Source organism: Protopterus annectens, chromosome 9.part0 (assembly GCF_019279795.1).
Source record: "Protopterus annectens isolate FY-2018-M chromosome 9.part0, PAN1.0, whole genome shotgun sequence".
NCBI lineage: Eukaryota > Metazoa > Chordata > Ceratodontiformes > Protopteridae > Protopterus > Protopterus annectens.
In genome coordinates, this window is record NC_056743.1 from 927,745,726 (window position 1) to 927,817,814 (window position 72,089).

At 37.7% G+C, this 72,089-nt stretch overlaps 1 protein-coding gene across 1 annotated transcript; it reads left to right on the forward strand.

Moving 5' to 3' along the window:
- The first annotated feature begins 5,306 nt into the window (after positions 1-5,306).
- IL23A (interleukin 23 subunit alpha) lies at positions 5,307-44,725 on the forward strand. The gene is made up of 4 exons (XM_044083669.1): positions 5,307-5,547; positions 22,917-23,009; positions 29,824-29,970; positions 43,452-44,725. The coding sequence occupies exons 1-4, from the start codon at positions 5,395-5,397 to the stop codon at positions 43,623-43,625; spliced, it is 567 nt and encodes a 188-aa protein (XP_043939604.1). The 5' UTR covers positions 5,307-5,394; the 3' UTR covers positions 43,626-44,725.
- Positions 44,726-72,089: the final 27,364 nt, after the last annotated feature.

The following is a 72,089-nucleotide window of genomic DNA, read 5'->3' on the forward strand; positions in this document are numbered from 1 at the left end:
CATATGGCCAAGACCATATGATCGACATTTTGAAATGTTGAACATGTATAGCGGAGATCCCTATATAGAGCGAAACTGCAAGATTTCCCTTTTTTGCACTGTAGTGCAATCTGGGATTAGGAATATTTAAGTAGCAGGGGTTGTGGGGGGGTGCAGGGGGGCTTGCCCCCCTGCTAAATGCAGTTAGTGAAGTGTTTCTGTGTGTTTTACGTTATGTAGGAGATGTCTGAAATTTCAAAATGTCGATCATATGGTCTCAGCCATATGAAAGTTGGCGTTTTGGAATGTCAAACATCTGAATTAGATCCATATATATATATATATATATATATATATTTTTTTTTTTTGGTTATTTGCTAATCAGGGTGGACCATTGATCCTGAGGGGCCCTTTTCATCTTCATCCTGAGAGTATAAATGAAAAATACAAAAAGTAATTGGTACAATACAGGTTACATTGCATACAAAGTAGTATGCACACTGGGAAAAAAGAACAGGTACTATCTGTATGAAAATACGTTTCTACATGTGATTGATAACAGTATTTTTCTATGAATATAACAGCATTTACAACATATATAACTGCATAAAATGGTAGGACAGGGCTGGATAAAGGTAGAGCTAGACACGGGAAGGTGATAAGAGAGGAGGAGAATAGGAGTGACTATTCTTTTGGATTGAGATACAAGAAATTGTATTGCTATGTTGAAAGACGGACAGACAGAAAGAGAGTGAAAGAGATGTAAGGAGCTTAAGTTATGACTTCTTTCCTATATCATTTACAGTAAACTTTCGTAGAAAGAAATTTCTGAGCTGTTTTCCAAATTCTTGAAAGAAAGGAATTGACTGGGATTTTAATGGAAGAGATTCTCATATACTGTCTGAGAAGCTGAAGCCTGTACTGTAGATGTTATTGAAAGAGGTAATTAGTCAGTACGTTTCCTGTGATTGGGATCTAAGTGTGTTTTTTTTTTTTTTTTTATGATTAACTGCTAGAGGAAAAAGGGGAAGACATTTTGCTTAAGAAGAGTACATATGAAGGAGCTGTAGAGTTATTTTTAATAAATTGAAAACCTGTTAAGATTTGATAGTATACTGCAGTGACCCTCTCTACTGGGGACAAGAGTAATTTATGCATATAGATCATTAGCTGTTGTTTGTAGAGAACACAGCTGTTTGTCGAAGGCAGTAGCTATAACTGGTTGGCTATGTTTGTGTTAAGCCATGAGAACTCCTTTACCAACTGATATTCTTCTTCAGATGAAAAGAAATGGGATTTTTTTTCCAAAAAGAGTATGGAGTTGATTTCTGATTTGGTGATACCTATGAGATGTTAGAAGTTTAGGCTTTGATCTAATTGGATCCCAAGGAATTTGAAGTGACAGGATGTTTCTAAATGTTCTTTGCTGTTAAGCTGAATTGCCCAGTGACTGGGGATAGCTGAACATTATTCTTTTGTTCCAAAGATCATAGATTTTTTTGTTGTGATATGTAATATGAGCTTTTTATTATAGAGCTAATTTGATAGTTGGGCAAGGTCACTTTCAAAATCTTGTTTGATGGTATGTGGTGAAGAATGGGCCCTATATATGATCATATTGCATACGTACAGAATGATCTTGTTCTGTGGGAGTTTAATGATAAATATTTAGAGTAACAGAGGGAATAAAACTGGTCCCTGTAGGACTATGTGGAGTCAGAGGTAGTTGAGCTGATTTGGACTTGAAATGTTCTCTTGTTCAGGAAGTTTCTGCACCATGAGAGAGATGTTCTGGTGTAGTCCTGCTGAAGTCTTGGAGTTTAGTACTAGTTCATGCTCTGCTAGGTCAGAAATGTCCCATTGGAAAGCCTTTGTCAGTAATTTGGAGTATGTCATTTGTGAGGGTATATAAGGATGTCTGGCCTAAATCAATGCAGATGCATAGCGAGGATGTGATATTTTTGAGAGCATTCAGTTAGTCATATGAAGATGAAATTTCAAAGTTTTTTTCCAGCGTGGAGAGGATGGGATATTGATTCATGAAGATATGAGCCACAATCAGAGTGGGATGAAGGGTGCAGCTGGGCACAAGACATTATGGTCACAATATGATAGGCGGTGATAAAGAGAATTCTTTTAGGAAACCTGTGGTAAGGTGTCCAGAGGAGGATGGCAGCCTGATGTGGATTTTGTCAAGAACTGTGACTAGTTATACAATTCTCAAGGTTCCAGAATTGCTTTGGCCTGCTAATTAGGTGGGGGCAACACAGTGATGCAGTGAGTAGCATTGTCACCCACCAGCAAGCAGCCCCTGGTTGATTTCTTGGTTGGGGTATGTTTTACTCACATGGATTTTTTGGTTTCTTCCTAAATCTCAAAGATACGCAGGAGGTGGACTGGTGAATATAAAGTATTCATAGATGTGTGTGTGTGTGTGTGTGTGTGTGTGTGTGTGTGTGTGTGTGTGTGTGTGTGAAAGGGAACAAAGGCTTGGGAAAACTAGTTCCATTCCCTACTTGCCCAATAAACTCTACAGATGAGGTGGCTGTTAATTGGTTCACTATAGGAATAAGAGGCAACTCACAAACATGGATTAATTGATGAGTTTTTCAGTTGAACAGAAGAAATTAGGTTCATGCCTTCTATTGGTCTTTTTAGCAAGGTTTCTGAGGTGATAACTTGGTCTTAGTTTCAGTGGAGGGGACCTTTTTACAGTTTAGCCAAGATGGCTCGCAATTTGCAGAGCAATTTTAATTCTTTTGTGGTCCAATAGTTATGACTGCTTTGGAAAAGTCTACAATTTAGTGAGTGTGGAGAGGGTAGAACAGTTATTGTTAAGCAGGAAGTGTGCCCAGTTTAGTTTAACCAATTCTTCTTTTAGGGATATGTTTTTTTTGTTTGTTTTTTTTTTAAGGGACTAAGGTGATATGTTTAAGAGGAGACTTGTTGCTGGAAATAGTTATACTGAATGTTATATGATGGTGGACATTTATGGAAGAGGAGAGGACACATATGTTACCAAGTTTATTTGATTTGTTTGTTGTTAACAAGCCTGAGAAGGGAATGTTTTCTCATTATAAAATTGTCTTTTTTTACTACATGCATTAGACAAAAGTCAGACAAAAAATCCAGAGCTTCAGCACTGCAAGGATTGAGCACTGTCAACTAGTCTCCTGTAATAATGATAACTAAACGGCTGTGCAGTAGCACTTTAAGGAGAACCTGAAAAGTTGTGCTATTAGACAAGGTTACTGATTTTGCTTCATTCCTGTTGCAAAATTTGCTAATTAGGGTCGTGGTCATTACTGGAATTATTTTGGGCTAACAGGGATGCTTTATTTATTTATTTTTGAGAACATGGCTCCACCTCCTACTGTTGCACCTGTCTTACTGTCAAAGAAGAAGCTTTTCATGGAAAAGTGATGGTTTATTTTTGGGGTGCCTGATTTTAGCCTTAAATCTGTGGTTCCTGGTACATCAGGTTTGTCCATTATTAGAAAGGAGTTGAGTTAATCTAGTTTTCTGTTAATATTTCCAGCATTCAGAAGTGCTATTTTAATGTACCTATTGCATATGCTGTGTAAATCTGATTGCTGCAGCCCATGGTTTATTTTAGTGAAACTTCAAATTAAAATAATATTGATTAGAAAGCTTATTCTTATTGTGAATTTAGGGGATTTGATGTAGTAGGGAGGACTGGCAAACTCCCTTTTGTGGGGGGGGGGAGAAAGAGCAAGGGATTTAGGGGCAGAGGCAGTGATGGACAAGTAGATGTGTGAGGGATATAGAAATGCATAATTGAATTTGTACATGTATGGAGGAAGTACATGCATGCATATATACATACATATATACATACACACACACACACACACACACACACACACACATATATATATATATATATATATATATATATATATATATACACACATGCAGTGAAAGAGGGGGAAGCATGATATAGGGCTGTGTGAAGAATGAGAGAGCAGCATATTTAGAAGCTAATGGCACTACACATATCAAACAGATGTGGAAATCACTGCAGTGAACACAGTGAGCTTAGGGAAGGATAAACATTTATATATGACCTAAAGTAGGGAAATATAACTTACATTTTATAGTTTTATTAAGTCTATAAAATGTTGATTAGTTAACAGATGTCCTCCTTTCACTATACCTTCTTCTTCTTCTTTGGGCTTTTCCTGGTTAAGGGTCGCCACAGCAGATCACCTGTCCGCTCATGATTGGCAGTGGAGTTTTTTTACGGTGTCGAGTTGCCAGCCCGGTGCCCAACCTTCCACAGAAGGCATACACACTCATGCCTAGGGCCAATTTAGACTGTCCAATCCACCTACAGCATGACTTTGGGATGTGGGAGGAAACCGGAGCACCCAGAGGAAACCCACGCAACCACAGGGAGGACATGCAGACTCCGCACAGAAGGCACCCCAGCCGGGAATCGAACCGGAGAACCTCTTGCTGTGAGGCGGCAACGCTAACCGCTGCACCACCATGGCTGCCCCCCTCCTTTCACTATACCAGAGTTTAAACAGATGAGTTTTAACTCACTATATTATGTTAACAAAAAAAAAAAATCCAGACACATTAAATTACATTGAAGGAAGAAAGCATATTCAATGAATGCAACAAATAAATATAGAACAAAGCTGGCATGCTTAGCTGAATAAATGACACATAAAAAGATTTCTTTATGTATATCTCTTTCTAAATAGACAAATTATAGCTTTTACAAGTAATTACAGCTGTTATGAGACTAACTGCATGAGAGGGGTTTTTCCAGTTCTGCTCATGCAGGTTCTCACCTCCCTTTTGAAAAGATTGCACAATTAAAACATTAAGTCATTAATGATTCAAAATGCCCTGGAGGGTGGAGGGAGGCAGAGAAAAAATACAGAATTATTTAAAAAATTCACAGCGAAAAGTTATGCTTCTCTGTACAAACAAAGAAATAGACAGAGATTCCTAAACAATGCAACAAGTAACCAACAAGTATCAGTTCTCCTTCACAGGGGAAAATTAGTTAGGACAAAGTTTCAGAGTAAGTCTTACTAATGGATTATACCATAAAGAATGAATGACAAAATGTGGGGAAAAGACCACAGCAAACCATAGCTTCTAAACAGCCATTATCCAAACAAACATAGTAAGTACTTACGAAGTTCATTAGATCCTTTCAGTTTAACCTGAGACTTCTGTGGGGAATCCCCAGTTATACCTGCTATGTGAGTCACCTGGCTCAGTGTCTATAAGACTAAAGGCTCTTGAACATGCTGTCATCAGACAGTGATTTGTTTGAGCATACAACAACACTGCAAAGGCAGAGCCAGAAGCAGCGAAGACTAAGGAAAGTGACTTCAGTACTTCTTTTTATTTTCTAAGAGGAACTCGGACCAAATGAATAGCCTTCTGACACTACAGTTGTTGCTTTTGAGTGGAGTAATTCTGCTGATGGGAGGAAACACATCAGGTAGTTCTTCAAGTTCTTGGCAACACTGCAAAGAAGTATCAAGAAATCTCAATGTTCTTGCATTGAACTTGCCTACTTTGGTAAGTTACTGCTGAATTTTGCTAAATTATTTTATTTATTTATTTTACATTTGTTTTATATTAATTTTAACTGAGTTAGAGTTTGCTCTTAAAGCACAGGAAAATGCATTAAATGGCATACCTCCACAAAGGAAACTTTCAGATGTGAACTAAGGAAACCCTTTGGTCTGGCAATTCTCCAAACCAAGTTTTCAATACAACCTGCTAACACACTCTTAAGATTCCATAACTGTACAGAGTAGATATAGCAGTACCTGCTTTTCTCCTTAAAACTAATTCTCCAGCCTCATAGTGTTGCTAATAACTCTGTGAACCCGGAGGTTACAGTATCTGTGCAGTGAGGCTGGGGTTATAGCACAGGTGCTGTCATTCCTGGCTGATGAGAAGCTCTGCCCAGATGCAGTTACTTTTGTTAGGTTAACTCACAATACTTTTCTGTGTTTAAATTACACATGCCAGACTGCTGCAAAGCTAGTACAACATGTTCTGCAGAATTTCTTTTAATTCAAATGCCAAACTAGCACTTTGGTTAGATATAATGTTTTTGGGTGGGAGACAACGTTTTTGAGCATATCAACAAAAACAAAACAAGTCAATAAACACCTTTCTTGCCACCTGCCACTGTTTAACAGTTTGCTAATAAACAGAGCTAGAATGTTTCTAGGCAAAGGCTACCTTATCCAAGCACTGGAATATGTTTTACCAGTTATTACAACCACTTTTGCAAAGAGCATGCTTCAGATGTAAAAGCCTTTAAGCAGAGTGTGTTGGCTCCCGGACAGCACTCTTAAGAACATAGCATTGTTGTGCTCTTCGTCCTTTAATGAGCTACCTACTCTGGTATGTGGACAGCTCATATTTTTCTCCAGGAAAAACTAATTTGTAGACACACTGATGCTGTCACTTACATTTTAATGACTATCGGGGCAGATGAAAAGCTAAACAATGCTAACTTCGTAATGAACAGTGTTAAGTTTCAATGTTGCTATTTTTCACTTTAAAAGATATATCTAAAATCATCTTTAGCTGTTTTCCTATGTATTTTATGTACACTGATAGCTGTATTTTTTTCTTGTACTTAAATTAGGTTGTGATTGAAAAAGAGCACAGATGGTACTTGGTACAGTTTGCCTACATATAAAAATAAAACAAAGTATTTAACAGAGGGCATGACAGAAGTCAATGAAACTTTACACAAATAAAACCAGTGATGATATAATGATATCAATGCAACATCATCACTTCACCTTTCCAAGTTTCACTGTAATTACTGAAGGGTTACTTTATTCACAGAAAATGTTCTGTGCTGCACTTTCTCCACTGTTACGTTAGAAAATATTGACTTCAGTGAATAAACAATCAATACATAAATAAATAATATATTCTCCAAACTCTGAATCATAGTACCTTATAATAACATAAGTATTTTTTTTAAAGTGGCTGCAAAGTTTCCTGCAGCAAATAATAAAGAAAAAAAAGTGCTTCTCCTATCTGTATTTAAAATGTTTTAACTCAATATTGGTATGCTGTAATCGTCAATCTTACTAAGTTTCATATACTTATTATCAAACACCTTTAGAGTACAGAAAACTTGAATCACACTGCAAAAACCAAAACAACAAAAAACTTAAGATTTCTGCATTTTACTTCTACCACTTTCTGGTGTGTGTGTGTGTGTGTGTGTGCGCGGGCGCGAGACTCATGTATATGTTTTGTATGATTTTTTTCACCTGGACTGTTCCTCTCATAAAAATGCAGTATGTTTATTTTACACAGTTTCTGACACATGATATTACAGTTTAGACCAGCATCTTTGTTTTTAAAACTTTTATTCATTAATGAAACATAATGAAAAAAATAACATTTCTAGTACAGTAACTATGGTAATTCTTTGTGAGAGTCATTCTTGTCTCTTAGCAGTTATAGTGTGTTTTTAGATACATTTCTATTTTTGTTACTGTGGGCTGTTTTGTCGATACTAAGTGCTGCATTTAAAAAAAAATGATATAACAAATTTTAGGGTCAATTTTAGTTCATCAGAAACGAACTTCAGCGAACGGTCATTCATCAAACATAAATCAGCAAACGGCCATTCATTGAATGTTCACATTAGAGAACGCTTTTCCCAGGGCAGTGAGTTACTTGGCCAGAATTAGGAAATTTACCCTTTTTCCCACTGTAATGCAATCTTGGAGTTGATATACAAAGGTAGGGTCGGTGTGGGGTGTGTATCCCCCCACCTTGGTGGGTTTGCTGTACTGCAGTGTGTGTGACGGAGGGTATGTTGCCAAGTAACTCACTTCCCTGGGAAACACATTTACTGATGTGAATATTCAATGAACAGCCGTTTGCTGAAGTTAGTTTTCAGTGAAGTAATACAGAGCCCAGATTTTAATAAATGATTATAAATTAATAAATGGACCCATGCAATCAAGCAGCTAAATTGCAATGGTAAAGGCATTTTCATCCACTGTGAAGCCTCTATTTATATCTCTTTGTAAAGTAATAGCACAACTCTGACAATGAAAAAAAAAAAAAAAAGATTGCATTCTTACTGAACATGCATAAAAACTTCCGTAATTACTACAACTACTTAGTGTTCTTTGTTTGTTGCTGCAGTATCATTTTGTTTCTTTAGTCATTATTTACTAGCTGGGGTCTTACTAAATACCATTCCAGCCATTTTGGAAATGTTCTAGATTCCTGCCAGTGTCTGATAAATTATGCTTTGATATGGCATTGCACAAAGACAATGCCATAACTAGTACCTTATTCTGACTATGAAAGTCAGGTCCATAATTATTACTTATCAAAGTTAAGAACTGCTGCTTAATGTGATGACAGTTCATATTATCTATTAAACATCTGTACAACTGTCAGTGCACAATTATTTCCAGAACACGGATTTTGCACTTTTACTAAGTGAATGTGAAATCACCTTTCAGGATGTATTTGAACAAAGACAATTATACAGGTAATGAAAAGTACTCTGACATTTTGCCCAGTGTTACTGATGAGTACAAGACTTAAAAGACTACATTTCACTTAGTGATGGCATACATGTAGTCTTGTCAGTTTACTGTATTTGAGACAAAACTGTGAATGTGTCAGTTGTAAGCCACTGTCCCATGAACTATATTAACATTAATGAATATTTTTTTCCTTTTTTATTTCATACAATGATGGCTAAATCATACCTTAATATGAAACCGAGGAACAGCAGTAACAGAGCACATGAAGTGTGACTCTTAAAACATCTGCAGCACTGACGCTTCTTTTTTGTTAGAAACTGAGATGATGTTGTTCAATGCAAAAGTTAATGCAACCAAACTATAAAGACAGTAGTCCTATCTTATAAGGATTGAGGGTTGTCATAATGGCTACGGTGTTTACCTCACAGACACAAGGTACTATTGTTTGGTTCTCAGCTTTGAGGAAATTGGCTAAGCTTAAAATGGACCACAAGGAGAGCTAACCAAACCTACCTATGAACCTATACAAAATAACTGGACTATCAAACAATGTTAAGGAAAGACAAGCAGAACTGCATGTTGCTATATTTTTAAAATACTACACTATGCTTTATTGTTCTGCTGTGTATTTGTTTAATTGTCTCCGACATCTGCATCCCAGTGTCATAAGTCAGGTTTTTAATGCTTACATCTTACTCAGAACTATTTTTTTTTATTTTAGTTGGCCCCCACAAACCATCAAGCCCCTCTCTTAGCCCACCTATAGACACTTATGCTCCTCATCAGAGTATGAGTCAGGCCCATTCAGTCCCTAGTCAAGAATGAGGCAAGCCAACCTGGCCGAGGTGACTGTCTGATGAAGCCCATTCATTACTCACTCACAGTGAAGGATATGAGACCCTAGCCATACCATGTAGTCTAACTGGCCCATTCATTCCCTGCAGGGGTGAGAGTTGGATGCAAGGAATGAAATGTTAAACATGTGGAGCACCCAACTACACCTTTAGCCTAACCCTCTCCGTTACATCCTCTCCTAGGGAGATGATGAGTGCACCCATTCATGCCAATCCTCTATCTTCCTGTGCAATGTGGTCATTGTTCTGCACCATATTGTCGAGTGCCAAGCACCACACTCCTGTAGGTTTCAGCACTGCAGTATGCCAGACCACCTCCCTCTCCCTAGGATGCTTTTGCTAGTGTCATCCACTTATTTCCAAGGTCTTCAGGCTTAGCATATCACTAACTGAATGCAAGTCACCTGGAGTGTAATAAGGATTTTATTCTTCTATGCCACAAAGACAGGCAAGAATTTGTTCCCTTACCAAAGGGTGTGGTCCACTTTCTAATCTATTTTATCATAATTACACTGAATGTTAATATAAGCCATGATTTTAGAAATATCATGCTGCGCCTCCTAAGTAGCATTGCTGAATGCAGCTTTATTTTATATATTCTATACCTTTCTTTAGATGTGACTTGAAAAGGGAATATCTTACCTCGTGATATAATATACCTCTTTTTAATTTCAATAGGCTAAAATGAATTTCGTACTCTGGTTGTTCGTCATATTTGGAAACCATTCCCGCCACTGTTTATTCAAGCTAGATTGCTAAACTGTATGAAATTTACAGCTGCAGTGTGAAACATGCCAGTTAAGAATGAGTAACATCACAATTTATACTTTGTTATTAAGGACATTGCTAGTATGGTTGGGTAAAGTAACTATGTCCAAAACTTTATGACACGCTTTCAGCCTGGCCATCCTTGATGACTGGTATGGTACCATGCTGGTATTGAGTTTGCTAGAGAATTGTACCAATGCAGGGATAGAGTATGCCAGAGAATGGTACCAATGCAGGGATAGAGTATGCCAGAGAATGCTACCAATGCAGGGATAGAGTATGCCAAAGAATGGTACCAATGCTGGTATAGAGTCTGCTAGAGAATGGTACCAATGCAGGTATAGAGTCTGCTAGAGAATGGTACCAATGCAGGTATAGAGTCTGCTAGAGAATGGTACCAATGCAGGTATAGAGTCTGCTAGAGAATGGTACCAATGCAGGGATAAATTCTGCTACAGAATGGTACCAATGCAGGTATAGAGTCTGCTAGAGAATGGTACTAATGCAGGTATACAGTCTGCTAGAGAATGGTACCAATGCACGTATACAGTCTGCTAGAGAATGGTACCAATGCAGGTATAAAGTCTGCTAGAGAATGGTACCAATGCAGGGATAGAGTCTGCCAGAGAATGGTACCAATGCTGGTATACAGTCTGCCAGAGAATGGTACCAATGCAGGGATAGAGTCCGCCAGAGAATGGTACCAATGCTGGTATACAGTCTGCCAGAGAATGGTACCAATGCAGGGATAGAGTATGCCAAAGAATGGTACCAGTGCTGGTATAGAATCTGCTAGAGAATGGTACCAATGCAGGTATAGAGTCTGCTAGAGAACGGTACCAATGCAGGTACAGAGTCTGCTAGAGAATGATACCAATGCAGGTATACAGTCTGATAGAGAATGGTACCAATGCAGGTATAGAGTCTGCTAGAGAATGGTACCAATGCAGGTATAGAGTCTGCTAGAGAATGGTACCAATGCAGGTATACAGTCTGCTAGAGAATGGTACCAATGCAGGTATAGAGTCTGCTAGAGAATGGTACCAATGCAGGTATAGAGTCTGCTAGAGAATGGTACAAATGCAGGTATACAGTCTGCTAGAGAATGTTACCATGCAGGTATAGAGTCTGCTAGAGAATTGTACTAATGCAGGTATAGAGTCTGCTGGAGTACGCTACCAATGCTGGTATAGAGTCTGCTAGAGAATGGTACCAATGCTGGTGCAATATGTTAGTAGGGAGCTAGTGCTACAGCTGTGGCATGCATAGATGAATGAGTTAGGTGACAGTGTGACCAACGTCTGATGATATGGGACAAGGAAAACTGATATTTTTTTTCCACATGATTTTTATTAAGTACAAGGAGGGAACAACAGAGAACCCCCCCCACATCCCTCTATCCCACAACAGGCTGGGTTTGCTTGTCAGTGTTCTGCTGCTTACCAAAAGCAAATCATCAGCTACAGGCTACAGTATTGCCTGCTTTAGTAGACTATGCACCCCTTTCCCTCCACTGAGACCCACATACAGAAGGACTAACGTGCAAAATATGAAACATTTTTAATCCAGGCAATGGGAAATCCTCAGATGTATAGCTTATTACTCTGAACAAAGAATGTCCTTAGAAACTAAGGCTATTAGTGAAAACATGATACATTCCTGAACATAGTGCATATCCTTAGGAATAAAGCAGACTGCTGAAAACATTGTGCTTTTATCTGAATAAGGTAATAGTCCTAGGAACTGCACAGCATCCAGAGAGAAGACTGTATTCCTAGGGCAAGCTTGCACCTAGAAGCAAGGTATATATGAAACTGACACAGCCACGACAGTGCCACATTTTTACTACAAAAATACATTAAGTGCCATATTCCTTTTGAGCTGCAGGTTGGAATCTTAGATATGAATAGGTAGTCAGTGAGAAAATGAAACTAGATTATAATATTTACAATAGTGGATATAAATACTTTTAAAATGGTGCAGATCAGTCAAATTAATTACTCAAGAGAGTTACAGTAACTCATAGCAAGTTTAATTAAAAAAAGTCTTATACAATGATCGTTTTAGTAACCTACTTGCAATTGTTATGCAAGTCTGCCCTACAATTTTGCAAAGGGGTGTTGCAGTCAGAATAGGATCCAGTTTTCTAATATAAAGGGCATGGTTTTCCTCTGGGTGCTCTGGTTTCCTCCCATATTTCAAAGGCATGTGTCTGGAAAGTTTCTCCCTGGGCCTCTGCTGAAAATGGGCTCTGTCTCAGTCAGACTTTCTTGGTAAACAAATGTTAAATAAATAATTAAATAAATAAAACAAGAATCCTGTTAATTAAGAGGTAACATTTTAATCTCCAGTTAAAGCCAGTGAATAATTACAATGCATGTTACTGCACCCTTAGTAATTACAATTGACCATCCCTTGATACTATTCATTGATAAAATTATAAGGACAGGCTCAAATCACTATCACTCTACTCATATCGTACAGATTGCTCAGAGGTGATCTCTGTCTCGCCTTCAAGGCAATCTTGGACCCTGCCTTACTTGAGATGCTCCATATCCGTAAGTCTAACTACTCACGCATTACCGGATCAAAAGGCCTAAATCTAATATGCGACATTAACAAAACCTGCTGGAGAGACAATTTTGTCTCCCAGAGGCGGCCCCATATCTGGAATGGACTCCCCATACATGTCAAACAAAGTATGTTGTTGACCCTCTTCAAGCACAACCTTGGATGGGAAACCACAAATTTGTCCCAGGGGTTCCACCTGTGTCCCTCACTGACAGGAGTGACAGGTGCGAACTAAGGTTTCTTATTTGGGATAAACTCTTGGCTAGGCTTTTAAGGGCCCCAGAGCCTTTAGCCTAGTAACCTCCTATGATCTATAATATGAAATAGCTTAGAAGTAATACACAAGGGGTTTTTTTCCTGCATTTAGTTATAATAACAGTGATCCAAGTCACTGACATGAGACTTTTTCTGGCAACAATGTGAGGTTTTCACTTTTTTACTGAACTACTGTGATTTGTTTTAACTGTATGCTGCTGAAAGTCTTTCTCTACTATTATGTAAAATGTTAACTTAATGTTCTTTTGTTTGTAATGTGAAGCTTTTCTCCCCAGGCCTCCGCTGAAAATGGACTACTTGTCCAGTCAGACGTTCCCGGTAAACAAATGTCAAATAAATAAATAAATTGGGGGGTTTGTTAACTACTCGAAGCAGCAGTTTCCAGGCAGTTCTCAGACCCTCTGCCATAGTTGTGTCATAGTTCCCAAGAAAGTCTAGGAGTTTTGCTCATTTACATGAAACTGACAACTGTCACTTCAAAGAGCTGGTAAAACAAATGAAAGTCAGTTATTGTATTTCATACTATCTTTAATCTTCTATGGTTATTCTTTGGCCAAAAATGTAAACACTTACCAGTTTATTTATAGGGTGATGAAATACAGTATATCCAGGGGTCATTAAATGAAGATTTATTCAACAATTATCTCTTCTGAAAATTTTCAGTTTTACTGTCATGTGTGCATTATACCACTTTACAGACTTCAACAAGGCAGATTCATAGGTGAATACTAGGTTAACTGGACTTAAGTGTCTTTTTAAGCCTAGCCAATAATCCATGGTCAGACTCAAACCCTGTACTTTGTGACTAAAAAGGCAAAGATCTTAACCATTATGCCAAACCCACTTGTGGTTCTCAGTCTGCAAAATTGTGGGTGATGACTAAGAGTGAACTCTAACTAAAGTGTGTCAACCCTGTGCCATGCAGGCAAAAATTCATTTCTGAAACAAGAGACAAACAAGAAAACTGTGATACAAGCTTCATGAACCATGGCTGGGAAAAGGAAATGGAGAGATAGCGAAAGGTACTGAAAGGGCTCCAGGACAATAAAATACATCCTGGTCACAATATTATAGGGAGAAAAAAGAAGTCTAAAATAAATGTAAAGGTTTCTTTACACCTTGTCCAGCTTAGACTGGCCAAGGTGTGGACTGGTCAATTCTCCAGTGACTATTTTTTCATAGGAAATCATTGCTGGTGTGGTTTCTAACTGTGTACCAGCAGCAACTCCTTTTTTGAGAGATTTCTCCCTTCTTCATGTCTGTGTGACTGTGGAGTTGGTGACATAAGTTTGTGGAGTCTTGTCTCACAGATGTGGGTGTAGTAGGTATTTTCACCTGCAATAAAAAAAACACTTAGTGTTTTGTTGGGATGAACTTGTGGCCAGTTGATTTTGTCCAGTTATAACCTCATCCAAATGTAGCTTGATTAGTCATTGTATAAGTAAAGTTAACAAGAAAAAAGTGGCTACAGGCTTCATGAACTGCGGCTGGGAAATGGAAATGAAGAGATAGTGAAAGCTACTGAAAGGGCTCCAGGACAATAACATACATCAAGGGTGGAGATGTCTTTTAAGAAAACAACATGACACACTTCTGTGAAAGCTGCAAAGAACTTGCAAAGCATAATACAAAGAAATGAGGCATGGTGAATGACTATCTTGAAATGTTCTCACTATTACAAACAACACACACACACGCTTATATGTACACTTTTGAGCAAATAGTATTTCATTCATTATTTAAGCTATTTGCATTTCCTTTCACAATATTCCAGTCTGTCATGTGAACAGCTCTGGAGTATTCAGTCTTACCTCAATAATCACCTCATCCCCCTCTACCTCACCTCTCCCCATATCATCATCAATTCTGTGCCAGATACTTGGTGTTCTGTTTCTAAACAACTGCATTAGTCTGCTTGGCTGTATCTTCCTGTGTCATAGTCTGTGACGCCCCTGCACTGGTCCAGTAATTAAGGAGCCTCAATCCTCACCACAATTATATGATTATATGATTCAGATCATTTGTTAGTCCTCACAATTTTTTTTTTGTGTTTGTTACTGCTGTTTCTTGTAATTACACATTCTGAGTTTGTTGGACCAAAGTTCATTTCAATTGGCATTCAGGTTTTCTCAAGTCTTGTGATTGTGATTTCTCATGTTTGTTATAGCATACTGCATATCAGACCCTCACTGCCTTTTGTGGTAAAAAGCAACACCATTGTCAATTATTTAGATTGTAAAGCAATTCCTTTACAGACAGGTTACTTTGTAGCCACCTTGCATAGTATAAACACTTGTAAAATTCCATATATCTGAATGTAAATGTTCAGATGCATTAGTGAGATGCTGAAAAGCTTCCAGCATGGTGATCACAGTCCATCCCATTAAATACAAAATAAACATTTTAACATTAAAAATAAAAAAAACAAAAAAATAAACTTTACACAAAAAGAGAATGCAGTTTTATTACTTAGCACTTTTGTCTTTCTTATGCAGTTTTATATACATTTATTTTGTATTTGTTAACAGGCTACATGGGCTGGTCACACTGACCATTTTCAACCACAACCCAGACTCATGAATGAGCAAAATAAATGCAGTACCATTATAAAAAAAAATCACAAAAAGAATATTTGAACATTTACACATCCTTAAACAATAAACAAAGTTCATAACTTTTCTTAAACACACATTTTGTTGCATACACAAATATAAACATATATACATATCATATATATTTCGGGATATGTATGCAATTGATATATATATATATATATATATATATGCATGTATGCAAATATTTGGTGCAGTACCTTATCTCAAATTGGCTTTTACATCGACATTTGAAAAAGCTGGTACAGTAGATCAAAAATCAGCTGATTGAAAAATAATGGGTGTTTCACCAACAGATCATGGCACAGTGAGGAATGGGTTATATGCCAGGAATACAGAAAATCTGGAAGATTGAACAACATGGATATTACTTCTGCAGGATCATGATACAGTTGGGATTAGGGTTTTTCTCCTTTCCTGACTGTAGTTTGAACTCAGAGTTTGTATATATAATTAGCAAGGGGGTGCCGTGGGTGCAGGGGGCTTGCCCTCCCCTGCAAAAAAAGCAAGTGTTGGGTCTGTGCTTTATTATTTGAGCTTCCAGGTTTTCAGTATTCCTGCTTGATCTTTTCATGTTTGATCTTGTGGAAATTCGACCTTGTGTTAAAGATCCATATCTCTCTCTCTCTATATATATATATATATATATATATATATATATATATATATATATCCACATACATTCACACACACAGAGACACACACACACACACACATATATATATATATATATATGTATATATATATAGGGAGGTACATGCAATTCATACTAAATTAGCAATGTTTAAGTGGAAGAAAGGAGAAAAGTAAGTGTGTAGAACAACAGCTGGAACCAAAGCAATGCAGATATTTATGATGTTAAATCTTATTTACCTATTTAAAGAGATATTCTTTATCAGGTATATGACTTAGGGTAGCACCCTAAAGTATTCACTACCTATTGTCCTTAAAACTAATGCACTTGTGTTTGCTAAATAGAAAATCCTTTAGTATAGTTTTGTTTGAATGTTTTTACAGTTGTTTCTTCTCATTTGCACTTCGTATTTAATCACAGAATCTGGGCCTGCCTTACTAAATGCTCTTTCTCCATTTGCTGAACCATACAGGGGTCTATGATGTTGTTATTGTTTTAGTTTACTGACCACATGGCTATTGAAGACAATATTTTTTTACATTATATTATAAACATTAATACTCAATTTCTGCAAATGAGAAAAGAATGTTTACATTTACAATTTAGCAATAGTACAAATGTGAAGTCTGCTTTCACTCAGTGCAGAACTCTTTGTTAAGTCCTGGAAAATTGCTTGTTTTGAGCTGGAAACCAGATGTTTTTCCCATCTAAAATAAAGTTTAAGATATTTATTTTGCCAAGTGTAGACTATAGAAAACCAGTATATATGTTCATGTTTTTGTATATAATTAAGATATGAACAATATCTCCCATTTCTATATCTGATATATTTTTGGCAGTGCATTTACTTAAATCAATTTACTAAACTGTATAATAAACAAATAAACATTGGGCAGGTCTGCAAGTGGTAACATGTTCTTTTCTTTGCAACAAGCAGACAGATAAAATGCTTAATATATCTCAAACAGCCAGCAGAAGGAGGCAGATAATCAAACTTTCATAACAAAATCTAATTTTCTCCTATTAATGTTTAATCATCAGGTCTTCCTGAAAAACAGCTTTTAATGCAATGCACTACATGTACAAACTAAAGATTGAACTAATGACACACTATTGCCACCAAATATAGAAAAAAAATGTATATGTATATCTATACATTTACATCAGTATCAACATCCTAACTGTCTGTCATGATCTTATATCAACTAGACTCCTCGGCCATAACTTTTTTAATAGGTACGAGCATATCAGCCCCTATTCCTGAAATATCATTCCATCTTTACAATTTTCTGTGAAGATGTAACGTTGGCATGCTACTAATAGTATTTTTCAGATGACAGCTGTTAGCAGCAAGTTCATTACATGAAAAAAAAAAAAGATTTTCTAAATATGTTTGACATCACAATTTCATCTACAGTATCAGTAAGCAGATTATCAGGAAATATATTTGCTGAGCACCACTAGGGGCACTGAATTTAAAGAAAATATTTTCTCATTAATACTGAATTAATTTCGCAGAAGAAAGACAACCCTCTTCCAGACCATACAGGTATCACACAGGCACATCTGCTATGTGTTGCCGTACAAGAATTGCCAGGCACTCCTAATGTTCTTAATGTAATCAAGGCTTTTGCTGTGGCAGTCTCCTCCACCTGACTAAAAGGACATTGCCTTATATGGAACATCTTCCAGCCATTTGTCTGAGCTGCAGTGTATTTGAGGATCACTCTGCAAGTCATGTTACTAATGCAGAAGCACACTATTCTCAAGAGCGTGCAGCTCACAGGTTCATAGGAAGTTACTAGGCTATTGGCCCTAGGGCCTTTACAAGCCTAGCCATGTTATATCCTAGTTCCCTTAATCACCAAGCTGTATGGTCTATATTTGCACAGTGTGAGTCTATGATCAGCACGGTCTGCCCTTATCCAAGAGAATTAAACTACAAGATGAGGCTGTGATGAGATTTAAACTCATGACCCCCAGTTTACAAGACCAGTGCTCTAACCCCTGAGCTACAAGCTGGACACAATATAAACTTCTTAAAGTGCTTTTGAATCATTTTCACATGATCACTCTCCAGTTAATTTCCATATTGCTTAACTTTGTAGAGGAAGTACCTACTGATTTATGTTGCATTCCTAAGCTGTTTCTATCATGTGTTCATGTTACAAGGCAGGGAAAGGTTAATTAGTAATGACATGTTATCACCTTCATCTTCTTCCTCTTCCTTCTTGCTGGTGACTAAGCTTTCCTTCTTCCTGAGTGCTTAATTTGCAAAACAATATCAGGAAGACAGAAATAGCTAGTATATAATAGGTAATACAATTTGTAATTTCCGGAATCTGGCAATATCAATGTGACTATCTTTGGCTTCTGCAGAACATACCTTCTACTACATGATGACTCACTCTACAACTGCCTTAGGGGAAACACAAATACTGCAATCTCTGGCAGTGTTTTTCATCTCAGTTTACTTTTCATTTTAAAGCACTGTTCATGTGTTAATGAAACCTGTCAAGGATCATGGGTAAAAGTAATTTTTTAAGTATCTGTTAATCTGAGTTGAACACTGATCCACATGGACCTTTTTCACACTCATTCTGACAGCACTCTCAGAATAAGTGACTTGCTGAGAGTCATAAAGTAGGTAAAAGGATGCTGAGGGAATCAAACCCTCGACCTATTAGTCTTGCAGTGAAATAAATGAATTTGATTAGTACTTATTAACGAAATTTGAGATCTGAAGTTGAGCAGATTTTATTCTGATTTGTAATCCAGATCATGTGTATATACTTCTCTGCATACAGACTGCTGATGCTATCTTGTTCTCTACAGAAAATATGTACTTGTCTTATCTGTGCAGTTGCCACAATCATCTTATTATTTGTTTACTTATTTACTTACTCTTTTACACACATTTATTGACCAGGATAGTCTGTCTGGGTACATGACCCCTTTTCTTGGGAGGTCTGGGGAGAAAAGCACAGAGAAAACACATAGAACAAAGAATTCATAGTTCACACTAGGTTATCAGTCTGCAGACTGTTACATGCATGGCCAATATCCAGAGAGTGACCAAAGTCAAGAATTGAACCCTGTACCTTGTTTCTGTGAGATAAACACTAACCATTATGCCAACCCACAATTACAGTAAGAGTGAAAAACGAACATGCACATTCAGAAGAAATAATTTAAAAATGAGGATCTTTGATATTAATCAAGAATATAGCAAATATAATGACTATATGGTCTGCAGCAATGAAATGTGTTTCACTCTAAATATGATAGACAATTAGCAATAAACTCATGGCATGAGCACGCATGCAACACACACACACATACACACTATAATATTTACATGTTTATAAATTTTACTTTCTACATGCACTGCCTTAGTGTAGCAAGACCTTCTAATATTCCAAGATAATTAATTACCATTAGTATTCAAATAAATACCTGGGGTAAACATGAAGTACATAACTAGGTTTAAAGAAGATGTAGGAAAAAAATTAGTACAGGATATAGTCCATGAAATTTAAAAAATTAGTAATAATGTAATTATATATTTTGGTGGAGAGAGTAATGAAGTTTTAGTGCATGGAAAGTGGTGATTTCACTCTGATATTCAGAAAAAGACAAATCAGCTATGCCCCAGCATGGCGTAAGACCCGACCTTAACAATTGTTAAGCACCCCCTGCTTAAGTTGTTAAGGTCAGGTCTAGTTCTCTGCAGTAAAATCTGCCAGTACTGACCAGCAAATGGCAGTGGCAGAAATAAAAGATTTGTTCCCACCTGCTCCCTGCACTGACAAGCCCCCAACTTCCTGTTAAAAAGAAAGTTGCTAGAATAACAAGATGTGTGTTCACCTGCTTTTTCTGAAGGATACAAACCCTGAAACATAAATGTATGTCATTATTATTTTAGTAATTCAATTCTCATTCCTCACTAATTTGTTCAAAAACCACAAACTTTATGAAGTACAGATCAAATATATAAGCCAAAAATATGCACATTCTGTGACTATCTGAACAGTTGAGAAGAGTGGCAAGGTGAGTGTATATGCAAGGGACTGTGTTCCACTGCCTTCCTGACAGCATTCGCTATGTTTTTTTTTTTTCTTTAACTAGTATACGGAGCAGAGAAATGTCTTGGCATTCATGTCTTGAACACATAATAATAAGTTAGGCTATCTGACTCTATCATGATCCACTATATTACAGATGGTTCAGGCAAGAGAGATGGATATAAACCAATAACAAACTGAGTCATGAAGACAGGAAAAAAATTAAGAATATTTGTAACTTGTGCAAGTGTAGTGACAAAGCTGGATGCAAGACTATGAAGTACAGCTGTAATATATTTGTACATTAACAGTTCCATGTAACTGTCAATTATTTCCATAAATTCTTTCCAGAGAGTTTATGATTCTATTCAAGTCATCTATCAAAGGGGGATATAATTCCATATTTTAGCCATGTGTACAGAATAAAGTGAGTCAATGAAATGGTTGTACACTTTTCTATAACTCATAAATTGATAAGAAGTGCACTAAGCTGGTTCTTACACTTTCTTCAGTTATGATCCGGGCCAAAAGGTAAAAAAATGAAGAGATGAAAGTAAAACAACAAAGTACAGTGTCCATTGCAGTTAGGGCCAGCCTTTGGTCAACTGATGCCTTAGGCAAAAGGGCTCCACCACCCAGTGACCCATCCTGGTCTGCCTACACCATCCAGATGACTTTTTTCTTCCTTTTTTCACAGTTTGTCTTACTCTCCAGTTTTTCCTGTATTCATTCAACATATTTAAAAAAAAATTTCTTTACTACAAAAAATAAACAAATAAATACTGGAAAAGCACCCCTGCTAGAGTGGCACCCTAGGCAGCTATCTAGTCGGCCTATGCCTAAGGCCAGCTATGGTTGCAGGACTAGATTTGGGCTCCAATCATAACCAGCTTGTTATGTGTGTGGTGCCAAGGGGGAAATAGGCTAAAGAAAATTAGTTTAATGATGATACGTATTGTTTTCTTTCTTATTTCCTACTAGTAATACATTTGGTTACCAAAATTTGTGTAACCTTATAATGTTTTATTCTCTCTTCTAAATGACAAAGGAGATAAAAAAGGGAAACTGAGTGCAACTACTGCTTGAAATGTAAAATATAACCTACTGAATCTCCTGTGCTAGAAAGTCACAAAATGCCAACGCAGTGTACTTCAAAGAGGCTGGAAGGCAATTATTGCTTCATTGCAATCTTAACATTTAATTACAATTTGTCTTACCATGAATTCAGACACTTAACTGGTTTACACTGGGTTGATGGGTATCTTTTATTAAACATAAAACTCTGATCAAAATAATATAATTTAACAATATTACTAACACTGACTGCAAACACCTATCTTAAATCATCTCCACTGCAGATACCTTAGTCCTTCTGCTTTTTTCTTCCTACACTAACCTTCCTGCATTTTTTCCCTCTGCTTAACCCTTCTCCTTACATCACCTGACTCACCCAAATCACTATCCCCTTTTTTAGCCTAATATACTTTTTCATGACAGTTACTTCTTTAAACACCTATGGAACTTCAAAGAATCCATTTGTACAACTGAGCCTACAACAAACCAGGCAGTGTGAACAAGGCCAAGGAACAGCTCGTATACAACAAACCAGGCAGTGTGAAGAAGGCCAAGGAATAGCTTGTATACAACAAACCAGGCAGTGTGAAGAAGGCCAATGAATAGCTTATATACAACAAATCAGGCAGTGTGAACAAGGCCAAGGAATAGCTCGTATGCAACAAACCAGGCAGTGTGAACAAGGCCAAGGAATAGCTCGTATGCAACAAACAAGGCAGTGTGTGAACAAGGCCAAGGAATAGCTTGTATACAACAAACCAGGCAGTGTAAACAAGACTAAGGAATAGCTTGTATACATTGACATAATGATAATTAGGTAGCGGAGACTCCCTTACTATGACATTTTACATACTTAACTCTACAATTTATACCTCTCTTTTTTCTTTCTAAGTATTTGAGAGCACAATCTTTTACTAAATAATTTTTCATGATATATATTTTTTTGTCTTTTATTTCAAATTGCATGTCTAATTTTATACTACACCAGGTAAATATTGAAACTATTTTCACTCTGTAAATGTTTCTACCATTATTGTAAATTGGAGCTTTTCTCTGAGGGCCACCACAGTATCAGGGCTTTGGCTAATTCAGACTACCCCTTAAAGAGATATAGGTAGATAAATTAATTACTTAAATACATTTCTCAAAAAGACCTCCTCCCAAAGGTACAGCGATCTTGTTATTAGTTAATGATATTTAGTGATGTTGGGAGATTTTCTTCCCAGAAAACACTATTTTATTAAATACATTTTCCAACAGGTTAGTTGGAAACATCCATTCAATTAAAATGTATCAGTTAACCTATCCATCATGAAGTGTCTGAATATCATCGTTACAGGTCTGAGGCATTGTTTCAGATAGACAGCTTTTAGGTTTTTGTTTAACAGCTTCATAATGTTAAAGCATTTTCCAAATATTTGTGTGGTGAAATATAAAAATAATGCAATGATGCAATGATCTATAGACACAAAACATACTTCTATTTTTAATGGGTAGTCATATCTTTAGTAACAGTTTGTAATGCTGTGCTGTTTGACATACAGGATAAACTGTACATTCGTGCCAAAAACAATTATATCCCCAGAATTACAAGAGATGACAGATGTAGTCCGAGTGCACTAAGGAATAACAAAGAGGTATGTATGCTGCCATTTTTCATCAGTATGTTTTATTCTGCCTTAAAGTGATTATTACTTTCATTAATAATAAACGGTACTACAATAAAGGGTTTTAATCCAGAGTTGAGCTTCAATGGGGACTGGGTGACCAATCAATATAATCTGTTGTTGTGGGAAATCAGATACATTTTTTAACTTGTGTGATGCCAACAAACATAATTTTGTAGGATGATTTTTTAGCTATGGTTTCTGCTCAGCTCATACCAGCCTGATAACATCAGGAATTTACTCCTTCATAATTATATCCTGAACAAATGAGAAATGTAAGTGAAAGGGGCATTTTTCACAGGTTTACCTTTATATGTGTGTAGTGCATACATGTGAAACTGGATTGTGCAAAAGGACGTTTTCCAGTTTTCATATATACAAAAAAAAAATGCATTGAATGTGCAATGAGCAAAAGCACAATGACATTCACTCATTGCAGATTCGGCATTTTAGGTGCAGATTGCACTACAGTGGGGATTGGGAAATGGACCCTTTTCCCACTGTAGTGCAATTTCAGTGTTAGAATATTAAAGTGGGGGGGGTGGAGGGTACAGCGGGGCTTGCCCCCCTGCATTACATTATGTGTTCAACGTTGGAGTTCGAAACTTGGCAAATCTGCTGTTCGATTTGCTGAGTTTCGAACTTGCATGATGTTGGAAATCCAGAATTCGGACTTTCGGTTCGCTCAATGGGCCGATCGACAACATGATTTTCAAGATTTCAAAGGTAAACCTTTTCACAATACAGGTGTGAGGGATATCTGGCTAACTTGCCCCTTAAGCCATCCCATCCCTGATACTTGATATACAATGCTGTGAATGTGAAAATGTGATGTATATATCAACAGATATACACCATGTAGACTTCCTCATTCTGTAGAATCATAGAAACAGGATTATATGAAGTTACTAGGCTACTGGCCCCGAGGCCCTTATAAGCCTAGCCAAGAGTTTAGCCCATGTTTAGACAAGTCAGCACCTGATGCCCCTGTCCAGCAGGGACACGGGTGGAATCCCAGGGGTGTATTTCCTGTTTCCCATCCAGTTATAGGATCATTGTACATTGACTCCAGTTTACCTAACATTCTATCTAACCTAGTGGTTACATGAATAGTGTTTATTTTTTTTATTTTTTTACTAACCAAGAACTGAAACTACATCCTGAATTAAACTGGGGTGATAGGTCAATGAATGACCACAGAATGTATCAACCATGGGCAGGAGGTCTCCATTTGTTAGAAGAGCAAAGAATCATCACAGAGTGTCACGGCATGATCTTTCAAGAAAAGTAGCTTATGTTCAAAGAGTGCACTGCTACTGTGTCTAATGGTGCCGGAGGCTCACCTAATGTATTATGGGAAATGAAATGGACATAAATGGGAAAACTGCCATTCTAATGGTAGTTGTGTTATTTGTTCCTGGCTTTGATGAAAATGTCTAGAATCTGGACTTTAGAAACATGCTCAAAAGGCATACTGAAGTATAAGGAATCTGATAAAAAGAAAATAATTTAAGTATAGATGATAGGTGTGAACAATATTTTTAGAGATTTACTTATATAGTATGAACTACAACATTCTAGGCACTGCAACTATATTCAATTAAAATACTCATGTCACCAGAGTTTCTTAAAATGCACATACTTACACATGCCCAATAACAGATGACAATGACTCTTCTCAATATAAAAAAATCCATAATGGGAGAAAAAGATACTAAAAAATGTAATAATAATGAAGCTGCATTAGGTTAAAATATGGCACACGCAGTCATATTCTAAAGTAATTATAAATGCAAGCATCTTACTTCTTCCCTTTTGCACTAAGACTGATGAAGTTACAAAGTCCACATGCAAGCAATGTGTTATCAAACTTTTAGACCATCTGATTGCTGCCAACAGCTTCTACCTTTGTAAGAAAAATGCAATTTGTTTTATACTGTTTCTATTATAGCAATGTTTTACTGTTGCTCACTGTTCATGTAATCAACATATTAAATGTCATCTTCTGAATGGCTGCAAAACTAAACCCTACAAAATCTAGATGTCAGTAAAAGACTAAGAACAGCAACCCCCCCTTAATAATTATATCCTGAAGGTTTGTTGGGTTTATTTATATGACTAGCCAAACCTCAACATTTTAATTGACTTTTTTTAGAATGGACACTGATATGACCAGAAGTTTTTGTAGAACTTTCTCCTTCGTTTCTGTTTTAGGTGCCTTAATGGCTATACTCTTCAAATTTACAAATCAAAGCATGTAAGTACTAAGCTTATCATGGAACGCAGCATCTGTAACATCTGAGTTGCAGGACTACTGCATTCTATAACTATCTGAGATATTCTAAAGGAGCAAAAATGTAAAGTTGTTTTTGTTTTTGGGGATTCCCATACAGCATGTACCCATGCAAAATTATGTGACTATAACAAAATTTTGCTTTTGTATCCTTCATTGTATGAAGAGCTGCTAAAATCATCAGCAGCTTTGTTGAGCACTTCCCCCTCTGTGTCCTAACATTTGAACACATGCAACAAGCAATTTCCTTAACTTTGAGCTCACACCCCTCCTTCACTTTTCCTTGCAGCAATATGTTGTGGTCTATGTCAAAGGCCTTGGTGAAGTCCAGGTAGACGGCATCGGGTCTATATCAGATTGTCAAAGTTTTAATACTTCGAATCACTAAAGATCAAACCTTAGTGATTGAAGTCTTAAAACTTCGAATCACTATAAAAACATTTTTAAAAAAAAAAAGGTGTAAACAGGGGGGGTAAGTGCTTCTGCATCCCCCCACACCCCCGCTCTTTAAATATACCAACTCTGAGATTGCGCTACAGTGTAGGAAATGGAAATCTTCCATTTCTGCACTTTATTGCCCTGAAATGCGATCTCGGAGTTGGTATATTTAAGTAGCAGGGGGTGTTAGGGGGGGCTTGCCCCCCTGTTTACAGCCTTTAGGTTTTTCTTTTTCTGTTTTAAAAACGCTTTTATAGTGATTCGAAGTTTTAAGACTTCGATCACTAAAGTTCGATCTTTAGTGATTCGAAGTATTAAAACTTCGACAATCTGATGTAGACCCGACGGCATCTACCTGTATTCTGCTGCCAAATTCTCCAGTAACACAGTTATAAGCCTAGATGAAGTTTAATTGATGTCTTCTGTTTATGAACCCTTCCAGAGTTTTGTAATTAAGATTTCCAGAAAAGAATCCAGTCTTTCCTTTAGAACTGTCTCTATGACCTTCTCTGACTTCTTCTTTTTTCGGCTCTTTCCCGGTTAGGGGTCGCCACAGTGGATCACCTGTCCACTCATGATCGGCAGTGGAGTTTTACAGTGTTGAGTTGCCAGCCTGCCACCCAACCTTCCACAGAAAGCACACACCCACACATACACACACTCAGACCTAGGGCCAATTTAGAGTGTCCAATCCACCTACAGCATGTCTTTGGGATGTGGGAGGAAACCGGAGCACCCGGAGGAAACTCACGTGACCACAGGGAGGACATGCAGACTCCACAAAAAAGGCACCCCAGCCGAGGATCAAACTGGAGAACCTCTTGCTGTAAAGCGACAATGCTAACCACTGCACCACCATGGCCATGACCTTCTCTGACATTGATGTTAATTTAGTAGGCCTGCAGCTTTCTGGAGTTTCACGTGACCACAGGGAGGACATGCAGACTCCACACAGAAGGCACCCCAGCCGAGGATCAAACTGGAGAACCTCTTGCTGTAAAGCAACAATGCTAACCACTGCACCACCATGGCCATGACCTTCTCCGACATTGATGTTAATTTAGTAGGCCTGCAGCTTTCTGGAGTTTCCCTGCACCCCCTTGTACAAAGTAACCATGCATACCACACTGCCTTCTAGTTCTCTTATTCAGAGGTCAGTGATCAACTGGAAAGAAGCTCAGTCAGGAGATATGCCAGCATATTAGCTGAATTTTTAAGGATGTTGAGAGGTAACTCACTTGGTCCTTCAGCATCATCTCCTTATGGAAATCAATCCATTTAAAGATCGTCCATATATATCCTAATGTTTATCTACTGCTCTCTCAAATATGCCCTCCTTTTCTTTACAAGGATGAAATATTCCTTCAGTACCTCTCCTTTTTCACATTCTTCCATAATCTACCTACCATTCAGCCTGGCCCCCCAAAATATGCAAACATAGTTCTTTTCTTAAACATGTTGACAAAAGTAGTGCAATTTGTGTGACCATTCTCTTAAACCTTTTATATTACTTTAAACATTACTTTTCATTATACTTGTGGTATTTTGAAATAAATGAACCTGGGGAGGAATATATACACCGACACAGAGATATATTACACATGTGTATGTATGTGTGTGTGTGTGTGTGTGTGTGTGTGTATATATATATATATATATATATATATATATATATATATATATATATATATATATATGACCCTCTTGACCACTTCTGCCAACTTCCTTTTAGCTTATTCCATTCTTTTGTTGCCTTTCTATTTGCCCCCTTTTACTGTATATCCTCCACCACCCCACTCTACCACCTCTAATGTACCATCTTTTACCCTAATCACCACCCTCTCTTTTTCCTGTAGTGCCACATTGGTCTTCTCCTCTTCTTGCCTTTTTTGCCAAACCCTAAATTAAACAGTGGAATAATAACTACTGATTAAGGTTAACTTTGCTTGGATCCTTGGCTAAGACCACATACAGAAGTCTATCCTTCTCCTGAACTGGGACACATTCAGTAGCCTTCATAATTTTAGATATTTTAGATTTAGTTTAGAATAGGTGGATACTTTTATTCATTCCTTGCATTTGAGGTTTAATAAAAGGGGATATCCACAAAGAGTAATACAAGATATCATTCCTGAAATTACTTTTATTCATTCCTTGCATTTGAGGTTTAATAAAAGAGGATATCCACAAAGATTAATACAAGATATTATTCCTGAAATTCCGATGGATAAAAAGCCAGACGTTAATGAATGGGGCTATTTACATGCTGGTGGTTTAATCTTTGGACACTAATGAAAGTAAAAATATTGTCAGAAACAACTGAAGATATTAACAACAAATGAAGAAGTAATTAAGTGGGTGGGAAATAAACTGATACTTATTAATAGAAGAGGTAAGAAGATTAAAAATATTTTGAAATATGAAATGTCTGAGTGTTGAACAGAGCAATGGTTTCAATAAGAAAGGCACTTTTAAATGCCTTGATTGTTCTATGTGCAGCTATATATTTGAAGGTCCTAATTTTTGGTGTCAACTGTAAGAAAAAAAATTATGCAGTTCCTGGATATTTTACTTTAAGGCAACATATACTGCATATGTAGCAAAGTGTTTATCATGTGGACTATTTTATGTTAGTAAGACAAATAGGGAATGTTGAAAGTGCATTTATGAACATGTTTATGCAATTAAAGTAAAACATGATAACGCTTTAGCTAAGCACTCAGTAGAATGTTCTTTTTTAAAAGTTTTTTTGTTTTGTGTAAAAGATTGTGTTCCAGTAGAGTTTAATGGTGACAGTGAAAGTGAATTGGAATACAGGGAGCTCAAATGGCAAATAAAGTCGAATGCAAGTAATTCCTCCAGGATTAAATGCAATAGTGAATTACAAGGTTATTTTAAATAAGTAAAGGATTAAAAAAATGTAAATAGAATCTAGGGGAATTGTATATGAAATGTTATATTTTATAGTATTTTTTTTTTTAGAAAAAAAATGTTTTCAGTGTGAAGGTCATGTGATGTGTCACATGATTCAAGTCTGAACACAATAAAAACAGAAGTTTTTTTTTAATATGAAAGTTTATTCTGATGAAGACGAGGTCGAAAGCATTTAATTAAATAGCTGAGATATACATTACTCTGAGTTTTTTTATTTCCTGGTTCCCTTCCAGTTTATATAATTGGAAGTAGCTAATTATTTTAAACTAATATGAACTTCTGGACGCTTTTAGTACTCTGTACACAGTAGTGACCATTAAGAAGAACTTGTGCTTGGCATACAAAATTTGAACTTGATATAACTTCTCAGCTGGTAGCACCAATCCATTGATAGTTGCTCCTGCTGAAACATACAATACTAATAGTTACCTTGTTTTATTTTAATCTACATTGTCTTCTGACTGAAAGGAGAATAGCCCACTTAGTAAACATATCATTATACACACTGGCCAGGGGCTATGTCCGTGTTTACCGAGCTCTTCTCAAATACTAATCACTCATTTACACACCCATTCATTTATCAGTGCCAGCTTCATCCATTTAAAAATATAAGGGAGTTGGAGCTTCTGCCAGCAAGAAATGGGTGCAAGGAAGATAACTAGTCTTGGAATCCAGCTCAAGTTATACATACAATGGAAGGGAGCGCACAGACATATGCACACGTGCACAGTGACATACTAAATATAACTAAGGATAATTTAGAGGACTGCTTGATCAAAAGCTGGCATATATTTGAGATATAGGAGGAAACTAGAGATCCAGTGGAAAACACACACGCACGCACACAAAGGGATGAACTACACATTGCACACTGAAGTACCCTAGCTGTATACATAAAGGTACAAAAATGATTAGTTTTAGGTAACTTTCTTGAATAACAACTAAAGAAGCAGACAAAAGAAATTCTCATTGATACCAGGAGGTAATAGTTTTTCCATATCCGCTGTCAATCTCCAATCTCAATGTCACAATTTGTTTTTTCCCTAAATTACAAAGGTTAGGGCAATGGAGTCACATGTAACTGATTATGTCAAAGCATTACTTTGTTTTGTCTTTCAGAAATGCTTGAAAAAGATATTGCTCATCCTGCAGTTCTACAAAAATTTGCTTGGTGCGAAGAATCTCCTAAAAGGCTTTGACAACAGCCATCTGTCCCATGTCAAAACAGCAAAAGAGATCATGGAGAAACTTGGCCAACACATACAGGTTCAGGATTGTGTTTTACTTTTAAACTGTTTGTCTCCTGTCAGCTGATACCCTCCTCTGGGTTCTGTTTCCTGGCATTAGTTAGGTTTAGTACTAGATTGAACTGTTAATGTGGTGTGGAAGCAAAAGGTTTAAGACAGTACTGTTCCCTATATTTTAAATCTGACTGCACCAAGCAGGAACATTACTGCAAAGGAGAGCTGGAAAGCATGCATATTGTTTTCTGTAAGTAACAGTAAATCATGTCCTCTGATGCAATCAGGAAGAATAGTGGTGTCACAATAACGATGGACAATGCATTACATCATTTCAGACAAGAGAGGAGAGTGACAGGAAGTTATTTGGTCAACACTGTTGATGACCTTTCTGAATGACCATCCAGTGATATACTTTGTATAACCAGCCCTTCCATACACATGCCAGACGTAGTGTAGAGTAGTTAAACATTTCTGTCCATGTGTATTAAAACACAGATTTACAGGACAGCTGTGGGCAGAACCTTCATTTTATATAAATGTGTGTGTGTATGTGTTATGTGTGTGTGTATATATATATATAGATACATATATACATATATATATGATACATATATATATATATATATATATATATATATATATATATATATATATATATATATATATATATATATATATATATATAAAATGGATCTACCCAAAAAAAGTTAACATGACAATAATACTGACAGCACTATTTCATATTTTTATTTGTTTGCTTTTAGATTTTGTCCCAGAGCAGGAAAATAATGTTATTAATATTATTTTGTCACCTATGTTAGATTGACTTTTTTCGTCTCTATATATATCTATCTATATGGACCTTTCTATCTGATCTGTGTGTTCCTATTCAGCTTGAAGTATTTAGGACATCACACAATAAAAAATAGTCAGCAGGAACAGACTACTAGTACTTTTATTCTCCCAGGTACTACAACTAACATTCCAATCCTAAAGGAATCATAAGTTGCCCTAAAGACCCTACCCATCTTAGCTTCTACCACCCATTCCATTAAGCGATTCCACCTGTGAACCACCTTCTTTATGAACAACTACTTTCTCATATCAAGGGTAATCTATATACCCCTTATCTGCTGGAAATGCCCCTCATTACTGCTCTGTCTTTCTTGCCAGGATAATCATATCACAATTTCAGTTTTAGTATTTTATGTGCCCATATCATATTCCCTGTCTCTCCTCTAGGAGAGGTCTTCTGCCTCCTTCGTGTCAATTCACGCTTGCCCCTCTTCATCTACAGCAACCCCCAACTTGTGTGTCATCTGTCAAACTGATACAGTTTTTCATGCACGACCAATGTCACAGATGTATATAATGCATAGATACAGTTAATAAATAAGGATAACCCCAGGACTGTTACCTGTGTGATATCCCATGTCACCTTTTTTTACCCTGTGATACCGCACTGATTGTTTTCCATTATCATAACCATTTATCCACCCATTCACAGTTTGCTACTCACTCTTGCCTCTGTCAACCTTTCAAGAAACCTACAATATAAGGCAAATCACAAAGCCATCCAGGGAGACCACATCCACTGGGTCATCATTGTCTCCCTGCCTGCTGAGCTATGCATGGAGCTGGATGAGGCTAATCCACCAGGATCTACTCACCACAAATTTTGTTGGAATTTATTCAGGAGCTCATTTTGTGGCAAGAAATATGTAAGCACTAACTTCAAGCCTGTTTCCAGCATGTGCCCAATAATGAATCTGACTCATTGGCCTTTAGACTGCAGGGCTGCTATTTGCTCCTCATTTTCTAGATCAGCACCATAACTACTTACCTCAGATTCTGTGGACCATGTCCTCCCTAAACATTTTAGCCTCAAGTAGTGAGCTGTTTCTGCAGGGGTGGTATGCATCATTTAAGAGACTAGAATGCCTACCACAAGGAAATATTGTTTCTTTGGAAAATGTTCTTTGGTGTGACCAAAGGAATCTTTGCCATTTACAGATGGCCCTATCATCTGTTCTGTCTACTCAAGACCACCTACAAGCTTCAGGTCTGTCATATTCTTCTCTTTAAGCCCACTGTTCTGCCTTGGCAGTATGCTTTCCTTGAGACTAGTCTTTGGCATCTAGGCTATGACAAAGCTCTTTCTTACAGGTTTTTTGCACCTGAGGTCTCCAAGGAAAAATCTTCCTGCTTGATACATAAATTTTGCTTTGAAACAGCTGACCAAATCACATTCTAAACATTCCAGTTCAGATTACTTGAAGTACCTTATATGGAAATTATGTTCTTTTTATCTGTCACTTTTTCTGATTTGCAAACTCTGACATACTCTCCCCTTACAAGGTTTTCCATGATGATTGTGTTGTTATGCCTATACATCATTCATTCACACTAAAGTCAGGTCTTTAAAGGAAAAGGTTTACTTCTTTTCATTTTTCAGCACCATCAGAATTCTGAGGAGGGATTGATAGATCTGATGGACCCAGATAGTTGACAACTATATGCTTTTATAGAACCCAGCTAATAAGGAAGTCAGATCAGCTTTACATTGTGTTATGTTAGATTTTATAGAGCGGCATTTGTTGTTTGATAAGTTAGATTGGTTGGTTTATGTTAGATTATACAGAGCTGCATTTGTTTGATAACTTTGATTGGTTTATGTTAGATTTTACTGAACTGCATTTGTTGCTTGATAAGTTTGCTTGGCTGGTTTATGTTAGATTTTACAGAGATGCATTTGCTGTTTGATAAATTTGCTTGGGTGGTTTATGTCAGATTTTGCAGAGCAGCACTTGTTGTTTGATAAATTAGATTGGCTATTTTATTTTAGGTTTTACAGAGCTGCGTTTGTTGCTTGACACATTACAATGGTTAGTTAATGTTAGATTTTTCAGAGCTGAATTTGTTGTTTGGTAAGTTTGCTTGGTTGGTTTATGTTAGGTTTTATCATGTTCTGTTCTATTGCTTGTCCTGCTGTCTTATACGGAAGCAAGAATGGTCTGTCTTTGGACTCCTTTTATATAATATAGCCCTGTCTATTCCTGCCTTAATATAAAGTAGGCTGTTGTAGTTATTATGGTACTTGTATAATGGGACCTCAAGTACTTTGGAATGTCTGCAAAGCAAATGGCAGGTATTGTCGATACTAGATTTTTTTCCCTAAGGGCAGTGAGGGTACATGCTGTCAGAGTCTGCTACACACAATTACTGTAACTCTGTTAATATCTAAAACAGGAATCTTCTTTGTTAGTAGAAATGATAAAGTTCACAGTGAAGACTCGATCTGAACCTGTTGTAAAGTGCTAGACTGGTATGGCACCACCTAAAACAACTATCTATCCCTTGTTGATCAGGTTATTCCCACTAGGCTGGTAGCTTCTCTTCAGGGAAGACCTGAGGTGGTATTTATACTACTAGGGGAAATTTATCCAGGGCACTGGGGAACTTCCTCTACAATCGTTTACAATCCATATTTGTGGAAGTGCTAGCTCCAGATCTGTGCACACATCTAATTCCTAGTGCAGTGGCAGTTGGGAGGATGGTGTGCGAGATGGAGGACTCAATGAAGGGAGTTTAGGTGAATGCCCCCTCAAGGAAACAGGATACAGAAGGTGCAGAAAATTTGGAATTATTGACTCAGAAACAGCTTTTTGGCAAAACAGTCGAATCAAGCAGACAGGAGTGTATAGTTACAACCCTCCAACTGGGAGAGTTTTGGGATGATTTATTAAAAATATAATTAATTTAAGTGAGCCAGAAAAATGGAGTGTTGTGGAGGGATACTATGGACAAAATACAGGATAAGAACACAGAAGTAAGATTAGAAGAAGCTAATGTACAGTTAAAGAGAACATATGCAGAAATAGTGGTGACTACACACATTAGGAAAAGGAAAATAAAAAAAGAACATGCAAAATAGAAAGTTTGTAGAAAGGATACAAAGTAGGTATGGGACAATTTAATATTACCATTGGGAGTGAAAACACAAGAGGTAAGAGTTTTCATTTTGATTAACAAAGAAATCGGAGAGCTCCTCCATGAAAAGAGACATGGAGGAGCTCTCTGATCTTGTAGCCCAGGCAGGTATGACCCTAGCCCTATGTAGCATCCTGCCATCACCCAGAATGATACCACAGTACAAGGATAAAATGATTGACTTCAACAATTGGCTAAGCTTCTGGTGTCATTCTAAGGGAATCCAGTATCTGTCTGCCTGGGATGACACGATCGACAGACCATGCTGCTTTGCCAGAGATGGCCTGCACCTGTCACCCTTGGGATTCCGAATACTGGCAAAGGCTCTTGCCACCCCTATACTGCCTTTTTTAGGCAAGGTTCAAATGACAAATTCACCACCATAACAGGTACAAGCAAGCAAAATCTGAGGGTAATGCTACTCAATGCTAGAAGTCTAAACCTCAAAATGCACTCATTCGAGGCACTCCTTAAAATGGAGAACATCGACATCTGTGCAGTGACAGAGACCTGGTTCAAAGCTCCAGAGAGCACCCCTGTATTACCAGGCTATAATTCATACCACACCTTTCGGCCACCAAACCCGGACCGAAATAATAAAGGTGGAGGCGTGTCCATATTCATTAAGGATATCCACACCTCCAAGCTAGTTGCTCAGCATAATGCATCCGAGATTATCCAAGTTCAACTAACTCTGGGCAAAACAGCAATCCAGATTGTAGCTTGCTACAGATCCCACACCATGCCCCAGGATTCCCACTCCTCTTTTCTTGATACACTGGAAAATATTAAGGTACAACCCAACACCCTAATAATGGGTGATTTCAACTACCCCACCATTAACTGGGAAAACTACTCGTGTACCAACTCTTTTGCTCAACATTTTCTGGAATTCATCAATTCCAACACCTTGGATCAACTTATCCACACCCCCACCAGGGGCAGCAATATCCTAGACCTGGTCATCACCAACATGGGCGACCGGTGTTCCACACCAGAGGTCACCTCCTCGTTGGTCAGATCCGACTACAAGCTAATCACTCTAGACATCCACATCCCACTCCCACCCCCCATTAGGAAAACTACCGTAAAAAATTTCTCCAAAGCCAACTTCACGCTTCTTAAGACAGAAGTGGCAAACTTCACGACACCCATGCAGATGGGCAATGGAGGTATGACTGCTGAATCCTACACAAATGCACTTTATAAGCACTTACACTTGTGCATGGATCGTGCTATTACTAACAGAACCAGGATGCTATCCTCCAAAAAAAGGAAGCCAATCTGGTGGTCTTCTGCCATAAACAAACTCTACAACAAAAGAAAGAAACTGTTGCAAAAAAAGAGTAAAATCCCACGATTAGAGGAACTCCCTGGTCAGCCTCAGTAAGAAGCTGAGATCCCTCATAAAATCCTCCAAAGCTAGTTATGAAAACAAAATCACCACTGATTCTAAAGACAACCACAAAGTATTCTATAGCTATGTCAAGAATCTCAGTGGGAACACTCAGATCTGCTCTGAGTTACAGCACAATGACACTAAATATACAGAACCAACTGATATTGTCAACATCCTGGCAGATAGGTTCAGTGCTAACTTTACCCCCCCTCACCCCCTAAAGGGCCCATCTTTATTCTGGAAGAATGCAAAGTTCCTGTAATCATGGCTGCACAGGTAAAAACATCACTATCCAAAGCCAAAAACACAGCATCCATGGGACCTGACAACATCCCAGGCTGCCTTCTACATGAACTGCAGAATGAACTGGCACCCCACCTAAGTACCATGTTCAATCATAGCTTCACCTCAGGCTTTGTGCCCATTGAATGGTGCACCACGACGGTTATCCAACTCCACAAAGAGGGGGCCACAACAGACCCTGGGAATTACCGCCCCATTAGCCTGACGAGCTTGGTCTGCAAGGCCATGGAATGTATCATCATGGAACTCATAAACAAAGACATTGGAGATCTCCAAACTCGGACCCCACACAGTTCGGGTTGTAAAAGGCAGATCATGTCTCCTAAACCTGATAGACTTCTTTGAAGCAGTCACCAAAGCAATAGATGAGGGTAAGGTGATTCACACAGTCTATCTAGATCTCGCCAAGGCATTCGACACCATCACCCACTCTGGAATTATAGATAAACTCAATAAACTAGCTATAAATCCCAATGTCACAAGATGGGTTGCCAATTGGCTTACTGACAGAACCCACACTGTGAAAGTAGCAGACTCCAAATCAGATTTCAGACCAGTGACAAGTGGAGTACCACAGGGTTCAGTCCTGGGTCCTTTCCTGTTTGGTATCTACTTCTCAGACTAACACAGAAGGTCTTTGGCTAACTAAATTCGCAGATGACTGAAAACTAGGAGCTATGATCGAAACTCCTAATGATGTGGACATCCTACAAAAGGGCCTCACTGAGACAGATGCCTGATGTCAAAGCCATGGTCTCAAGCTCAATGCCAAAATGTTCACTGTCATCCCCTTTGGTAAAAACTGTGTACCCATGAACTACCACGTAGGCGGTAGTCTACTTAACACCGAAAGTGTGATAAGAGACCTTGGGACACATGTGGACAATAGTCTCTCCTTTGATAATCGCATTGCCACAGTGGTCAGGAAATCCTTCTACATGGCACACCTCATCACAAAAGGTTTCTCAGACAGAAAAAAAGAGGTCACTGTTCTCTACTCATCACTCATTAGACCCATTATAGAGTACAAAGCCCCTTTTGGTATGTACCTCACAAGACATCTACAACAACTGGAAAGGCCGCAGAAATACCTCACAAAGAGGATTACTGGCCTCAAACAGATGCCCTATGCAGACCATCTAAAAAAACTCCAGCTTTACTCCGTCGCATATCACCTACTCAGAGGCGATCTCTGCCTAACATACAAAGCTAGGTCAAACCCAAAGCTGACATGCTCCACTTAAAAAAATCCCAATCCCTCCAACTACACGCTCTAGGGACCTAAACCTTTTCACCACAATAAACAGAACATGCTGGAGGGATAGATTCCTGTCCCGGAGACTTCCCATACTCTGTAACAGACTACCTATCTATGTCAAACCGAGCTCCTCATTAGCACTCTTCAAGAAAAATCTTGATGATTGGATGGGTAATAAGAAATTCACCCCAGGGATCACTTCTGTGATTCTGCTTGACAGGGGCACAGTAAAATAATTTTCTTGGGTGGTGAAAACCAGAGTACCTTTTTGGCTAGGCTAGGGCCACTAGTCTAGTACCTACCTATGAACCTATAAATATTTTGTGACATTTTTCTGAAACTGTACATGGCATAGAAAAAAAATTATCAGAGTATGAAAAAACGACAGAATAACAATCCATAGAATTAATTTGTAATCAAAGCATCATTTTGAGAGGCTAAAAAGAAAATACATGTGCAATTCCAAACAGAAGTTGAAAGAGAGACTTTAAAAGAACATTTAAAAACTGTTTGCAAAGAAGTAATAGACATTTCAAAAATTTATGACAATAGGGGTTTATGGACAGGGTGATGGGATTGTAATGTTATTTTAAAAATAAAAAAAAAATACACATATTTCAAATATTATAAATACTGAAGGCAATAAAGGTGTTGTAAAATATTGGGAGCAACCAAACACATATTTTTTTTGTGGGATAGAAGGAAATTTAATTAGTAACTGTGACAAAAAGAAATGTTATATATGTGGTAAAACAAGGTATAAAGTAAAGGAATGTGAACTTGAATGTTATACATGCAAAAAACAGGACATTTGTGGGTGGACTGTACAGAAAAAAATAATGAACAAAGTATGGTAAATCATAGTAATGATAAAGAGCAACACGGAAAAGAAGAGGAGATAGAAATAAATGAAAGTTTAGAAGAAAAAAGGGAGATATTAAAAAAATGATGGAGGATAGTAAGAGAAAGAATCAGAAGCCAGTGATGAAGAAAACATAAGTTGGAAAGTAGTAAGAGGAAACAAGTTCCATTGACAAAACAGTAAAACATAAAAAAGAATATTTAAAATAATGGAAAAGAAGAAAGGAAATTGGTAGCAGATATGAATTTAAAGAAAGTAATTTAGGAGGAAGAAGATATCCTCTAACTAAGGAATAGAGAAAGGAATAATTTAAGGCTTCTTTCAGTTAATGTTAGCAGTATGAAGAACATAACAAGCAGGATAGGAATCTTAGAATGCTGCAACAAACATGATGTTGATATTATTATTTTAGAAGATATAAGATTTCTGATGTATGAAGAAAGATTGCAAGCACAAAATATATGGGATGGGGATAATATGGAACATAGGGAATGAAAAGTGTTTAGGAATAGCAATATGGAAGTCAGTGGCAAAGACTTTAGATGTTATATTAGTAAAAACTAGGAAGATTAACAGTTGTAGATTTAAGATTGCACGAAAACATTTATAGAATCATAGCTATCTATACCTACATGAAATGTAAGAAAGGGAGAACTTATTTCAAAAATATTAGATTATGTTGTACACACGTGTATTATAATTACAGGGAAATGGAACAGTGATTTAAGGGGAAATAAAAAGAAAAGAGGAAAAGATGTTAAAGGGATTGTAGAAGTGAAATATGGAAAACTTGTTAGATGGAGTAGAAAACCATGGACATATAGAAGGGTTCTTTAAAACAGAAATTGATTACTTTATAGTTTCAGAAGGTATACGTATGATGGAAGAACAAAGTAACATAATAGGCTTTTCAGATCATTTAGCAATATGGATATAAATGTATCATAATAAAGAATATATAAGAGTAGGACAATGTATAAAAAGAATAAACAAAGGGGAATGTAATGAAAAGGCTAGGAAGTAATTATTCAATTATGGAAGGATGATATTACTATGAAAGCATTTTACAATAGTTGGTTTGAATAGTGGATCACCTTTAAGAGAAAATATAAATAAAGTTATTTTCAGTGGCAAAAAAAAAACAAGAAAGCTGAAACATTTAAAGGTATGTTGGACAATTTAGAGAATAATAATAGACAATATTACAAAAGAGAGAGAAATAAATTTATAAGAGAAATCTAGAAAAAAGTTAAAGAACTATTATATAAAAAGGAAGAGGTATCGCTATATTTAAGTAAGATAGTGAAGGAGGATAGTGTGATGAGAGAAGTGAAAGTTAAAGAGGAGAACTTAAAGAAAAATCAACAAATTATGGAAACCGTTATAAGTTACGTGCTAGAAATGTTTAGTAAGAAAAAGAAGGCAAAGTGGATGGATATGGGAAGTAAAAATATTTTCTGAACAAACAAAGAATTTGAAAAATAACTAGAAAAAGGTGTTTAAACAACTAAATGTTGAATCTGAAGCTGGTCTGGATGGAAGTGAATTTGAAATATATAAAAATATAGAAGATTGGCAGACTATTTATTACATATGTTTAATGACTGGTTAAATGAAGACTTGACAAGTGGAATATTAAAATTTATACGGAAAAAAAGGAGTAAAGGTAAAGATAAAAAACTGAGACAAATCGTGCAAACAATACAGATTAAAAGGTATTTATAAAAATAATACCAAAAATATTTGAGAATAAGACGCAATACATAATTGAGGAAAGTATATATATAGACTGAAAGGAAAAGGGATGTCAAGAGTTATTAATGATAGTGAAATAAATAGTACATTATATTGTCAACAAGAAAGAAGATATAAAACTTATGGTAGGTGATATTAATAAAGTATTTGATTCAATACAACAAATATTGTGGGATATAATGGATATGTATAATATTAATCCAATACTACATGATGCATCATTAAATTTATATAAAGCTTTAAAATGGTTAAATGCAAAAAATGTAACAATAGTGTTTAAACATAAATACAAGGAATTATGGGACCAATAAGGAATACTAAAAGAGTAAAAATGCTCTAAGGAAGAAACAGAAAATATCAACAAAACATAAATATGTGGAAAGTAAAGCTTGATGAAGTGGAAGAAAATAGAAAAAATATGGTAAAAAAAATTATGAGAAAATATTGCTGTGTCAATCCATGGGAGAATATTCCATAAGAAAAGCTCATAGCAACTGAATAAATAAACGGTGTAGTTATCTTGAATGTCAGGATATTTTTATGGAGACAGGGATAAAGAAATTGCTGGTAAAAGCAAATATGCTTTACAAAAAGAATATGTTTGCATTGTGGTGAAGAAGAAACAAGAGAACATTTTTTTAAATGAGAGGAAGTTAAAAATATGGTTTAAAATATGTATATTTTGGGGGCAAATTTTAAGAATAATGCAACATAAATAAGGTTATGATTGAATATGGTTATTATGAGAGCATAAATAAAAACAAAATTAGATGTTGGTAAAATGTTTTGTGTAGCATGGGTAACTATGGAGTGAAAGAATTAATGAAAATATGTGTAGTGGAAACTGGATATTACCATTAATATCAGCAAAGTTTAGATTATGGTTATATGGTTATGGAGAAAGAATTGGGGGTTGAAGTAAGAAACGTGAAAGTCTGAATATTAGTTTGAGATATAGAAACATGAAAATGAAAATTAATTTAAACATTTGTATAAATCTGTGTACGTATACACACACACACACACACACACACACATATATATATATATATAGAGAGAGAGAGAGAAAGAGAGAAATATATATATATATATATATATATATATAGGTTCACTTTATAATCATGAAATATCGAATTTCAGAATCTCAAGATCATAAAGCCAAAACCTTAAAATCCCAAAACCCCAGAAGCATGAATTTCAAAATCACGACTCTTGTACTAACTATATACCACACACATACACATACACACACCTCCCCCCCACACACAAACACATACATCTACACTACATACCAGAAGGGGGGCAAGCCCTCCTGCACCCCCATGTAGGGGGCTGCACCCCATATACTCCCCCTACTTAAATATACTAACTCCAAGATTGCACTACACAGACAAACACATGAAAACACCACCATACAAGCTACATTCCCCTTGCACACACATCACAGTAACAAAACACACTGACACACACTAAATCCCCTAACCAAAACCCTTAAACATAAATACTTACCTGAACTTCCAGCTATCCATTCACACAGTGCAACACCAGAAGCTCTACTTCAACATCTCCATATTTCGGGATTTTTGAAATTCGCGCTTCTGGGGTTTCTGAGTTTTAAGCTTTCAACTTTATAACCTCGGGATTCTGAAATTCGATATTTCAGAATTTTGGGATTATAAAGTGTTTTTATATATATAATATAAAAGGTGCCTTGGGATCTTTTATATCCACCCGAGCTACCACCAACTCAAGCAGATGGGGTCTTGGATTAACATCTCATCTGAAGAATGGCACACTTAGTGCAGTGTTGGCAATCAATATACCTGGTGTGGGAATAGAACCTACAGCCTTCTGCACCAAAAGCGGGTGGTCTACCTGTTGCACAACTGACACTGCCCAACAATGCAATTCCATTGTAAAGGTCAAGTCTTTGCATATTAGATTAATAACTACTCCCCTTGCAACAGACAACAGTTACTGGTTGGTTGATACATGAATGGCAAAAGGATTTACCAGTGGGTATATAGTGGGGAAATGGGTGCTGCTGGGAAAACATTTGAAACTAGAGGTCAGCTGTTGCAGGGCTGATAACCCAAAAGTCAGCACTGCAAAAGTATACATGAAATCACACATCTATTGTTAATGGTGAGCATTCATAAAACTATACTTTCTGTTGTTATGTGTTTAGTAGGAGCACTGTAATAACAGAGCCTGTAGAACTTTCATTTTATTGCATTATACAACCAATATTACACAACTTGACTGCTGGGGGAAAGGATAAAACTGGATGAATGGCTGTTGACATTGAGGGATGAAGCCCTTACTGCAACCCAGATGACCCATGTTTAATAAGTAGAATGGAAGAGGGTTGGAGTGAGTGCCCAACATCAGCTCACCATTTTGTGGGGAGGGAGGCAGCTTAGGCTTACTGCAATAACAATCTTACAGCTTGGTTTGCTCTGCAGATGGTGGAGGCTAGGACACTTTCTCCAGCAGCAGTATGATGCCACATCAGCATCTTCAGTATACTCACAGTCCCAACCATGGGTTGGGTTGAGCCCAGGGTAGGGTAAGATGGGTTTGGTAGACCTGGTAAATGAGGAGAGGAGCTGGTAGCCGCTGATGCATCAGCTGCCGGAAGGGGAAAAAATAATAAAACTGGATAAGTAAAGCAGGCAGCAACACAAACTCATGTTATTCAGAAAGGAGTTGTAAAATGGCTACGCAGCTTACCCAAATTGCTTAAATGCATTATTGAAGGTTAGGTATGTTCAGGTGAAATTCTAACATCCTCCCATTCAAAAGGCAGCCTGACAGGTTTAAAGTTTTGAATCAGTTTCCAGAAAGTAATGTTTATGGTACCAACGTAAACTATTAGATAACAATTTAATGTTTCACTTTTGTTCATTCCCTTTTTCCCAGCTTAATTCATTTCAGGGTCACAGGAGAGTAACAGCCTTAACCATCCCTTACTGGATGCAAGGCATTAAAACAGAGTCATTCAGAGTGCTGGATTCCATTAAAGAATGCATATACACATAAAGTTACACAAGGCACACACACTTACGAGCAGTTTAGGGATCATCAGTTCACCTATAGTACATAGTTGGGATGTGAAAAGAGACAAGAGCACTCAGGGAAAACCCACACAGACACAGGGAGTGCACACAGAGATGGTACTTCAGCCAAGAACTAAAGTTGGAAATCAAGTGCAGTGAGGAAGCAGTGCTAACCAGACCTCTCAATCTCTCACTGGAAGAATTCTGGGCCAAACCCAAAGTAATGGTAACAAAGTGGGCAAAGGGCCACAGTCACAGATGAATTTTAGATACTGTGCTTATAAAGTTGCACGAATAACAAGTGTTGCATTAGCATACATTTTTTCTGAATGATATCAAGTCTGAAACTCAAATGTATCTCATTATTTAGTGACTTCCGTCGTTAATTTGCCAAAATACAGAAATTTTATGATGAACATACCAAAAATATGAGTGAGCAATCTGGACATTCAGCACAGTTCTGGACAGTTTAGAGGTATGGTGCTAACTACTGCACCACTCTGCTGACTTCAAATTACTTTCCATATAAAAAGATGTACAATATACCCTTATGTTTTATTCAAGCTGACAGAATGGAGACTACTGTTGGCAATGAGTGTCATAATAGAATTATTTTTCCACAAAATGTAGTGTGCAGATTTTTAAAATGCATTTTCTCACTTTGTTAGCAGTTAAGAATGCAGCATTATAGTACAATAATTAAATTTTTCACATCAGATGCATTTGCATTTAATGCATAATAATGTACCTAATGACTGGGACTACAGCACAATATCATGTGTTCTTTGCTTACAAATATGCCTACAGAACATTTTCTAACTCTACAGTCAATATTATTTCCGTTTTTTCTTACTTGTTATTATTTTGTATTTTTCAGAAACATGGCATTCAAACTGACAATCTGCAGAGTTTTATGGACAACTTCAATATGGAATACTCATGGGAATGGACATACTTTCCTAACATAACAGTGAGAAACCTTCAGTCCTTCTCTGCCATGGTGGCCCGTGTCTTCACCCCAGGTGATCCCTCTATGCATGACCTAGAATGACATAAACAACACACTCTATACTGGACTTTTTTATGAAACAAAGATGCAGCTGAGAGTGAAGTATCTCATTAAATTATAACATGGCAGCTACTGATGTCTGTAAACTAAAAGATAACAGTTTCTAATTATTATTATTATTTTTACTAGTATTATTTAATATTTATTTTTTACTAGGTTTATAAAAAGTAAAAACAGAAGAAACAAAATAAGGCATAATTAAGTCTGATGTTGTGTGTTCACAGGCTCCACCTTTCAGTTTAGACATTTATAGTCAATCTTCAGATGGCAGAGAAAAAAGATAGTTATTCAACCAATAATAGGCAGAAAGTCAATGGGTTAGATTTACTGTGATGGATTACATTTTGACTGCATTCCTTTGTTGTCAGAATTTGTACTCTCAGTGATACAAAGAAATAGCTCCTTCTCAACTTTACACAAGAAATGTGGGAACATGTGAAGCCCTGATTACTGTTGTTGAAGTTGTATTTCTCTACTACTTCATGAATAGAAGAAGAATGTTTAAACTGTTACATGAATACTCTTACATTCTAAAAATGAAACAGTACAAATGACATTTTATTCACACTCATGAAAACTGCAGTACATAACAGCCCCACATCATAAGGACATAAGATGTGTGGGAAGATAAGGCTAATTGGCCTAGAGGGTCTCATGATCTCATGTAAAGGGAAAAAAACTGCAGATCCTTGTCCATCAACAAAAAAACTTCCTTTTGCACCCAACGTTTTACGTTTCACTATTATTATTAATTCTGTAATATACTCAGAAAGGCCTCCCCTTAAAAGAATTGTTAGGCATGAAGAAAGGAAACAGTCAATGTAATAAAGCCACACCGAATTTTAATACACACTAACACATAAGCGCTTTAACAGAATCACCACGTTTTTGTCTACACAAGTACATTGTAAGCCATATGTCTTACTGTGTTTCAATTTATATTTATTAATATGATGCAGCTCTGGGCGGCATGGCTCTGTTCCCATAGAAAAGAGTAATAACTTTAAAAATGATTGCTAAAAATGCTATAAGAAATATTTGAACTTATGGTTTCTGTGAATACTAGAAAATATTAAGGATGACAGAGAAAACACTGCATAAACAGAATATTTACTATTTAAAGTTCTAAGTAAACTTATTTATTGATTATTTATATATTTTATTGTACAATATTAAATATTATTTATTGTGACATGTTTGCATACATGGTATTGGGAGCAGTATTCTTCCTAATGTATTTAAATCAAAATAAAAACTCTGACTTGAATTTTATAAAGTGTGAATTACATTTATTGCTTATAAATTGAGCAGTAGCTGTGTTTAGGCCAAATGAGTATCTGCTTGAATCTGATGAATTGTCCCTGTCTGCTGGATATTCACCTGGTCTCAAAACTGTAATTTATGATGCAGCTAAATGTTGGTCCATAATTTGCAAGTCAGGTAAATAAATAAGTGTAGAAAAGAAGATGCACTAAGCAGAGTTGTAAGTCCAAGAAAGCTTCACTAGTAGTTATCAAGTTTAAAGAAGTTAGAAGCAGCCGAGTGCGGGAACTCATCAATGACTGTTTTTCACAGGAAATCACTGTTGTGGGTTTTTTAATGTGTGCACTGGGAATGATTTTCTTTTTCTTTTCTTTTTTACAAGCTTGTTTTTTATCCACAGTTTTTTTGTGTGTGGAATTAGTGTATCTATAAGTGTGTGGAATTAGTGTATATATATATATAAGTGTGAGAGGTGTGAGTGGGACACATATGTCCTTGCAGCTGTCTCCTTTTAAAAAATAATTTAAGAAAACCATCTTGTTGCATTGAAGATTCAGCCAATTACTTTTCATTTAATAAAATGCAAGTAAGCATCTAATAATCACCTCACAGTCAATTGCCTGTGTGTGGAGAAATACTGACAGCTGTGTTGATTTCTTTTTTTGAAACTGAGTACTGAAGGGCTTCCAGAATATCAGAGTACAAAATATCCCTTCATTCAAATTAGGCTTTATGACATTCAGACAGAAAAGCAGATAGTAACATTTTTGGTATTAATTACTGTCTTGCTTGTTGGAGCACAAAGAAACTGAACTGAGGAAATGCAACATGAAACACAGTCCTCGTGATTTCTGGTCTTTGTCACCTGACTAAACAACAGAATGTTATCATAAACATTGATGGCTATTGCACCCTGATGGTCAGATTTTGTGTCCAAGCAATGGCATCTAAGTATTACAATGAAGGGACAGGCCATAAACAATAGGCTTTAATACTGCAGTGGAAAACTAGCACAATAAAATGTGAATAAAACTGACAAGGATACCTGCATTGCATTTAATTGGAAACTGTGTAGGACTTGATAACACATATAAAAATGTATGAAAATAGAGTGATGTAGTGTTCATCATCAGCACAGACAAACAGGCATATCTCTGTCTTCCATACCTCTCAAAGTGTTAGCACAAGAAATCTGAACAAACAATGGGGGGAACAAAGGCCCAAAAATAGAGACAAATTTAAAGTCTTGCTTGTATAAACTTAGAAAGTTGCTAGAATAAAAGGTTTAGTTTTACCATGCATTTTCTGAATGATACGAAGTCTGAAACTTAAACGTCCGTCATTATTCAGTGAATTCAGTCCTCACTAATTTGCAACAGAACCACATGTATTTTGAGGAACAGACCAAAAATACGTGGCAAAAATCTGGACAGTTGAGAGCTATGCTGCCTTCCCTGATGACTACATTTTCAGGTTTTTAGAGAGAGTAGACAGTGAACAAAGAAACAGCATGCTACACATTGGTGTCCTAAAAAGAGGGCACTATAAACAAGGCTGGCTTAACATAAATTACATTAACTCACCAGGATTTTTGACCTAATTTTATTTATAAATTTCTTATCAGATATACACATGGATAGTTTAGTTCAAAAGCTTGACCCAGCAAAGACATAGCTTTTTAAATACAAATGCTGTACTTACAATAAGTAAACACCTGCTTTATTGATAGATATTTCCATGAATCTTTCTTGACCATTCCATCATTGCCCAAAGACAGTTTCATACAGGAAAGATCTACAAAACCCATGTACTGCCAACAACCCAGCTTGTTTCTGGTCGTCTAGCAAAAAAAAAAAACAAAAAACAAAAAAAGGAACAGGATGATGATGTCACGCAACGAAAAGAAATGAAGAAACTGCAAAAAGGTGAATCCAAAATGGAGACAAAAGACTGCTATTAACTCTGTGAGACTGAAGACAACAGAAAGAAGGAGACCTAAGTGGACAGATTTTTGGGGGGGGGGGTAAAGAGGTTCCATGAGGAACAATCCTTTTGAAGTGGTATATCATTTCTCTGGCACCACACAGTACTGTAGTAATTATTGTTGTTCCCTCATAGAACTTGGTGCTACAGTTTGGATCTCATCTGAGAATCTATGCACTCTTTCTATATCTATAATGGTTTTTGCCATTAACCATTTTAAATTCCAACACTTTCAGACGTGAGTCCTGGAAGAGTGGGACTGAATATGTAAAACATGACTGCATACATAAGTCCAAGATCACTGTATCTTAGTGCTCCTCTTAATCCAAGGTACAGGAATCTCAGAGTCTATATGTTATAAGCACTGGTAATAAGAGGCGTGCAATGAACTTACCCTCAACAAAAAACAACTTTAAAGGAGAAAAGCGACATTCAACATTTACTGTGCAGTGTTCAATATTTGCTCTTCTCCTCTTGGTTCAATGTATTTGTTTTTCATAATTCTGAGACTTGCAATTAGGATCTTAGAATTACAATAAAGAGGCATTTTTACCATGTGCTCTGATTTCCTCCCACATTCCAGATGCAAACAAAAATGACTCATTATTGTAATTCCAAGGTCCTAATTGCAAGTCTCAGAATTATGAAAAAAAAAATACAATGAACCAAGGAGAGAAGAGCAAATACTGAAAATTGCTTGAGGTATGTCTGCAGTGTGAGAGCAAGTGTGTGCATATCTGTTCTGTGAACCCCCCCCCCCTGGATAACTTCTCTGGTTTGTGGCAAATAGTGCCCACTGAGTGCTGGGATAGGCTCTCACCTCCTCTGTGACCCTGCACTGGATTAAGCAGATAATCATAAAAATAATGAATGAACATCATCTGGCCATCTTCTCAGCCTATCTAGAGTACTATTTGTACCTCGCCATTCTTTGCTGAATATATTCCACTTCTGTTTTATTTCTACCATTCTGTCTTTCCTTTACTCTGAAGCAAACATTTACAGGAAGAGAAAGCAAAAAAAAAAAAAAAGTTAGGAAGTGGCTGAAATGAGATCAGAAATAATACAGGTCACAGATGTAATGTGAGATGAGTCATACTTTGAGGTCTGATTTGCTTTCACCTTACTTTTTGCCTAAACCTTGTTTTCTCCTTTTCTAAGTAAAATATAAATAAAGCTTGTTGTCTAAGGTGAATAAAAGTGGCATGTTATAACCCCAAAGTCACATACGTTGGTCAAGAAAAGCTCTAGCTGTTAGGAGGAAAAAAGTAACTTGATATTTATTATTAATAAAAATAAATGTATCATTAGACTGGAAGGAATCAAAGGACACACTACCTGCTGATGTTTTGACATTCCAGTCCACATCTCCAATTTCTCTTATAGTCAGCAATCAACACCTGGAGACTATTAAAGTTCAACATTAGCCTTCAGTCACACAGAGGTATATAATGAATGGTCTACCATTTGCACTCACCATCACTCTTACAACATATCATTCATTGTATTTCAACAAAAATGTACAACATTGTTTCATTTGGAAAATTGCCACATCATTTATTTACCACTCTCTGCTTTAGCTCAGCTTAATGACTTTTACCTCGAAATTCTCATAAAGACACTGTACAAATAAGTGAACTACTCATCTGTCAAGACAGGGAATGTGCTACTGATGCCTTTAAGTGGCTAAAAATGTAACTAATGCCTAAATATCAAACAGCCAATCTCCTACAAGTTCATCTCTCCTCAAAGCAATTTTTAAAAACGGCAGATTGGGACATGTGATCTCGCTTTTCCTCACCTTCCTCAAAAAAATCAGTGGGAGGATGACGCATCATTCTCTCCTGCTACAGAAAAATATCAGGAGACCAAAATGCATACATACAGATTACAGATGCTTTAGATTAGCAGCTCTACCTCAAAAGCACAAATGAAAGGATAAGGATGAAGAGAACCATTAAGTACTGCTCTGTAACATTTAAAAGTTTAGTAAGATGCTTAAAAATAGCATGCATGCAATGAATGCAGTTACCGGCCTCCATGAAATCTTTACTCCGATTGTTGTTATGACACAGAAAAGACAGATACAGACAGGAGAGACCACAGAATTTGCACTTCCCCTTAGTTATATCTTTTCATAGGTTCATAGGTTCATACTAGGCTATCTGCCCTAGGGCATTTATAAGCCTAGCCAGAGTGTGTTTGGCTTTCGCCACCCATTTTAAATTAATTTTGCTATGCCTTTTATGAGGCTAGTATACTGTGCGCCTCTGTCTAACAGTGACACAGAAGTGATAGCCGGGGTAAACCTACGATCTCCCATCCACTCATCAAGATTCCTCTTGAAGAGAGTCAATGTGGGATTCTGCCTAACCTGGACTGGGATTTTATTCCAGAGTGAAGGGAGCCTCTGGGTTATGAATCTGTCCCTCCAGCATGTCCTATTTATTTCAGTGCTGAGGTTCAAGTCTCTTGAGCGCGTAGCTCGATGGGATTTGGATTTTCTGAGGTGCAGCATGTCTATTAATTCTGGGTTGGACATGGCTTTATACGTCAGGCACAGATCGCCTCTGAGCAGGCGGTATGCCATTGAGTAGAGCTGGAGTTTCTTTAACCGGGCAGCATATGGCATCTGTTTGAGCCCTTTGATCCTCTTGGTGAGGGACTTTTGGGATCTTTCCAGTTGCTGCAGGTGTCTGGTAAGGTACATCTCAAAAGGGGCATTGTACTCAATTATGGGCCTGATGAGGGATGAGTAAAGATGTACAATGACCTCCCATGATCTAGATGTGAATCCCTTCATGATTAGGTGAGCTATATAAAATGTTTTTCTAACCACTTTGGCCACGTGGTTGTCAAATGAGAGATTGCTATCAACTTGGATCCCCAGGTCCCTAATGACTTCTTCTGTACTTAATGGATTACCACCTATGTGGTAATTTGTGGGCACTTTGTTTTTGCCAAAGGGGATGACTATGCACTTTTTGGCGTTTAGCTTGAGGCCATGGCTCTGGCACCAGTTGTCTGTTTCTATGAGGCCCTTTTGGAGGATGCTTGTGTTGGCTGGAGAGTTGATTATGGCGCCCAGTTTGCAGTCATCTGCGAACTTGGTCAGCCACAGTCCTTCCGTGTTGGCCTGTACTGCCGAGAAATATATACAGAACAAGAGAGGTCCCAGGACTGAGCCTTGTGGGACGCCACTTGTAACTGGTTTGAAGTCTGACATGGCTCCAGCAATTCAAACCATGTGGGTTCTGTCCTTGTGCCAGTTTGCAACCCATCTAGTGACATAGGGGTTTATATTTAAGCTGGTGAGCTTATCTATAATGCCTGAGTGGGGTATTGTATCGAAGGCTTTTGCGAGGTCCAGGTAGGCTGTGTGGACCACCTTCCCCTCATCAATGGCCTTGGTGACTGCTTCAAAGAAATCGACCAGGTTTAAGAGGCAGGATCTGCCCTTAACAAAGCCAAACTGGGTAGGATCCAGTGTCTGTAGGTCCCCAATATCTTTATTTATGAGGTCCATGATGATCCTTTCCATAGCTTTTCAGACCAAGCTAGTCAGGCTTATGGGGCGATAGTTTCCAGGATCCGTTGAGGCACCACCTTTGTGGAGAGGGACCACTGTTGCTGTACGCCACTCTTTGGGTACATATCCTGTAGTAAGGCTAAGATTGAACAGTAGTTTTATGTTTGGGTTTAGCTCTTCTTGGAGTTCATGTAGGACGCAGCCCGGGACACCATCTGGTCCCATTGATTCAGTGTTTTTTGGTTTGTAGAGGGCGGCTCCTACCTGAGCATCTGAGATGTCAGGGGGGCAGCACTCTGTTGGGATAGATATTTGCCGTTTTGATGGGGAGAGGGGGGAGAAGTTTGCACTGAACCTGTCAGCTAGGATGTTGGCAATGTCTGTGGGCTCGGTGTATTTTTTGTCATTTTGGACTAATTCTGAGCATATCTGGGAATTCCCACCCAGGTTCCTAACATAACTAAAGAAAGCCTTGTGATTATCCTTAGTGTCCTGTGCAATTTTTCTCTCGAAGCTGGCCTTAGACGATTTTATGAGTGCCCTTAGTTTTTTGCTAATACTGATCAGAGATGCCTTCCCTTTTTGGGATTTTGCTCTATCATGTAGTAGCTTCCTCCTTCTATTGTATAGTTTGTTTATGACTGGGGTCCACCAGACAGGACGTCTGCCTTTGGAGGACTGGGTCTTGGTTTTATTTGGGATTGCATGATCCATGCATTCCTGAAGGTGTTCATAGAATGTGTTTATAAAGGATTCTGCGGTCTGGGCCGTATTTTCCACAGGCCCGGGGGCTTTGAAGGATTTCGCCTTGGTTTTGAGGCATGTGAAATTTGCTTTAGAGAAGTTTTTCACTGTGGTTTTCTGGGCAGGGGGTGGGGTCGGGATGTGAATATCCAGTGAGATTAGTTTATGGTCTGATCTTACCAGTGAGGGATACACTTCTGGTCTGGAGCATAGTGTCCCCATGTTGGTGATGATCAGGTCCAGTATGTTTTCCCCTCTTGTGGGAGTGGTAACAAGTTGTTCCATAGCATTTGAGTTTATAAATTCTAGGAACCTTTGGGCTAGGGTGTTGGAGCTAGAGTAATGCTCCCAGTCTATGTTTGGGTAATTAAAGTTGCCCAATATAATGGTGTTTGGAGAGACCTTCATATTTTCCAGTATTCTCAGGAAGGCCAAGTGGGGTTCCTGTGTTTGGGAGGGTGGTCTGTAGCAGGCTATAAACTGGAAGGCAGTTTTACCCACAGTTAGTTGCACATGGATAGTCTCTGATGCTTCGTGCTGTGCCACCAACCTGGAGGTGTGGTTATCTTTGAAGAATATTGATACTCCCCCTCCTTTGTGGTTCGGGCCAAAAAGCATGGTATGAGGTATAACCTGGTAGTGCTGGGGTGCTCTCGGGAGCCTTGAACCAGGTTTCTGTTACTGCACAGATATCGATGTTCTCCATGCTAATGAGAGTTTCGAGTGCGTGCATCTTGAGGTTTAGACTTCTGGCATTGAGTAGCATTACTCTTAGTTTCTTATCCCTTGTGATACCTATGGAGGTGGGTTTGTCTTTTGAGCCTTGCCTAAAAAAGGCACTATGGGGGTAGCAAGAGCCTTTGCCAATATCTGAAAGCCAATGCTTTCGTGCATCGTGGCTTGTCGAGCATGTCATCCCAGGCTGACAGGCATTGGATACCCTTTGCATGACACCAAAACTTAAGCCAATTGTTGAAATTGATCATCTTGTCTTCATATTGTGGCATCATTCTTGGTGAGGGTAAGATGTTACTCAAGGTCAGGGTCATACCGGCCTGGGCTACATGCTCAGAGCGCTCCTCTATGTCTCTTTTCATGTAGTCCAGGGAGGTACGTCTCAGGTCATTCACACCAGCATGGACAATGACTGAGTCATATTTGTACTTGCCTTCGAGTGTCCTGAGTGCTTGTGTTATGTGACGGATCCTAGCACCCGACAGGCAGCTCACCGTGACCTTTTCCTTGTTTAACCTGGTGAGTGGGACGGCAGTGTGCCTGACGATAGAGTCACCTATTACAAGTGTATCAGGTGTGTTGTTTAGCCTTAAGGGCTGTGACTGTTCAGCACACTGGCTTTGTGAGCTATGTGTTGCACGTGTTTTGTTTTGGGGTAGCGGTTGTTTGGGTGTCTGCTTTGGAGGTCTCTGCTGCTTAGGCAGATTTTTATTTAGAGCCTCAGTATGTTTTGTGTGTTTATGTGTTTGGTTTGTTGTCGTGGTAGGTCTATGTGAGACTGGAATTGTAGTGAGTGTGGTTTCCTTCTCCTCCTGACTGGTTACGCCAGTACTGAGTTGAGAGAGCTTAGCCTCCAGTTTGGCTATATGGTTGCATCTCTCACATGTGTTGGAATTTGTTGGGAGGAGGAGAGGGTTGTCTGTGTACATGAGGCAGTTGTAACATTGCCTCAAGATTCCCAGATTCACCAGCTGGACCGGAGAGGAGATTGACAACTGACCTTTGGACATGCTAGAATAGTATTGGGAATTCCTTTATAATTGAAAAAAAGGGCCACTGGGGAACAAGGTACTCAAGGGGAGTTTGTGAGGGTGTACTGCTTTTAATTTTTTAGAGCTGACTTATATAATTGCTTTAGTGAGCAAGTGCCAGGTAACTTAAATGCAATGTGTTACAGGTAACTTAAATGCAAAAACGACAAACAGTAACTTTCTTTCAAGTGAAACAAGGAAATAAGTACACTAAGCAATGCAGATATCACTAGGGATCCACAGATGTGCTAAAAGGCCGCGTTTTAGGTGGAATTAGCGTTTCAGGGAAATAAACAAACAACAAGCATACAAATAAAGCTAGATTCAGCAGGCCTGGATCTAGTCTATGCTACAGCAAACAAGGTGTACCAATTTCAGTAAGAAACAGTTAGAATATGCAGGCACTATAAGCCTTTAACCAGAAATTCCCTGCTCAGAAGGGCAGAGTCCAGCCTCGCCTCCCACAAGAGTGCAGACCGCAATCCTTCTTAACGTAAAATAACTGGCCTGAAGCCCAAGTGCTTAAACTAGAACTAATACACTTTTAGAATAACAGACACTGAGCTCTCAATCAGCAGTTCCCAACATAGAAGGATGTAAGCTACCTGTCCTGCCACCACAGTGCAGGCCACAAACCTTCCTAATGTAAAACAACTGGTCTGAAGCCCAAGTGCTTAATCCAAAAGACTTAGAAATGATAGCTACACTTTAATCAAGTTACTACCAGCAGTAATAAATACAACTGAATACTTTAAAGAATGCCTGGATTAGTGCTCAAGTTATACAAACAAAGCCAGATTCAGCAGGCCTGGATCTAGTCTATGCTACAGCAAATGAGGTGTACCAATTTCAGTAAGAAGCAGTTCAAATATGCAGGCACTATAAGCTTTAACCAGAAATTCCCAGCTCAGAAGGACAGAGTCCAGCCTCTCCTCCCACAAGAGTGCAGAACACAAACCCTCTTAATGTAAAATAACTGGCCTCAAGCCCAAGTGCTTAAACCAGAATTAATACACTTTTAGAATAACAGACACTGAGCCCTCAATCAGCAGTTCCCAACTTAGAAGGATGTAAGCTACCTGTTCTGCCACTACAGTGCAGACCACAAACCTTCCTAATGTAAAACTGGTCTGAAGCCCAGGTGCTTAAACTAAAAGGCTTACAATGAGTTACACCAAGCAGTAATAAATACAATTGAGTACTTTTAAGATGATGCAAAAGCAAAATAAAGTAGGAAAAAAACACAAATACAGTAAAATTTTTTTTTGGAAAGAGAGAAAGGAGTAGCAGAAACTAAGCTGATTGGCCTTCTCAAATGCTCTCCCTGTACTGGGTAGAATGAGGTAATGACACTAGACTGGGAGGAGGGTCCCAGATCAAATTTACACTAGGGGCGAGCAACTGCAAAGCCACCAACTAAAAGAGACAACCATATACTACACATATTTATAAAATAAATATAATTATCTCAGTGTGGTAGTATATCAGTTGGCAAGAGGATTACAGGTAAGTTATGTTAATGAGCTGTTTCCTGTACTCCAGTGTGTGATTCCCCTCAGCCTCTATTTGCCTATCATGCAACTCTGGGCAAGTTATACAACCAAACAATGTTCTGTAGTAATTGGAAAACTGGTAAAGGGACTTCAATCGTCTACTGGATTGCATGCCTACTAACAACCAATAAACACACAGACACACATACAAAAAAAAAAAAAAAATATATATATATATATATATATATACACATATATATTACACACTGCTAAGAAGTGACCTGTGTCTAGTATACAAGGCATCCTCCGACCCAATACTGATAGATTTACTGCACATTAGCAAGTCAAATGGCATTAGAAATACTCTGTCTAGGGATATAAACTTTTATGCAACATCAATAGAATGATTTGTAGGGACAGGTCTATTTCACGGAGGACACTTCTGCTTTGGAACAGACTCCTCATCCACATAAAGAAAAGTTCATCCTAGTCCATATTCAAGAGCAACTTGGCGCTATGGATGGAAAACAGAAAATTTACCCCAAGACTGCCCTGTTACTACCAATGGACAGAGGCAGCTCCTGAATGCTTTGTCCTGTGCATGGGTCCCCTCAAATTACCTATGGTATGATCCCATTTATTCTCATTAGGGGTAATATATAATTATTAACCATGGGAAGGGTAAGAACAATCTTTAACCAAATGGGATAGATTAATTTGAATACAAAAAGGAAAACTGGCTAGGCTTAAAATGGCCCACAAGGGCAGCTAGTCTAGTACTTACCTCTGACTGATATCTATATCTATCCATATATATATATATATATATATATATATATATATATATATGTGTGTGTGTGTGTGTGTGTGTGTGTGTAACAGACATATCATAGGTAAGTACTAGTCGAGCTGCCCTTACCTATTATGAAGTATATATATATAACTATACAAACCACACACACACACACACACACACACACACTGTACTAAATATCATATGCTGGAGGATGGCTCGGTCATTAGCTCAAGTGGAGTGTATTTACAGTGAATAAATAAATAATTCATAGTTTGCTTCCAGCTTAAGCAATATCAACATACTCTTGACATAAGTTCTGATTACTTACAGTTCAGGTTCAGGTCATTTTCAAAGTCGCTCAGAGTACTTCTTTATAGTTCAGACGGACTTGGCTGATCTCGTTATTTACACAAGCAGTTCAATGGAACTCACTGACTGCCCACAGTTAAACTCTTGGCATTCCTGGAATAGGTCCTCAGGTAGGCTTCTGGCACTCCACAGCACCTTCTGGTCAACAGTTCCCAAGAGTCTCCACTATTGTCACAAAAAACCTCTCTAGGAGAGGTAAATGTCTCCGAACTTACAGGCTACAAGCCCTCTCTTTACCAAATGTTCTGCCATGTGATTCACATTAGATTTTTTTTTATAAACTTTCACTACTGCAATGTACACATTCCAGTACTATTTTCCTTGTAAGAAGTCGTGCATATGCATTTTTTTATAAATAAAACAGCCACTTTGCCACAATGACCCTCCCCATCTCAGCATAAAACTTCAAGATTTAAACTGAATGGGATAGGTTATGGGACTGGGATAGCCCATCTCCATTCATATGACTGTTGTCAGGTCTATGCCTGATGGTGAACAGCAAGGGCTGGGTGACAGAGACCACTTACACAGCTGGGTGTTTATATCTTGATTTTTGTATAACAACTAACCACTACATGGTCATTTACTAAAGTAAAGCTTCACCCTAATAAATAATACTGTAAATAATTGAATACACACTTAACAGCAGCACATTTCTGCTTTATGGAAGATGATCTTATCTCAGCTTTACTTAACTTCCTGTTTAGGTAACAGACAGAGTGTTCCTCACCAAATGCTTTCTAAGACAACAGTGCTCCTAAGTCTAATTCAGATGCACTGGCATGCATAACAAAGGCTTAGTAAAATTAGCAGAAACCAAGACTGGCTGTGAGCATAAAATAGTTTTCATTTGGTTAAAAGCCTTATCTGTTTCGACAGTCCACCTTATTTTATTTTTTTTTAGGATTTCTCTCTGTCTCTCCTACATCATGCTTCAGCTCCCTAACCAGTGCACCTCATCCATTGCCGTGTCTGCCAATCTCCTGCTTTACACCCCAGATTATCTCCAGCAGGACTGGGGCCATTACAGAACTTAGGGTGTCCTTGGGGTTGAACCACTCACATCTGCCAGAGGGGATTCTTACTTTTACTCCCCCACATTTCTAATGGTACAACTAAGGGGCACACGTGTATGCAATGAGGATATGTGGCATATCACCCTGCCTCCTTTTCAGTTCAACCTTGTCCCCACTCCCTTTGTCCTAAGTCTCAGTGTGTGACATCCCCAGAATGCACAAGGGATCATCACAGGAGATGACCATAGAACCACCCACCAGGGATGGTAAAGCCCATCCCTCCCTGCCACTCCATCAGATGCCAGATCCACTAATTGAACCCAGGTCACCTGGGCCATAGTCAGGGCTTTGGAAACAAACCACAAGAGCTGGAAACAGGAAAAAACTTTATTCCGGTACCTCGGCCCACTGGCCTTCAAAGGAATGAACTAACAAATCACTAAACACCACATAAATACTAGTGCATAGTAATTGAACAATTGTATCATTAAATAATTAAGTAATTACATACTTAAAAAAGAGAAAATCAGTAACAAGGCATGAAATAAATGAACCAGCACCATTTTAACTAGCAATCTATTCTAAAATTATTAAATAGATAAATTTACTTCCAAATTTAAACCACGGGGTTTTAGAGTATTATACTTCAGAATAAATCTACTCTCCAATTTTAATAAATTATGTAAGAAACTGCCTCCTGAAGATACCTTTGGTTTAGCCAAAGCACAAAAAAACAGTGATTCAACTGACCCATTATGCATCCTATAAAAATGATCAAAAATAGGGCTATCTGTTCTAGAATTCCGTACATCACCAATATGTTCTAGTATACGAACTTTAAGTTGACGTTTGGTCTGGCCAATTAATAATTTTAGAATAGATTGCTAGTTAAAATGGTGCTGGTTCATTTATTTCATGCCTTGTTACTGATTTTCTCTTTTTTAAGTATGTAATTACTTAATTATTTAATGATACAATTGTTCAATTACTATGCACTAGTATTTATGTGGTGTTTAGTGATTTGTTAGTTCATTCCTTTGAAGGCCAGTGGGCCGAGGTACCGGAATAAATTTTTTTCCTGTTTCCAGCTCTTGTGGTTTGTTTCCAGACAATCTCTTTTGCTGTGGTTGGTTTGTTCCATAGTCAGGGCTTTATCAGAGTGTCACGGTCCACTTTATCTGGATAGGTGTCTTACATTCTGTATGGTCTGACTACTCAATAAAAAGTTTTTGAACTTCTTGTTTCTAGGCCAAAGACAAAGTTGTATCGGATCATAACAGATAAAATTCTCTGTTGCTATATATATATATATATATATATATATATATATATATATATATATATATATAATGAGAGAGAGCATCTCTCAGGCTGACTACAGAAACGTTAGTTTCCTTCATGGTTTTAATGCATTTATTTGATATATCCGCTCTAGTTTTCTCTTTCCAGTTTGTTTATTTTGTTGTTCACATTGCCATTATCTCTGTTACCTCAAAGAATCCTTGACATTTTGCTAGGAACTTATTTTCAGTCGAAATGACCAATTGTAAGACTTTGTCTGCTATTTTAAACTCCCCTTGTTTGGCACAAATTTAACCTATCTTACCTATATGTACGTGAAGTGATCTATCATACTTTGAAATGGGGTTCTCTCCTTCTCCCAAGTCTTCCTTGCTATGTCCATTTCTGCCATACAGCAACTCAAATGGTGTAAATCCTGTTGCAGCATAGAGCAAATGTCTTACAGCAAAAAGGAGAAAGGGAAGAAAATGATCCCAGTTCTTATAATCTTATTTCATGGTCTACGTTAGCATAGACTTCAGAGTTTTATTAAATACTGTACTAAACTCATTAGTTTTAGGGTGGTGCGCTGAAGTTCTTAACTGTTTTTCTTTTAAACGCTGGCAAAGCTGGTGCACTACCCTGGACATAAATGGGCTCCCTGATCTTTGAATATTTCTTTGGGTATTCCTACCTTAGAGAAAAATAACACCAGTTATTCAACTGTTGACTTAGTACTTACTTTTTACAATGGTGCTGCTTTATGAAACTTAGTAGCATAGCTAATAATCACTAGAATGTCTTGGTAGTCATTACAACGCTTTATTAAGGGACCTACACGATCCATGGCCATTCAAATGGGACTTAAATAACAGGCATGAGTATCACTTGACTTCTGAACAAAGGATGTGGTGCTATCTTTTGACATTCTACGCAAGCTGCATAGTCCTTATAGGTTCATAGGTTCATAGGTTTATACTAGGCTATCTGCCCTAGGGCATTTATAAGCCTAGCCCAAATTTTTGTGGCTTACGCCACCCCTTATATGAAAAAATACTGTGCTCATTAGTTTGTTGTGCCTCTGGTCCAGCAGTGACACAGAGATGATTCCCGGGGTAAACCTACGATCTCCCATCCACAGGTCTAGATTTCTCTTGAACAGAGTCAGCGAGGTGCTCTGCCTCACATGGACCGGGATTTTATTCCACAGCATAGGGAGTCTCTGAGTGATAAATCTATCCCTCCAGCACGTCCTATTTATATCCGTGCTAAGGTTTAAGTCGCTTGCTCTAGTGGTTTTGGTGGATTTGGATTTTTTGAGGTGGAGCATGTCCATTAATTCCGGGTTGGACATGGCCTTGTATGTCAGGCACATGTCACCTCTGAGCAGACGGTATGTGACTGAATAGAGCTGGAGTTTCTTCAATCTGGCAGCATATGACAGATTTTGGAGTCCCTTTATCCTTTTGGTGAGGAACTTTTGGGGTCTCTCCAATTGCTGCAGATGTCGGGTGAGATACATCCCGAATGGGGCATTGTACTCGATCATTGGTCTGATAAGTGAAGAGTACAGGGGAACAATGACCTCACTAGATCTGGATGTGAATCCCTTCATGATCAGGTGGGCAATGTAGAAGGTCTTTCTAACCACTTTAGCAATGTGAGTGTCAAAAGAAAGGCCACTGTCAACCTGGGTCCCCAGGTCCCTGATAACCTCTTCTGTGCTTAGTGGATTGCCACCTATATGGTAGCTTGGGGTTACCTTGTTTTTCCCGAAGGGTATGACTATACATTTTTGGCGTTTAACTTCAGGCCATGGCTCTGGCACCAGCTATCTGTTTCCGTGAGTCCCTTCTGAAGGATATCCGTGTCTGATGCACTTTCCACTATGGCCCAGTTTGCAGTCGTCTGCAAACTTTGTCAGTCAAAGTCCTCCTATGTTGGCCTGTACTTCTGAGAAGTAGATGCCAAACAATAGGGGCCAAGGACCGAGCCCTGTGGGACACCACTTGTGACCGGCTTGGAGTCTGACACAGCGCCAGCAACTCTAACCCTGTGGGTTCTGTCCTTAAGCCAGTTTGCAATCCATCTTGTGACATATGGGTTTACATTTAAGCTGGTAAGTTTTTCTACAATACCCGAGTGGGGTATTGTGTCGAAAGCCTTTGCAAGGTCAAGGTAGGCTGTATGGACTGCCTTTCCCTCATCAATGGCCTTGGTGACTGTTTCAAGAAGTCGACCAAGTTCAAAAGGCATGATCTTCCCTTGACAAAGCCAAACTGGGTCGGGTCCAATGTCTGCAAGTCCCCTATATCTTTGTTTATGAGCTCCATTATGATCCTCTCCATAGCTTTGCAGACTAGACTTGTTAAGCTTATGGGGCGGTAATTACCAGGGTCCGTGAGGCGCCGCCTTTGTGGAGTGGGACAACAGTTGCCGTACGCCACTCCTTGGGCACGTATCCTGTGGTAAGGCTGAGATTAAACAGCTGCCTTATGTGCGGGTTTAATTCCTCATTTAGCTCGTGTAGCACACAGCCGGGGACACCATCCGGTCCCATTGATGCTGTGTTTTTAGCTTTAGAGAGAGCAGCTTTCACCTGCGCATTTGAGATGTCCGGGAGGCTACACTCGGCTGGGATAGTTATCTCTCCTTTAGGGAGAGGGGGGTGAAGTTTGCACTGAACCTGTCTGCCAGTATGTTGTCAATGTCTGTGGGTTCAGTGATTTTTGTACCATTTTGGACTAATTCTGAGCATATCTGGGAGTTTCCACCCAGGTTCCTAACATAGCTGAAAAAGGCCTTATGATTGTCCTTTGAATCCATGGCAATTTTTCTCTCAAAATTGGCCTTAGTTGATTTTATGAGTGCTCGTATTTTTTTACTAATAATGATCAGGGGTGACTTCCCTTTTATGGATTTTGTTCTATCATGTAATAGCTTTCTCCTCTTATTGTAAAGTTTGTTAATGGCTGGGGTCCACCAGACTGGACGTTTGCCCTTTGTGGAAAGAGTCTTGGTTTTATTTGGGATTGCCTGATCCATGCAGTCCTGGAGGTGTTCATAGAAGACATTTGTAAGGGCTTCCGCAGCTTGGGTTGTGGTTTCCACTGGCTCAGGGGCCTTGAAGGATACCACACCAGTCTTGAGTAGTGTGAAGTTTGCTTTAGAGAAGTTCTTCACTATGGTCTTTTTGTTTGGGGTGGGGGCGGGATGTGGATTTCCAGTGAGATTAGTTTTTGATCAGATCTCACAAATGAGGGATATACTTCCGGTGTGGAGCATTTTGTCCCCATGTTTGTGACAATGAGATCTAGTATATTTTCTCCTCTCGTGGGAACAGTGACTAGCTGTTCCATGGCATTTGAATTTATGAACTCCAGGAACCGTTGGGCTAGAAAGTTAGGGCTTGAGTAATGTTCCCAGTCTATATTCGGGTAGTTGAAGTCACCCAATATGATGGTGTTTGGAGATACATTTATACCCTCCAGTGTCTTCAGGAAGGCTGTGTGGGGTTCCTGAGTTTGAGAGGGTGGCCTGTAGCATGCTACAATTTGTAGAGCAGTTTTGCCTATGGTTAGTTGCACCTGGATGGTTTCCGAAGTTTCGTGCGTTGCCACCAACCTGGAGGTGTGGGTATCCTTTATGAATATGGATACACCCCCTCCTTTTGTGGTGTGGTCCGGGTTTTGGGCCGGAACGCATGATATGAGGTAAAACCTAATAGTGCCGGGGTGCTCTCAGGAGCCTTGAACCAGGTTTCAGTTACAGCACAGACATCGATGTTCTCCATACTGAGAAGGGCCTCGAGTGCGTGCATTTTGAGATTTAGACTTCTGGCATTGAGCAGCATTACCCTCAGTTTCTTCCCATTTTGTTTTCTAGGGTGGTAGGTTTAGAATTTGAGCCTTGCCTAAAAAAGGCACTATGGGGTGGCAATAGCCTTAGCCAATATCCGAATCCCAGGGTGACAGGTGCAAGCCGTCCCTCATGAAACAGCGTGGCTTGTCAAGCATGTCATCCCAGGCAGACAGACACTGGATCCCCTTTGAATGACACCAGACATTAAGCCAATTGTTAAAGCTGATCATCTTGTCTCTATATTGTGGCATCATTCTTGGTGAAGGAAGGATACTGCTCAGGGTTAGGGTCATACCTGCCTGGGCTACATAATCAGAGAGCTCCTCTATGTCTCTTTTCATGTAGTCCAGGGAGGTATGTCTCAGGTCGTTCACACCAGCATGGACAATGACTGTGTCATATTTGTACTTGCCGTGGAGTGACCCGAGTGCTTGTGTTATGTGGCGGATTCTAGCGCCCGATAGGCAGCTTACTGTGACCCTCTCCTTGTTCAGCCTGGTGAGTGGGACGTCAGTGTGTCTGACTATGGAGTCACCTATGACAAGTATGTTTGGTGTTGTATTTGGCCTTAAGGGCTGTGACTGCTTTGCACACTGCTTTTGTGGTTTATGTGTTGCTTGTGGGGTGTCTTGAGGTAGCAGTTGTTTGGGTGTCTGCTTTGGAGGCCTCTGCTGTTTAGGTAAATTTTTACTCAGAGCCTCCGAGTATGTCTTTGTGTGTTTATGTGTTTGATTCAGTGGAGTGGTAGCATTATGTGAGGCTGGTTTTGTGGTGTGTGTAGTTGCCTTCTCCTCCTGTCTGGTCTTGCCAGTCCTGAGTTGAGAGAGCTCAGCCTCCTGTTTGGCTAAATAGCTGCATCTCTCGTAAGTATTTGTGTTATGTGGGAGGAGGAGAGGGTTGTCTGTGTACATGAGGCAGTTATAACATTGCCTCAAGATTCCCAGATTCACCAGCTGGACCGGAGAGAAGATTGACAACTGACCTTTGGACATGCTAGAATAATATTGGGAATTCCTTATTTGAAAACAAGGGCCAGTGGGGAGTGAGGGTGTAGTGCTTTTAATTTTTAGTGCTGACTTATATAATTGCTTTAGTGAGCAAGTGCCAGGTAACTTGAGTGCAATGTGTTACAAGTAACTAAATGCAAAAACGACAAACAGTAACTTTCTTTCAAGTGAAACAAGGAAATAAGTACAGTAAGCAATGCAGATATCACTAGTGATCCACAGAAGCTGAGAAGTTGCGTATTAGGTGGAATTAGCTTCCAGGAAATAACAAGCAAACAAACAACAAGCATATAAACAAAGCTAGATTCAGCAGGCCTGGATCTAGTCTATGCTAGAGCAAACAAGGTGAACCAATTTCAGTAAGATACAGTTCAAATATTCAGGCACTATAAACCTTTAACCAGAAATTCCCAGCTCAGAAGGGCAGAGTCCAGCCTCTTCTCCCACAAGAGTGCAGACCACGAACCTTCTTAATGTAAAATAACTGGCCTGAAGCCCAAGTGCCTAAACCAGAACTAATACACTTGGACACTGGGCTCTCAATCAGCAGTTCCCAACTTAGAAGGATGAAAGCTACCTGTCCTGCCACCACAGTGCTTGCCACAAACCTTCCTAATGTAAAACAACTGGTCTGAAGCCCAAGTGCTTAATCCAAAAGACTTGAATGATAGCTACACTTTAATCAAGTTACAACCAAGCAGTAATAAATACCATTGAATACTTTAGAGAATGTCTGGATTAGTGCTCAAGTTACACAAACAAAGCTAGATCCAGCAGGCCCGAATCCAGTCTATGCCACAGCAAACAAGGCGCACCAACTTCAGTAAGAAACAGTTCAGATATGCATGCACTATAAGCCTTTAACCAGAAATTCCCAGCTCAGAAGGGCAGAGTCCAGCCTCTCCTCCCACAAGAGTGCAGACCACGAACCCTCTTAATGTAAAATAACTGGCTTGAAAGCCCAAGTGCTTAAACCAGAATTAATACACTTTTAGAATAACAGACACTGAGCCCTCAATCAGCAGTTCTCAACCTAGAAGGATGTAAGCTACCTGTTCTGCCACAACAGTGCAGACCACAAACCCTCTCAGTGCAAAACAACTAACTGGTCCGAAGCCCAAGTGTTTAAACCAAAAGGCTTAGAATGAGTTACACCAAGCAGTAATAAATACAATTGAGTATTTTAAGATGATGCAAAAGTAAAAAGAAGTAGGTAAAAACACAAGTACTGTAAAAGCAGATGAAAAATTTTTTTTTTTTTTTTTTCTGAACAAGTGCTGAGATCAAAGAAACAGATTTGAGTGCTGAAACTAGAAAACTGGCTAGTTATAAGAAAACAAAAACAAGCTAGAAGGCTTCCCTCAAACACAGAAGGGCTTGGGGGCTCAGAAGCCTACAAATAGTCTGTACCACTTAACAAGAAAGGCAGGAAATAAGCTTAATTTTTTTTTTCTATTTCCCAGATGCTCTCTTTGTACACAGTAGGAGTGCCTGAAATCAGAATATGATCTCACTGCACTCAGTTGAGTGAGCAAATGAGATGGGCCCAGAGGCAGGCTGAGGGGCGGGCAGTTTCAATGCCACTAAATTCAGCCAACACTAGCTTCAGTTCAAGTTACTGAAGAGCAGAATGTCTTTCTTTGCATCAAGTGAATACAATCTACCTGAAATTTGTCTTTCTTTGCATCATGTGAATACAATCTATCTGAAATTCTAATTTTAGCTTCAACCTTTTCCAAGTGTTCTCCCAAACTATAGCTATGTAACAGTTTCATGACAAGTGTTCTAAAAGGTTTTGGAGGTTGGAGTTGATGTATTTCTTATTTGTCTGTGTTCGGCCTATACCTTTACTCAAAATATGGTTATGGGATGGGGTTGGTCTGCTCATTTCTCCTTGTAGTCTGGTTATATTCTCCCTGGCTATGCTTAATCTATCATTCTCCCTCTGTGCTTTCTTAGGTGTTTCATTGCTTTTCTGCAAATCTGCCAAGCCAGGAACAATTTCATCAGCACAGTGAAATAAATGTTATAGCCTCTTTCCCCAAGAATACAAGTATAAGTGTTTCTTGTTCTCATATTCTTTCCTCTACAAAAGGCAATTTGGGCTTTCTTCTGTTGATGATTCTGGCAATTCCTTTAGTTTTACCTGCTACTGAGAAATTCTACTACTGACAAGTCCTCTGTTCTGACATCACATAAGGAAATCTAGTACTCTATTCAGGTCCCCTTTCTTCTCTTACTGAGCTAATCAGTATGTGTCTCTCCTTCTGTGTCTCCACATAGACACACTTCATTACTTTAATGTTGGGAATCTTTTGACAAGTTTGTGGCTCATGCGCTACGTGTTCTTCCCTGTCAGTCTCTGCACTGATGTATTTTACTAATTTAACATCTGAGGTTTTCTAGTAAGACCCAGTATGATTATATACAAGTCCTTCTATCCCTTCTATCCCAAGCAAGGTTTAGTTCTTTTTTGGAGTTTCTACACCTACCCCCCCCCTCCTTTTTTTAGGATTGAGTATTTTAATAATCCAGAAGTCATCTGTTGCCCTCTTCCATCTTTGCTATGGGTATATATATTTTAGAACTGTGTATTTTTATCAGTCCATCAGACTTCTGTTCCGCCATTCAATTTTTAATAGGGATAAATTCCACCTACAGAATATATATAACTGTGCTACATCTACCACAGTGTTCACAGTGCTTTTTTTTAACAATCTCCTTATTGACTTTTCTTAAATGACATTTTCATTGAGTTCAATGCCAAGAACAAATATATCAAAAATAAAAAACAAATATGGCTAGATAATGTTAAGTACAATGAAATGTAATAGAGTGACAGTTTGATGTTATCACATATGATTTGCAAAAAGTTGAGAAAAATATTAAATCATTCCATAAACTATACACATATATACATCTGTACTGCTTGCCAGTAAAACACAACCAATATGATGACATTGTGAGTGTACTTGGTATGTAGTGATTACTATTGGGGAAGTATAATATTAAGATGGATTATAACAAGTAGCCCAAAATTTTGGTGATTATAAAAAAAAATGGTGGTGGGGGGAGGACAGAGTGTAGAAAAAAATACAGTTTTATTCTTTAATAATTAGAAATTGTTAGGGGTAAGTGCATATTATCTCAAGATATGATCCATTATCAAGTTCCAAAATTCAACAAAATGTTTGTTTCGTTTTTGAGTATGCATTAAGAATGTGTGTGCTGTTATGTATCCAGTAGCTATTTGTCTGAATCCATTCCAAGACAGCTGAGTTCTGTCTTTCCAGTTCAGTGTAATATAATATTTTATAAGTGTGAACAGTGTAATTAGTATTCTTTCTTGTTTCTCTAGCTTCACAGGGGGAACATGTAATACGGCAAATTTCCAGGACAATATAGATTTCTCATATCTCATTTTGCTTAATCTGACTTTAAGTGAACACCAGAGTTTGTATGAGTAGTTACAGCTCCAGAAAATATATAGTAGGTCAGCATTCTGGCTATCACAATGTGGACATAAGGGGGGGGGGGGGTGAAGCAGGTTTAAATTTGTTTATTAGTGTTGGGGTAAGGTACACATTATTTAGTATCATGAACTGTGCGTAGCTCAGTTTTCTGAAGGGAATATATTTATTTATCATTTGAATAGATTGAGTTATTTGGTCATTAGAAATTAACAGATCTATGCCACACCAGTATTTTGAGAAAAGTATCTCTTCTTGGTACCTAATTGACATAATGAGTTTGCGTGAACTATATATCATTTTCTTTCTCAGTGTTAGTAGAGGCCAGAGTGTTTTGACTAAACTTATGTCTCTGTGTAATTGTAGGTTTGATTATTCAGTATACTGGCACACATATCTCTGGTTTGTCTTGGCATAATTAAGTATTGTTTAGGTTGGTTCAAAGTTTTTCTCAACTTTGTGAGGAACTGATTCTTATAAGAATAAAGGTCTGACACTGTCAGCTCCCTTAACAAGGGGTATAGTTTTAAGTTTAGTATTTTTATCATTAATCTTAAAATTAAGATTCATATGTAGAGGTTGCATTATAATAAAGGCATTCGATAAATTCAATGAGTTAAGAAGTTTTTGCAGTGCCTTAATTTTGTCTCTTAGTGTTTTGTGTAACTTCATGTTCTTCAAACTATTTTTGTCCAAGAATGGGTGAGGCTGGGGATTTATGTTTAATGATTTAGCATAATTATAATATAGAGTTGTCCAAGTAGGAGACCATGTTTTCCTGTTTGGATTATATTCAAATATTGCCAGGCTCCTGTTGATTCTTATTATGTTATACTATAGTTTAAAGTCTGAGAGTGCTAAGCCTCCTTTTTCTTTAGGGAGAATCAGTTTTTTATATGCAACTCTGACTGATTTAGGATACCATACAAACCTGGAAAGAGAGGAGTGTAGTTATGAAAGAACTTAGTTTGTATTGGTATGTCAGTAGCATTGAACAGGTATAACAATCTGTGTAGGATGTTCATTTTGATAATGGCAACCCTGGCTAATAAGGCCAGATGACTTTTTTCCCCATCTATGAAGGTCATGTTGCATTGTCGACCATAGGTTTGTTACATTGCTTTGATACACTAATGATGGGTCTTGTTGAAAGGTAATTCTGAGGTATTTCATAGTGTGCTTAAATTTAATTTTTGTGGGTAGAGGGTATATCATTAGTTTGGAGGACAGATTGATAGGAAATATTAGTGATTTTTCTGGGTTTATTTTATAATTAGAGAATTTCGAGTAGATGCTTAAAGAAGTTAAGATTTTCTCACTATCAGAGCTCATTATTGTAAAGTATAGGTTCAGGTCATCTGCGAAAGCTGTAAAAGGAATCATTGTATTATATAAACTTGGTATTTGTTGGCAGGTTTTTTTGTGTAATAAGTAAAAATAGCAGTTCAATATACAAATTGAAGAGATATGGTGACAGGGGGCATCCCGGTCTAGTTCCGTTTTTAATATCTATTCTAGAAGAGAGCCTTTTATTAACCTGTAGTATAGTAAGCGCTTTGGAGTATAATACTTTAATGAATGTTATAAATTCTGGGAGGATTTTGAAGTATGGTAATATTAAAAATAAGAATTTTTGATTGATTCTTTTGAAAGCCTTAGATGCGTCTATTACCAGAGCAAAGAGAGGGGAGTTTTTCTGACTAGACAAGGTAATCATAACATCCAGTGTTATGATGTTACTATAGGTTTGTCTTTGTTGAATAAAACTAGACTGATAGGGTGAAATTATGCTAGTTATCACAGTTTTAAATATAATGGCTAAGATGGAGGCAAATATCTTTATGTCCACATTGATTAGAGATATGGGTCTGTAGTTTCCTGGATTTTTAGGGTCAGCTTTGTCTTTAAGAACAAATATTGTTTTTGATGCATTTAAATGATGATCAGCAATATTGTTAATTATAAGGTAGTTAAATAGATTAATATTTCAGAAGTTATTGGGATAAAAGCTTTATAAAATTCCACTGTGAATCCATCTGGTCCTGAGAATTTATTCGACTTAAGATTTTTGATAGCTGTAATTACTTCTTGGAGTGCGATGAGAGATGTTCTCTCTGATCTTGTGAGAGTGTTGGAAAATTTAGTTGTTTCAAGAATATTTCCATTTCTTGATTTATTACAGTGTTGGATTGTTCTGTGTATGCATGCGAATACAATTCCTCAAATAGTTGGACTTTATCCTGGTTGCAGCTATAATATCTATCTTTGTATATAAGTTCCGGAATAATTTGTAGAGGTTTTCTTTGATTTATTAGATTGGCTAGGAATTTGGATGGCATTTGTGCCCATTCAGCATAATTGGCTATTGTTTTTATTTCTTGAAAAGAGAGATTATTAGCATTTAAAAGGTATAGTTCTTTTTGATGTAGAACTATTTGTTTTTCTATTTCGTGTTCATAATTTGTTTGTAATTTATTTTCAAGTTCAGTAATTTTGTTTTTGAGTGATGTCTCTTAAGCTGCATGTTTTTTCTTATAGTACAATGCTATACTGATCATTATTCCTCTAATTACAGCCTCAGCAGAGGCCATTGGATATCAAAGGGCATTTGGGAAGAGTCAGGTTGTGTAAGGTCATCTTTAAGTATAGTTTCTACTTCTTGAATTGTTTCCTCTTTAGTTAACAGATTGAGATTTAAGATCCAGTTAAACTGATTGGTGGTGTTGTCTGTCTTTCCAAACCAGCTAATAGTGAGTGTAATTTTGGAATGATCTGAGAAGAATCTTGTGTCTGTATTATGTGCTATATCAAAATTCAGAAAGGTATTAAATATTAGGAAAAAATCCAGTCTAGACCAAGTTTTGTGAGATTGAGTATAGAATGCATATTTGCTGTTAGGATTATTTTTTGCCCGAATGTGATATGGATCAAAAAGTATAGTCTTTTTTTAACTCATTGAGTGCATCAGTTGCCTACGAGATATATGGAGTGCTATTGTTTTATTTATCTATGAGAGGGTTTTGAACAATGTTCCAGTCTCCTCCTACAATATAGTAATGGTCAGGGAAATTACATAATAACTTATATAGGGATACTATGAAATCCTGTTGTTTTTATGCATGGTGCATAAATATTTAGGAGAAATACAGGTTTATTAATCTTTGGGGATTTGATCTTTATGTAGCACCATTTGCCTTCCGGATCAGTATCATGTTCTAGAATAGTGTCTTGGAATGTTTGCTTGACAATAATTGCAACACCTTTGCTATTTAACTTGTCCCCCATGGCCACAATTGTTTTGATTCATTTTTTTATTAACTCCTGTTTCCATTATTCAGTTAGCATATGAGTCTTCTGTATCGTGATTACATTCGCTTTTGACTTTATAGCTAAATGAAAAAATAATTTTCTCTTTTTAGATATCTGGATCGCCTTTACGTTCCAAGAATAAATATTCCACATTGTATAAGGTTAATTCTTTTGTAAGTGTTATTGTGTATAGGCTTGGTTAGTTTCCTTAGTATTAATAAAAAAACAGGTTTGTATTATGATTTCAGCAAGCATCCCTTCCTGCCCTTTCTCTATGCCTACTCATGTAACTACTTGACCTGGAAGAGATTAACATTATAACTAAGAAGTTTTTACTAAAGTGTTAGATAAGTAACCATGCAACTAATAAATCCCTAGGATACAATGGTCTGAAAATATGGCAAATCAGTTTAAAAACATCACATCGATAAGGGTCCAGATGCATGTCCATACCCTTAGCGCTGTCAGGCTATCTCCCTGCTCATCCAGGGCTATAAATATAGTCATAGTAGGTATGAGATCTAGAAAAATGGAGTAGTTGTTAGTTGGCATTGAACTACAAAGTAGTGCAGATAGGGTATTGTCACAGTTTTAAAAGAAATATATCTACAGCATATATACTTTGTTGTAGGATAGGTTGGTATGTGGTATCATAGAGGGAATCTATCCCTTTCAGAGACAAATCTAGCAAACCATAGTCCACTTATTATTATTAGGGTAACACTAATGTATGCATTTCTATTGTTTTAAACACTCTAAACAAATTATTTAAACTGTCAATAGTCTGTGTGCTGCACAAACAAAATTGAGGAATCATTTCAGAAGTATCTTTACAAGAAAATAAGGTCACAGTCATATATATATTTACACTTATATTCTTTGCTAATCCTGTAAACATAGTAGTAATTCATGCCCAGAGCCAGTATAAGTGGAGACTGTCACATCTCAGTGTATCCTTTAAAATGTTAGTGTTATATCAATGTATTAGGTGCTATGTGCATGTAGCATTATATAGGTTACATATATCAGCTACACGTTACACCTTTCTGCAATAGTTATGCATTAAATCATGACCTTTAGTCTATAGCATCTTTCTTGTTAATAGATGCAGAATTTCTTCAAGAAACTAGTGCACGTAATGTATAATATTTCTTGCAGTTTTGTTTTCTAAGTTATGTAATGCATCATTATGAAAGCATGCTACATAGTATTCACTTTCTCAGACATTTAATGTAATGTGTTATGTTTTAAAAGTCTCCTTTAGGCTTCTGATATTAAATGAAATATCCTAGCCCTTAAAGAGAAAGAAAAAAAAAACACTTTGCAAATTGTGGAATAATTATTGCATTTGTTAGTTTAATTATAGTTTGGTACCAGCTGAATCTTTTTAAAAGTCCTGCATACAATTCAGTGTCTTCTAGTGTCTCAGCTTTACTTTTGGGATCTTCTGTTGAATCTGCAATTGTTCTCATTATCGTGCAGCTTAGTGACATCAAATAAAAGTCTTAGTTCCATTTCCTTCTTATTTGGAGGTGTTTTCTTTAATAAGAAACTTTCTGAAGTCTCTAATCTTTATTCTTTTATTTATTTGTGCTTTGTTCGACAACTTAGACACAAATCTGCTGTTACCAACATTAGACTAGGTGGAAAAGTGTTTGTTTCTTCAAATCTCAAGTGTTTACAGAGTTGAAAGGTCAGGCAGCCCTCATGGGAGTATGGTTTGTACATCTGAATACAACAGGGCTGCAATTTTGATTGAAAAAAAACGTCTGGAAAGAATTTTATGCCAAAATTAGGTAAATATGAGTTAAATACAGTCAAAATACTATCCAAAAACAATCAGGAAGCTATTGACGTAGGATTTTATAGTTTACTGCTGTTTTTGCCTTCGTTTGTGGAAACTTCATTAAAAGCATTTATAAATGCTGTTTTGGCTTCTTTTACTGTAGAGGCTGAGTATTTGGCACCAATATGCTGAAAAACAAACACACTGGGATACTTGATCTAGAATTTTATGTTCTTTTGAATCAGGTAAGTACAAAAAACTGATAACTTCTGTCTTTCCTGTTTTATTTGTAAAGGGAGGTCTTGTGTAAAGTAGATTTTATTACCATTCCACATTATATGAATAAATGCAATCAATGGCATATATCGTATCCCATAAAGACGATGGCACTAATATCAACAGTTAGCATAAATCCAACGGTCTTCTTTGAATTCTTAATGCTCTCTCCAACGTAAAATACAGCACGATAAAAAATGCAGCAGCAGTCAGCAGACCTATAAAAACTTTTAATGACAGAGTAGCGCTTTCACCAACAGGCTTTATCAACTCACAATAAAAACCTCATACTGATGCTTTATATATAGAAATGCAAGCACATTCATTGGTCTGTTAATAAATCAATTAAAACTAATTAATACAATTAAAGAAATAGTTCAAAATGCATGCTAGATAACCACCTGCATATACACAATCACTCCATCTGAAACAAAACCTCTCATGCAAAACTGCCCAAAGGACATGTATATAAAAGTATATACATATAGAAAATATAT

What these genes read in the sequence shown, in the direction of transcription:
- IL23A (XM_044083669.1), top strand. Translation starts at nt 5,395, where the DNA reads ATGAATAGCCTTCTGACACTACAGTTGTTGCTTTTGAGTGGAGTAATT. An exon ending in CATTGAACTTGCCTACTTTG is followed by an intron (nt 5,548 to 22,916) that starts GTAAGTTACTGC and finishes TTTGACATACAG; the next exon opens with GATAAACTGTACATTCGTGC. An exon ending in CACTAAGGAATAACAAAGAG is followed by an intron (nt 23,010 to 29,823) that starts GTATGTATGCTG and finishes TTTGTCTTTCAG; the next exon opens with AAATGCTTGAAAAAGATATT.